Consider the following 72089-nt stretch of genomic DNA (forward strand, 5'->3'; position numbering starts at 1 on the left):
GCCGGGTACCTGTGGAGGGTAGCAATGCCGCCAGGTGTTGCGGTGGGCCCTCCTACGGTTGTGGAAACGTGGTGGCAGGCGCAGGCACGCGGCTCCGGGGTGTGCCCTCTCCCCCCTCATGGGCGTCGATGCCGCCATGCACCGGAGGGGGGAAACGGCCACGTCGGGCCGACGCAGAGGGAATCTTGGGGTGGGTTGTGCCAGGACTGTGTTGGGGGTGTAGCTATGGCTGGGCTATGACAACAAGGTGAAAAGGTCCACCGGTCAAACTACGTCCAGCGAAAGTCAAAGGGATAGACCCGGTGGTCGTCTGTGTCAGGGTTAGACGGGACGGGGTACCTGGGGGGTAGCAATACCGCCAGGTGTTGCGGTGGCCCTCCTACGGTTATATAAGCATGGTGGCAGGCGTAGGCACCCGGCACGCGGCTTGTATGAGGTCCCGGTGCGACGCTCCGGTGGCATTGCTACCCCCCTAGGGCCCCCGTCCCACCTAACCCTGTAGCATTTGACCACGGGATCTACCCCTTTGACTTTGCACGGGCGGGCTTTGAGCAGTAGACGTATCAACCCGGTTGTGTAAGGTCAGCCCATAGGCCCACGGCAACATCTGGCCCAGATGTTGCTCCAAAGTGTTCCTATGGGCTGACCTAACACAACCGGGTGGGGAGGTCCACTGGTCAAAGCCTGTCCATGCAAAGTCAAAGGGCTAGATCCCGTGGTCAAACGCTACAGGGTTAGGTGGGACGGGGGCACTGGGGGTAGCAATGCCACCGGAGCGTCGCACCGGGCCCTCATACATGCGGGGTGGTGTGGTGGCATGTCCGAAGACGCGGGACGCGTCTCCGGTGCGTGGCCCCCCCTCACGGACGGCGATGACACGGTAGTATACGTTCTGCGGTAACGATGCGGCGTCAATATTACTAAATACTCGGAGCGCGATAAAATCATGAGTTTTTTGCACGACGTGGGCACATGTGCTATAGGAACGATGGTATTTTTTCATAATTTTTGGTGATGGAGAAGTATCCGAAAAATTCCCTCTACGCGGATTGCCCTTCGCGCGTCTACGGCTGTGGCCGGCGGCCTCCGGGGGCTAGCATGCCGCCAAATCTTGCGTATGCGGCCTCTCACAAGTCTGGAAGTGTTGTGGCGGTTACAAACGCCCGGCCCGCGTGTCCGGGGTGTGGCCCCCCTCACGGACGGCGCCGCCGCCGGCACCTGGAGGGGGGAAACGGACACGTGGGGTCTACACGGAGGGGATCTTGCTGTGGGTCTAGCCCGGATGTTGCTCCAAAGTGTTCCTATGGGCTGACCTAACACAACCGGGTGGGGAAGTCCACTGGTCAAAGCCCGTCCGTGCAAAGTCAAAGGGCTAGATCCCGTGGTCAAACACTACAGGGTTAGGCGGGACGGGGCACTAGGGGGGGGGGGTAGCAATGCCACCGGAGCGTCGCACCGGGCCCTCATACATGCGGGGTGGTGTGGTGGCATGTCCGAAGAGGCGGGACGCGTCTCCGGTGCGTGCCCCCCCTCATGGACGGCGATGACACGGTAGTAGATGTTCTGCGGTAACGATGCGGCGTCAATATTACTAAATACTCGGAGCGCGATAAAATCATGAGTTTTTTTGCACGACGTGGGCACATGTGCTATAGGAAGGATGGTATTTTTTTCATAATTTTTGGTGATGGAGAAGTATTCAAAAAATTCTCTCTACGCGGATTGCCCTTCGCGCGTCTACGGCTGTGGCCGGCGGCCTCCGGTGGCTAGCATGCCGCCAAATCTTGCGTAGGCGGCCTCTCACAAGTCTGGAAGTGTTGTGGCGGTTGCAAACGCCCGTCACGCGTGTCGGGCGTGTGCCCCCCCTCACGGACGGCGCCGCCGCCGGCACCTGGAGGGGGAAACGGACGCGTGGGGTCTACACGGAGGGGATCTTGCTGTGGGTCTGGCCCGGATGTTGCTCCAAAGTGTTCCTATGGGCTGACCTAACACAACCGGGTGGGGAGGTCCACTGGTCAAAGCCCGTCCGTGCAAAGTCAAAGGGCTAGATCCCGTGGTCAAACGCTACAGGGTTAGGCGGGACGGGGGCACTAGGGGGGTAGCAATGCCACCGGAGCGTCGCACCGGGCCCTCGTACATGCGGGGTGGTGTGGTGGCATGTCCGAAGAGGCGGGACACGTCTCCGGTGCGTGGCCCCCCTCACGGACGGCGATGACATGGAAGTAGACGTTCTGCGGTAACGATGCGGCGTCAATATTACTAAATACTCGGAGCGCGATAAAATCACGAGTTTTTTTACACGACGTGGGCACATGTGCTATAGGAAGGATGGAATTTTTTCATAATTTTTGGTGATGGAGAAGTATCCAAAAATTCCCTCTATGCGGATTGCCCTTCGCGCGTCTACAGCTGTGGCCGGCGGCCTCCGGGGGCTAGCATGCCGCCAAATCTTGCGTAGGCGGCCTCTCACAAGTCTGGAAGTGTTGTGACGGTTGCAAACGCCCGGCACGCGTGTCCGGGGTGTGCCCCCCCTCACGGACGGCGCCGCCGCCGGCACCTGGAGGGGGGAAACGGACGCGTGGGGTCTACACGAAGGGGATCTTGCTGTGGGTCTGGCCCGGATGTTGCTCCAAAGTGTTCCTATGGGCTGACCTAACACAACCGGGTGGGGAGGTCCACTGGCCAAAGCCCGTCCGTGCAAAGTCAAAGGGCTAGATCCCGTGGTCAAACACTACAGGGTTAGGCAGGATGGGGGCACTGGGGGGTAGCAATGCCACCGGAGCATCGCACCAGGCCCTCATACATGCGGGGTGGTGTGGTGGCATGTCCGAAGAGGCGGGACGCGTCTCCGGTGCGTGGTCCCCCCTCACGGACGGCGATGACACGGTAGTAGACGTTCTGTGATAACGATGCGGCGTCAATATTACTAAATACTCGGAGCGCGATAAAATCATGAGTTTTTTTGCACCGACGTGGGCACATGTGCTATAGGAACGATGGTATTTTTTCATAATTTTTGGTGATGGAGAAGTATCCGAAAAATTCCCTCTACGCGGATTGCCCTTCGCGCGTCTACGGCTGTGGCCGGCGGCCTCCGGGGGCTAGCATGCCAAATCTTCCGTAGGCGGCCTCTCACAAGTCTGGAAGTGTTGTGGCGGTTGCAAACGCCCGGCACGCGTGTCCGGGGTGTGCCCCCCTCACGGACGGCGCCGCGCACTTGGAGGGGGGAAACGGACGGCGGTCTACACGGAGGGGATCTTGCTGTGGGTCTGGCCCGGATGTTGCTCCAAAGTGTTCCTATGGGCTGACCTAACACAACCGGGTGGGGAGGTCCACTGGTCAAAGCCCGTCCGTGCAAAGTCAAAGGGCTAGATCCCGTGGTCAAACGCTACAGGGTTAGGCGGGACGGGGGCACTGGGGGTAGCAATGCCACCGGAGCGTCGCACCGGGCCCTCATACATGCGGGGTGGTGTGGTGGCATGTCCGAAGAGGCGGGACGCATCTCCGGGGCGTGGCCCCCCCTCACGGACGGCGATGACACGGTAGTAGACGTTCTGCGGTAACGATGCGGCCAATATTACTAAATACTCGGAGCGCGATAAAATCATGAGTTTTTTTGCACGACGTGGGCACATGTGCTATAGGAACGATGGTATTTTTTCATAATTTTTGGTGATGGAGAAGTATCCGAAAAATTCCCTCTACGCGGATTGCCCTTCGCGCGTCTACGGCTATGGCCGGCGGCCTCCGGGGGCTAGCATGCCGCCAAATCTTGCGTAGGCGGCCTCTCACAAGTCTGGAAGTGTTGTGGCGGTTGCAAACGCCCGGCACGCGTGTCCGGGGTGTGCCCCCCTCACAGACGGCGCCGCCGCCGGCACCTGGAGGGGGGAAACGGACGCGTCGGGTCTACACGGAGGGGATCTTGCTGTGGGTCTGGCCCGGATTGTTGCTCCAAAGTGTTCCTATGGGCTGACCTAACACAACCGGGTGGGGAGGTCCGCTGGTCAAAGCCCGTCCGTGCAAAGTCAAAGGGCTAGATCCCATGGTCAAACGCTACAGGGTTAGGCGGGACGGGGGCCCTGGGGGGTAGCAATGCCACCGGAGCGTCGCACCGGGCCCTCATACATGCGGGTTGATAGCGGGGCCAAATCTTGCATAGGGCGGACTCTCAAGTCTGGAAGTGTAGTGGCGGATGTTGTTCCAAAGTGTTCCTATGGGCTGACCTTACACAACGGGTGCTTTACGTGTATGAGGGTCCGGGTGCGACCCGCATGTATTGAGGTCCCGGTGCGCGTCTCCGGGATGCCCCCCTAGACGCTCAGCACGACGCGGTGTTGTGCCCTCACGGGCGTCGCTGGCCATGTCTCGGAGGGGGGAAACGCCACCACAGCTTACACCCGGGCACCGGGCCGGTAACTGAACGTTTCACCGTAATTGTCCATTTTCTTAGCACAAGTCTAATGAATACCGGAGCTCACAAATATGCCGTAATAAAAAAATAAAAAATATGCCGTAATAAAAAAATATGCAAAGTACCTATGCCGACGGCTTAGCCGTCGGCATAGCTGACTTATCCACAGCCGCACCCACCCCCTCCACTCATTCTTCCTCCCCCGCACCGTCTCCCCCCGCCCGACCCCGATCCCCACCCGCGCCGCCGCCGCCCTATCCTGACCCTCGCCGCTGCCCCACCCTCGCTGCCGCCGCCGCCCTATCTCGACCCTCACCGCGCCGCCACCCCATCCCCTCCCCCAACTCCGGCGCTGCCCCGCCCCCGCCCCCACTCCCATCCCCCACCGCCGCCACGCCGCCCCCCACTGCCCGCGCCGCCCCCATCCCCCCCGCCCAACCACTCGCCGCCGCACCGCCAGCCCGTCTGCGCTCGGCTGGCCCGTCCCCGGCGGCCCATCCCCGGCGGCCGCCCCGTCCGACTGCGCCGGCGGCCGACGCCACTGCCCGCCCGTCGCCGCCCTTCTCCACCCCGACCTCGTCGCCGCCCCGCCTCTGCTTCGCCGGTGAGCCCCCTGCTGCTGCTTTGCTGCTACCGCTGCCGCTTGCTGCTTGCTGCCGCTGCTTGCTGCCGCTGGTTGCTGCTTCCGCTGCTGTGCTACTTGCTGCTGCTACGTTAGGTTAGTTAGTTCAGGGTTTAGATGGATAGATTAGTTAGATATATAAATAGTTAGATAGATGGATTTAAGATATAAAAATTTTGTTGATAGGTTAGTTGAGAAAAAAATTGTTGTTGATATATAGATGGATAGATGAGTGGATACTACATCATGATATATAGATGGAATGATGATGATGAATATGTCATGACGATGATGAATATATTGTTAACGTTGTTAGTTTTTTTTGCCTACATGATGCAAAAATAAATGAATGCATGTTTAAATGTTTTAAATATGCTCTATGAGTTGTGATGTTCTAATTTTTTGTTGCGATGGAATTTGCAGGCTTTGTGGTTTCGCATTTCATTGGAGTGACCGTTGTCCGACGTGTTGGTCCCCCTGAGCATCCCTCTGCTATTCGACTACTTCTTCTACAGCCGAGGGTGAGCTACAAGTCCATCTCCTCCAATTTTTCATATCACTAGATTTCATTCTCAAGTCAACTGACGTAACCTAGGCGTCTCCCGTCCGAAAGGGTTGCATCGATAAATATGCATTCAATTGCATATTTATCACCGCAGCTTTTTTGGATTGTCCAGCGTTTTCCATGGACAGCCCGAGGATGTGTAGATTGGGTATGTTCTCCATGTTCTACCCCGTTCCGAGACAGGATTTCGGCGGCGCCTCCCCATTGTTCTCCGGAGCACATTCTCTCGGCTATTTGCCGAGACGTGTATCTGGAGAACAGCGGGGAGGTGCTACCGAAATTTTGTCTCGGAACGGGGTAGAATGGAGAACGTACTCAATCTACACATCCTCGGGTGGGATTAGGACCCATCTTTACCTATTAGAGATGTAGGTGGATTAAACGCAGTAGAAACTGAAAATTTGATGTGATTAATTTAAGTGAATCCTTAATTATGTTGTGTGGGTTGCAAAAAAGCAGAGGATGGCAGATAATCAGTGGATGTACAGTGGTTTTATCCGTCGGAATCGAGTAACATCAGAGTGGATCGCGAAAACCGATGTGTATTTGAAGGAGATATTCCGTCATCCAATGAGAATTATCCCACCATGCCCCTGTGCGAGATGTGCCAGACGTCACCGTAGAAATCAGACGGACATGAGTGAGCACCTTCGCACGCACGGATATATGCCAAACTATGACATGCCGCCGATAAACATAGCCGAGCAGGACCGTGGTAGAGGGGAGGTGATGCGACAACGCATCGATGGATATGAGGACGACGGGGTTAGGGACATGCTAGATGATGTCATTTTTGCAGAAACGGCAAATGCGACACCTTCAGAGAATGAACCGGAGGAGCCGAGGCAACCGCAAAGGCCTTCTTGGAGGTCTTGGCCTCGTCGAAGAAACCTCTTTATGCGGGTGCGAAAATATCTCAGCTGGATGCCATCTCGCAACTGATTGCAGTCAAGGCTGAGTACGGATGTAGCCAGAAATGCTTCGAAGCATTCCTGGGAGTATGGGCTAATAGCCTCCCTGAGGGTCATGAACTGCCGAAAAGCATGTATGATACAAAGAAAATCATGAAGGAACTCTCTATGGATTATGAGAAAATAGATGTTTGCCCGAAGAATTGCCTTTTGTTTAGGGACGAGTATGCGGATGACAAGTACTGTAAGAAGTGCGATTCGTCTCGGTACATTGAGGTGGTCGGTGAGGATGGTGAGAAAAAGCAGCTAACCATCCCCGTTAAGGTTCTTCGGTATCTTGATTTTATAAAAAGACTGCAGCGCCTTTTCATCACGAAGGAGTCTGCCAAAATGATGAAGTGGCACAAGGAAGGTATAAGGTACAATCCAAAAAAAAATTGTACATCCATCGGGAGGGGAAGCATGGAAGTCATTCGATGAAGAATACCCCGAGGAAGCAGCCGAGGTTGGGAATGTCAGAATAGCCATATCAGGTGATGGGTTGAATCCATATGGTATGTCGTCCAAACCATACAGCTGCTGGCCTGTGTTTGTAATTCCGCTCAATCTTCCTCCCGGTGCCCTAATGCAACGGAAGACCATGTTCTTGTCGCTCATCATTCCGGGGCCTGACTACCCGGGGAAGCAATTGGGTGTGTTTATGCAGCCGCTTGTGGATGCTTTGCACCATTCTTGATACTTTCCGAGGTTGACATACGACCGGGATCTGCAGAGAAATTTCTTGATGAAAGTTTGGTTGCACTATTGCATGCATGACTTTCCCGGCTATGCTCTATTCTGCGGATGGTGTACAAGTGGTAAGATGCCATGCCCAGTGTGCATGCAAGCTCTGCGAATGATTTGGCTGAGTAAGGGTGGCAAGTATGTAGCCTTTGACCTGCATCGATAGTTCCTCCCTCCAGACCATCCAGACAGGGAAGACAAGAAGAACTTCACGAAAGGCCGGGTTGTTCATGAAGTAACCGAGATTCCAACATTTTCGGGGGCAGATGTTCTTGCTCAGCTAAAAGCTTTCAAGCCTAAAGTCAGAGGCAAAGGCAAAGCCAAAGCCAAAGGCTTCGAGGGATATGGTGAGACGCACAACCGGACGCACATTACCCCCTTCTCGCAGCTTCCCTATTTCAAGGACCTCAAACTTCCTTACAATATTGATGTGATGCACACCGAAAAGAATGTGGCAGAGTCCCTTTTCCACACGATCCTCAACATTCCTGATAAGACGAAGGATAACGTAAATGCTAGAGCCGATCAACAGAGAATTTGTGATAGACCACGCCTGAACATGAAGCCTCCCATAGGCGGTCGAAAAAACTGGTTCAAGCCAGATGCTGACTTTGTCCTTAAACCGCCAGAAAAAACAGAAGTACTTATGTGGCTGAAACAAATTTTGAAGTTCACCGATGGTTATGCATCGAATATAAGTAAGGGAGACAATCTTTCAATGGGCAAAGTGACCGGCCTGAAGAGTCATGACTACCATGTATGGATTGAGTGGATAATGCCGGTGATGGTTCAAGGCTATGTCCCTGAGCATGTCTGGCGAGTGCTTGCCGAGCTTAGCCATTTCTTTCGCACGCTCTGTGCTAAAGAAGTAAGTAAAGAGGTGATTGAAAAATTGCATAAGAAGGCACCGGAGTTGATAGTCAAGCTAGAGAAGATCTTTCCGCCAGGATTCTTTACTCCGATGACACATCTCATTATGCACCTCGCGAACGAGGTATTGTTGGGGGGCCCTGTGCAAAATCGCTGGCAGTACGGCCCTGAGAGGCAGAACAAGCATCTCCGACGGAAATGTGGAAACAAAGCTAAGATTGAAGCTTCCATAGCTGAGGCAGTTATCCTAGAGGAGGTGTCAGACCTCAGGACATCATACTATCCAGACCACGTTCCCCATCTGCATAACAAGGTGCCTCGATACAATATAGAAGAGCCCAAGTATCAACCCAGGCTCGATCTATTCAACGCGCAAGGTGGGAGGGCTGGGGCCTCGAAATCTTATAACATGCCACGGCAAGAGTGGGAGGACCTCATGTTCTATATCTTGCACAACATCAAGGAAGTTGAGGAAGTGTGGATGAGGTAATACCACTACACCATTCCTTTATGTCTTCCACATCATCATGTTTCATGTTCACTTAGTCCCGGTCTAACACCGCTTATCTTTTTTTAGTGATTTCATTCAAGAGGAATGGACGGGAGTGAATCCTCCTACTGAGGCGGAGGCACTTACTCTTCTCCGTCATGGAAACCCTGGACGTAAAAATTTTGTTGCTTGGTTCATGGAGAAAGTAATTTTCCACACTCCCCTATTAAATACCTACTTCAACATGTATTAGTTAACCGAACTAACGCACGCAACAATTTCCATTATACTTGTAGGGAAAAGATCCGAACATATCTATGGATGATGAATTGAGATGGGTTTCCATGGGTTTTGACCCTGCCGTCATGACATGTAAAAAGTATGATGTGAATGGGTATCGCTTCCATACAGAGGAGCACCAAAAAAGCCGCCCCGATCCCAAAAATATAAATACTGGAGTGTACACCCCCGGTCAAAATTCAGTAGAGTACTACGGAAGGGTACAAAATATATACGAGGTTAAATTCCGCCAGGGGCGTGAGACCCTAAGTCTGCCTGTGTTCAAATGCCGATGGTTCGATCCGCGGGAGGGGGTAAAACATACGCCTTCCATTGGTTTGGTCGAAGTTAAACCATCAACCGTCTATGCCGGAGCCGATCTCTTCATTGCGGCTACCCAAGCTACACAAGTATATTATCTGCCGTACCCATGCCAGAAAGTGTATCTAAAGGGTTGGGAAGTTGTGTTCAAGGTGTCGCCACATGGTAAGCTACCAGACCCGAATGAAGACGATTACTACAACATTAACCCCATGACATACGAGGGAGTGTTCTATCAAGAGCAACCTGATGATGATGATGATGATGATGATGTGGTTAGAAACAATGACGCTGGACCATTGGGTGATGATGATGTGGACCCAAACGTCGACGATGCACGGAATGATGGTGAGACCATTGTCAATGAAAATGACATACTTATGCTAGAAAAGTTAAACGAAGACGCTGACGACGAGGAAGAGCCTCCACCTCCGTCGGACAACGAAGATGATATGATTGATAGTGATGATGAGACGGACCGAGAAAGAGGTTAAAACAGTGATGATTCATATGGGTTCTAGCAGATGTACGTTTCAAGTATTTTTTTTCTATAGTTTAGGAATATGCCTTTTTATGCATTTTTATTAATGTGTTTATTATCATGCCTTTTCCTTCATTTCATTAATTTACTAATTGCTTTTTCTCTTTTCAATGCAGGTTCGTGGAACATGGGCAAGGGGAAGGCCGACGGCGTGGGTTTCCTACGCAAGGTCGTCGGCCTGCCTAGTCGGAGTGGTCGAGCACGTAATCCTCCCCCTCGGCTACTTGACGATGACTCCTCACAGGGAGGTCGAGGGAGAGGTGCCCCTAGAGGAGGAGGGGGCGGGGGGAGAGCCTCTAGAGGACGAGGTGCTGGGGGGAGAGCCACTACAGGGGGTCGCGTCCAGAAAGAGCGCACCCTCACCGACTTAGGGGTGTTGTCTTCGAGGCCCTCCTCTAGTGAGGTACCCTCCTCTAGTGAGGTACACTCTAGGGAGGAGGAGGAGGTGGTGGTGGTGGAGGAGGAGGAGGAGGTGGAGGAGGAGGCAGGCGAGGAGGAGGAGGAGGAGGAGGTTGGGGAGGGGGAGGCAGGCAAGGAGGAGGGTGGTGGCGGGGATGATGGTGGTGACGGGAAGGGGGTTGACAAGAAGGGGTGGCTGCGTGGCAACGCAAAGCTACCAAAGCAGGTTCCTGCTACTGAGGAGCAGAAGTGGCTCATTGAGCCCACGGGAAAAGAGTAAGTGGTTCATTATTTTGCTTGTCACATGCTTATTCCGGTTGTTATTTATTTTGCTTGTCACATGCTAATAGTTCATTCTTTTGCAGCAACTGGATATATTCTAAAGGGGTCCGTATTCCCAACGGCCTCATCACCGTCTTGATGAAGTTATATTAGCCGGGGTTGTACTGTCCTGATCCAGTCAGGCAGCCGGACCGTCGGGTTTTGGCCATGAGCTGGGACCACTGGGAAGCGGCCCGCCACGCGGACCATGAGACCCATGCCAAGGCCGTGATCACTACTTTCTGGGTGAGTTCTCTTCAGAAGCACAAGTCCATTCTAGTTTCATGAATGATTTAACTCATGGCTTCTTCCATTCTTGTTTCATGCATGATTGTAGAAATTCTATCGAGTTCTTTTGGAGCACAGGGCTAGAGTGGACCAGATCGTGCTGCGCCAATGCAAGAAGAAGGCCCGCCAGATGCAGTACGAGGTGCGCTATGTGGCCATCTCCACATACTACCACGACATTCTTGGTGTGAAGATGACCAAGGAAGAAGCGCGGAGGATGGGCATTACCTTGGAGAGGCCCGAGTTCTTGGCGGTAAGTATAAAAGATTTTTCATTATGCTTTCATTACCTTGTGGTACATTATGCTTTATGCTTTATGCTTCCATAACACCAATTTGGACACACCTACATGCCATTATGCTTTTATTATGTAGGTGTGTCCAAATTGGTGTTATGGAAAAGACGAGTCCTGGGCGGCATTGGTGGATCTTTGGTGTGATGAGGCTGGAGCCTGGGCGGCTATGAGAACCAAAAATAAGGCTAACTGAGGGACGGAGGGAGTACATGCTCAGGGAAACCGAAACCACTATCTACACAAGGCAGTTAATGTATGACTAACCCCCATTAAACATTCTTCTTCTTCTATTTACCATCACTTTCTTATGTATGACTAACCTCTGTTTGGTGGTGCAGGAGGAGAAACTGAAGCGGCCGCTCTCACACATGCAGGCGTGGGAGATCACCCATACGCGGAAGGACCCCAAGCCCGGCGAGCCCAAGTACTACGGCAAGAAGACCGCAGGGAGGAAGAAGGCCTACTCCGAAGCGTATCTGAAGTTACATCCTGACACACCTGACCCCATTGCGGCGCCTCTAGACGACATGGCGGTGGTGAGGATGGGGCCCAAGGAGCACGGTCGGGAGGCGGTTCTCGATGCTGTGATCACTCCTAGTATCTCCTACACACAGCTTCGTCGGATCGACCCGAGCCTGAGCCAGCGCACGAGCCAGCCAGTGACTAGTACACAGTCCCTCTTTCAGGAGCAACAATCTGTAAGTATTTTCCCTCTTATCTTCATTGCTCACTTCATTTTCTGCATTTAGTAGTTTTATGAGTTCCATCATGTCATACCGTAGGCCTACATGGAGTACACACGCCAGGAGACCATGGCGTGGCATCAGAGGCTTTATGAACACCAAGTGCAGAGGGATAGCCAGATGCAGCAGGCTTTTCAGGATATGGCGGCCGGCAGGTGTCCTCAGTTCCCTCCAGCACAATGCCCTCCAGCACAACCAGTGCTGATGAGCTTTGAGGAGTTTGTGGCACAGAACGCTGGCCCCTCGCCAGTTAGTTCATCCCCAATCTATTCACCCAAAGCATGTCATGCCTTTCAACACAGTCATATATCCCGTGCATATGTCTTTACAACATCCAGGGAACAGGTGGATCTACCGTTGGCGGTGGTCTTCGCAGCACTCCGGAGACACGGAGCCCGACCACTCTGATCCACGGAGGCGGAGGCGGAGGTGGAGGCGGAGGCGGTCTTGGCGGTAGCGCTGCCGCTAGCAGTGACGACCTGGGCTTTGGCCGTCTTGGCGGTGACGACCTCCGCGGTGCTCGATGATCCTTGTGTGGTGATGATGCTTGAGATGACTTGTGTGTGGTGATGATCATTTAGATGACTTGTGTGCTTCTCTATATGCTTATGTTTATGTTGGTTGTGATGATGTTCATTTAGAGACTTGTGTGTGATGATGCTTATGCATATATTGTTGTGATGGTGCCGGATGATATCCCGTTGTGTTTTATGTCTATCCCATCATATATATCTGCTGGTATGTGCTGCTATTTGAATTGAATTGATCTGAAAACAAACAGAAAAAAGAAAAAAAAAGCAAAAGCAAACTATGCCGACGGCCTAGGCCGTCGGCATAGGGCTAGCGTGAGCTCCCAGTAGCTGACACGTGGCACCTATGCCGACGGCCTAGCCGTCGGCTTAGTTTAAAAACTGTGCCGACGGCTAGGCCGTCGGCATAGGCGCCCATGTGTCAGCTACTGGGAGCTCTGTTTGAAGGACTATGCCGACGGCCTGGCCGTCGGCTTAGTTTCAAACTATGCCGACGGCCCAGCCGTCGGCATAGCCCTGGTCCACGAGCAGCGGCTGGTCGCCACGTGGCACACCTATGCCGATGGTCTAGCCGTCGGCATAGTGTTTAAACTAAGCCGACGGCTAGGCCGTCGGCATAGGGGTGCCACGTGGCGACCAGTCGTTGGGTAGACTTGACGGCGGCCGCCGTTAGGCGTGATCGTTGCCGACGGCCGAGGCCGTCGGCATAGATGTACGGCCCCCGACGGCTTTTCTATGCCGACGGCCTCCGTGGCTGTGACGACGCATATGTTGCCGACGGTCCTATGCCGACGGGGGCCGTCGGCATAGGTCTATCCCGACGGGACTCAGGCCTATGCCGACGGCCCTGGCTGTCGGCATAGGGGGCGATTCCGGTAGTCCCCCCCCCCCTCCGGCGATTTTCCGACCGCGCGCCCATCCGGTGGCCTTGGCGCTCTACGGTGTTGAACGATGAATAACTCCTTCTCTTTATTAAGGTATGGGTCCTTGTTTTCATTTTTTTTTACTTTATAGTGCTTAGAAGTTGAGATTTAAAAAAATCTAACCCAAAACAATAGTCATAAAAAGTCATGGCATTTTGAAATATTAGTCATAAAAAAATATGAAATATCATACACAGAAGGAGAGGGCCAAAGAAACACACAAAAACAAGAAACTAAGATGTGACACATTCTTTTCTGAGCCCCGATAAAAAGCTCTAGGAAATACTTAACCTTTTTCGAGAGGCCCGCTCGGTACAGGTCCTAACCCTAGATCTAGGCACTTCTCCGAAATTAGCCATGCTCGGTAATATGTGTTTCTATTTTTTTTTCATCTCCTTTGTTTTCTTACATGCTTGTCAAACCATCTTACTTTCTTTTCTCTTTTTCAGATGGCCAAGGAGGTTTTCCGACCGTTTACCCATCCGGCAGCCCAGGCGGTCTACGACGTTGATCGACACCAAGACAGGGTAGGCCACGATGAATACCTGCTTCTTCGTGTTACATAGGTGGTTGTGAGATGCCAGACTAAATTTGAGTCCATTCTCTCACAGGATCGCCCACTGTCGACTCGATCTCTGGGGACTAACACAACAAGTCCTGCACGTTCCTGTCTGTGTGTCCGGTTTGTAAGGCATCTCCCATGTGAAGAATATGCATTGGGTATTTAAACACCACACCATCCTTTCATACATATGTTTGGGCCACACGCATGTCGGGATGGTTGCCCCACTAGTAGAGACCTTTAGTACCAGTTCGTAAGAACCTTTAGTCCCAGTTCAACACGAACCGGGGCCAAAGGACCACCACGTGGCACGAGCTCGCACCGTCGTCTGTGGGACCTTTATTCTCGGTTGGTAACTAAAGGAATTTTTTATTTTTTGGAAACAAATTGAATTTTTTTCCAATTTTTAATTTTCTGAATTATTTAATGATTTAGTCTCTAATCACCCCTCATGACTGCTCAAGTGTACATCACTTATTCCAAATCATCTAACTTCCCGGCCAGTCACCCATCCTCTCACTACTCCAGCCTGACCACGCTTAACTTCCGAGTTCTATTCCCCTAGTTTCCAAGTCTGCACTTGTTGTTTTCCTAACAATAGTAAGCTGTCAATCATATTAACCTCAGGAGTTTAGCTTGAGCATTAAGTGACATGTTCCACTGTTTGAGTTTGAAACTATTGATTCTAAAGCATAATAATTATTTAGTAACACTAATATTTTTTGAATAAGTAGTTTGACCACAGTTTGACCAGATTTGACCAAAATTCAAAAAAAACTGAAATAATTATTTAGTAACACTAATATTCTTGAATAATTATTTAGTAACACTAATATTTCTTGAATAAGTAGTTTGACCACAGTTTGACCAGATTTAACCAAAATTCAAAAAAATGAAATTTGAGCACATCTTTTTTACAAAATTTGAGGATTCTAAAATTTTGCAAAACGGCCTACGGCAGTCAAAATCGGATGCGGATTTTTGTGCTGAACATTTTGATATATTATACATTTTTTTCGACATTGTATGCAAAAGATATAGTCGTTTTACTTTTTCATCAAACTTTTTTGCAAAACATGTCGAAACTTATGTTTTTAAATTTACCTAACTACTAGATGTAGTAACATAACTACATCTCGAATGATTTTAATTTTTGAAGTTTTTATCATTTTCTTTTGTTTTTTTAACTGAAAAGGCGATTAGGAGGGGGGGGGGTAGAGTTTGAAAATTTCCCTTTAGTCTCGGTTTGTGTCTCCAACCGGGACTAAAGGTTAGACCTGTTTAGTCCCAGTTTGTGACACAAACCGGGACTAAAGGGGCTCGTGGGGCACTGGCCTGACGCCAGCCTGCCACCACCCTTTTAGTATCGGTTCGTGGCACGAACCAGTACTAAAGGTTCAACACGAACCGGGACTAATGCATAGTTGTTCGAACCGGGACTAATGGTACCATTAGTATCGGGCCAAAATCGAATCAGGACTAATGTGTCTCACGTAAGGTCGTTTTTCTACTAGTGCCCCCCCCCCCCCCCCCCCCCCCCCCCCCCCCCCGCCCCCCCGGGCGGTTTTCCAACTGCGCGGTCATCTATGGCCCCGGCGATGTTCGGCGTTGGCCGACACCAAGAGGTGGTATGCCACGGTGAATACTTGTTTCTCCGTTTTACGGCGGGTCATTGTGAGATGCCAGACCAAGTTTGAGCCAATTATCTCACATGATCACCCACAGTCGGCTGGATCTGGGGGACGAACACAACCAGTCATGGACCATCCCGCCTGTCTGTCCAGTTTGTGAGGCATCTGCCATGATAAGGATGTGCATTGGATATTTAAACCCCACGATAAGGATTGTGTGAAATATTGATTTAATCCTTCTGTAGTTGTATTGGTGTAGTGTATCTCTGGATGGTCTCGCGTCACGTTGGCAGTGTGTTCTCTCTTTCTCTTAGACTCTTACATGTAGGGTCAGTTTAGAATTGCAGATGTCTAGTTGCCCAGAGAGAAACTGCATAAAAAGGGCTGCTCCCTCCCCTCAGATTTGCTTCTTTTTTTGTCATTTTTCCTTCTCCAAGTGCAAAGAGTTGATAAAACACGGCATTCATTTCTCCTTAAAAGCAGTGCTTCCCTGAGCGAAAGATAAATACCTTGCTAGACATTTTCGTTTTCTATCTCAAAATTATTCAACTACATTTCATACATCATTTGTTGTGTCTGGATGGATACTAGGGATTTGAATTTGATAAGCATAGGCATAGAAGACACCAGGACTAGCCATCGGATATTCGGAATCACAGCATACACTCCTCGACTTAAAGGCATCCATTTCTCTCTATATATTTATTGTTTGTCTCTACAACGAAGGAGCAGGTACGGTGCAGATGTTCGACTAATTAATGGAATGACCATCTGATGCCCACTCCTTGAAAGCGTCACGATACAACGCACCAAGGGCAACCAGGGGATCGACGAGCTGGTGAGCGTTTTGATGGCGAACAGGGACACCGTTACTGTGAGTATATGGAGAAGAGGGCCCTAGACCTAGAGGATAAGGCATCCGGCACTAAGGAGCCTGCGAAGAAGGCGAGACGCTGCTGAGCATCCTCCAGGAGATGTAAAAGTCCAGAGACTGCTTTTAAGGAGGATGGGCATGAACTGTGATGATTTTGACAGCGCTTCACTGAATTATTCTCATTCCTTTTGTTCTGGCGCCAAACTTGCTTTGTTCCGAGACTCCTTTGACAGACTGTCTATGTATATGCTCTACTGATTTAGAACTTCTGTAGTTGTGCTGGTGTAGCATATCTTTGGATTGTTCTACATCATGTGGACAGTGTGTTCTCTCTCTGTCTCTCATATGCAGGGTTAGTTTAGGGCCAACTAATCTGCGAAGAATGGTAATTAAACTTGATAATCCTGATCGACAGGTATAGAAGTACTGCTGTCATCTAGAATGCAGAATTTCAGATGTTGTGCAGTGTCGTATCGCAGAATTGCATATATCATGTTGCCCAGAAAGAAATTGAATTGAAAGGGCTCCTCCCTCCCCTCAGATATATGTTCACCTTGTAAGGTTTTCAGTATGATACTTTCGCGAAAACTGAAAACCTTGTTCATGCATTATATTTCGCGAAAGTATCGCCTGGTTGTGGAACCAAGTTCAGTCTTTGGCTCCTACCACCCCTGTCTATTTTTGCGTCATTGACTTCAATTATTTTCTTGCTTAATTTTATATTACTATATGTTTATTGTCTGTTTGTCTTCTCATCTATGTTTTCTGTCTCTGACACCCTGTCAAAATACATGCCAATTGTGCTACACGAGGATTGCCAAAATGGCATGAACACACCCGCACAGCCAACTAGCGCCACCATTGGTCCAATATCATGTGTTTTAGTTTTGGGGTAAGTCCAATATCATCCACCCACACAGCCAACTAGCGCCACCATTGGTCACCATTTATAGTTTTTTACTCTACAGATGATCCTTCAAAAGGAAGGTAAAAAGTGGACAGCCGAGGAATTAGAATATTAATAGAAACCACACAACATTGGGCTTTATTTTCCATGAACATCGTACTAATACATTAAATCTAAGATTTGGCTAGGTGCATTGTCTTGATGATACACAGGTCGGAAGACCAAGAATCTTCTGCCTTTTATAAAAGAAAAGTTTAAGTAATTACATCGCTTGTCCAAAGCTTACAGCCTCCTATATATCGAAGGACAAAACTCGTAATGAAGGAATCATGAACTATTGATCTATCAGGGGACCAGTGAATTGATACCATAGAATTCTCTTATAAGAAGGAAGGCTTGCTGGGCAAAAGATGAATAACCATTTTACTTATTTCTTAGAATTGTTCAATCCCACTTCATGCACTATTAGTTGTACTCTGGATATTAGCGTTTTGAAATTAATAGTTATAGGCATAGAAGACACCAGGAATTACCAATCGACGGCTGAAATTACAACATGTGCTCTCGGGCTAACGCGGCCATGTGCAACGTGCTGTAGTAGGAGCTGATAGCAGCGCAGTACGCGGTGAAGATGGCGCAACAGTTGATGATAATTCAGAAATTGCATCGTACAGAGATGATGCAGAATGTATGCTAGAAGGTGCAGCAGCCTTACCAAGGTCATTTGCTCCATGTGTCCCTGCGCGACGTAGCTCCTGCGCTGTTAAGTCCGTGCTGCAGAGCGAATGAGCGTGGTTGGTACAATCAATCCTCTCATCTCTAATAATCATTGATCTTTCAATCGGGCGAACCACCGATGGCCATGCTATTTTCCAGTTGGTTACCTAATGCAGAACAGAAAAATGATACCACCACACTGCTGACAATATAAGTCAGGCTCGGGTTCTTAGGTATTTGATTTGATTAGCGAAAAATGTGTTGTTGTTTTTTAAAAACAAAGATTCGTCGTGAATGGATTTTTAAAACATTTATTTTTTGTGGCATATTATATATTTTTTGCTAGTTAAATTGATGATCTAAGTTTCTGTGCCAGACTTATATTCTCATCTGGAGGGAGTACTAGCAATTGGAATTGTGATGATTATGATGATAGCAATAAGTTGCTCGAGCTGTTTGTTTTTGTTGCTAAACTAGCTAACGAATAAAGGTGGCACTACTTCACTATCATGACTATTATCCTCTATTATGTATTAACACCACTAATTAGGTTATGACGATGATAACATAGATAGCTTATTCTTTGGACTGACTGGATTATGTGTGGTTTTACAACTTACCTCTATAAGGACAATACTTATGCAAAACATAACTTACAAATGCTATTGTTTAAAAAATTCAGTTAATTGGATTACAAAAGTATTGCAAGAAATACTAGGGCATGTGTAGAGTTATTTAATGTCTTGCACTTGTACAATAAGCACTCGGCAAATTATCCTTGACCTTGGTAATTACATAAAAGGTATATACTCAGTGAAGTTGGCTTTACTTAGCTTGCTCCTCATGTTTTTTTATAAACCCCATACTAATAAATTAAAGATCAATAAGGATCTACCATTTCAAAAACGAAAAAATATATAAATGCATTGCTTGTTTCAAACTCTCACAATCTCCTATCTATACAAGGACAAGGCTCGTAACCAAGGATTCTAAGCTATTGATGCATTGTAGAACCAGTGAGTCGACACCCTGACCTGTCATCGAAGTTTCTTGTATGGATCAAAGCTTTCCTAAGAAAATGATGAATAGCTTAGTTCACATTTTATTTCTATCTCAACACCTTACCCCGACCCCATGTTGTGCATTATTTGTTGCGTCCCTTGATACTGGGGAATTGAATTTGATAGGTACAAGCATTCGGGGCACGAATTTCTCAATGGATAACCCGGATTACATTTGCACTCCTGGACTAACACGGTCATCTATGAGGTGGAGGAGTAGGTGGTGATGATTGAAAGGAAGCACATGATGATATGGTGGGTCTAGCGGAGGCAAATATTCTACAAGGTCACGAGCAGATTCAATAGGGTGCAGAGTGGGGAGGGTCACACGCTAAAAAATTATCCCAATGCCCTCAGAAGTAGAAAAAAGACCTTTGGGTCGCCACCCAGCCCAGTAATTGTCACATGGTTGCAGGCTTGCAATTATACGCCCAATCAATAGCTAATTCGCTGGCCTGACAGAATACCGGTCAATTGCGTTATGATGACCACCACTTGATACCAGGACTTGAGCGCATAAATACATCAACTGAGTTTCCTCTCCCGTGAAGAAACCCTAATGAAGTTTCTTATTGGGAGGTGATTCTCATAGCCCTGAACTACCAAAGGACGAAGCTCATAACCAAGGGACACTGAGCTATTGATGTATGGGAGGACCAGTGAGTTAATATCACTACCTACAATGGAAGTCTCTTACAATGAGCAAGGCTTCTTAAGCAAAGTTTGAATAGCTTACTCATCACTATATTTCTATCTCGGATTATCAATCGAAGTATCTTATAAGTAGCAAGGTTTGCCCAAGCAAAACATGACTATCGTGCTAGATATTTTATTTCTATCTCAGAATTATCCAATACAATTTCGTGCATTATTTCTATGATCTTGAATACCAAGCATTTGAATTTGATAGATATAGGCATAGAAGGCACAACGAGTCACCAAAGGATAGTCAGAATTTCAACTTGCACCCCTCGACTTACACGACAACCATGAATCTCACCCATACTCAGTTGTGTTTTTTACTTTGGTAGGGCAATGCAAGCTGCTTTGAGGGTCACACGAAAGTAAGGAATTTGCATTGGATCTGCTATGCCTGGGTCATCTGCTTGCTCAGGTCATGACTGGGTTCACCGTACTAATGGAAATGTGATGAAGAATATATTCGATTAGCTTATCATCATATTACTAATGTTCAAAAACTGGGTATACTTTCCAGTTAGTTAGGGATACAAAGAACACATGCACATGGTTTAGGGAGAACTATCTTTGTTCCAAGAAAAATATGAAAGGCTAAAAAGAGCCCAATAGAGAATATAGGGAAAATATTTAATGGCCCAACAGAGCCCGTTGGCATGTGTGGGAGCGGGAAGAGAAAGCGCGCCAAAGGGCCGCACATACATACTTGCCCACTCCACCCCCCCCCCCCCCCCCCCCCCCCCACCCCCCCCCCCCCCCCCCTCCCGAGTCGATACTCGCCATAGCCAACCTCTCTCCTCACCTCAACCCTAATACCCAAACGGAATCCACAACCGCCTTATTCTAATTTAGGTTATTGTTAACCCATGCTTGGGATAACTTACAAATGCTATTGTTCAACTCATTCAGGTTAATTGGGTTATAAGATTATTGCTAGAAATAGTTGGGCACGTATAGAGTTGTTTGTGTCTTGCACTTGTACAATAAGCACTCGGCAAATTACCCTTGACCCTTGAAAGTCCATAAAAAGTATATACTAGGTGACGTTGGCTTTACTTAGCTTGCTTTTCTTTTTTTCATGAACTTCGTACTAATAAATGAAAGATAAATCAAATTATACCTTTAAAAATGCATTGCTTGTTTCAAGCTCCCACAAATTGTTTTCTACCCAAGGACAAGGCTCATAACTAAGGGACTCTGAGCTATTGATGTATCGGAGGACCCGTGAGTCGATACCCTGGCCTATCACCAAAGTTTCTTATATAGATCAATGATTTCCTAACAAAATGTTGAATAGGTTACCTCACATTTTATTTTTGTCTCAACATTATCTGAGCCATTCTGTGCATTATTTGTACTAGGGATTTGAATTTACTAAGTATAGTCATTGGAGGCACAAAATTACCAACCAAAAATTGAAATTATAATTGCACTCTCGAACTAACACGGCCATTATGAGGTGGTGGATTAGGTCATGATGTAGGGTGGGGCGTGTCACACCCTAATAGATTGGTCAATTGCTAATTTGTTGGGCACATCAGAAAATCAGTCAATTGCATTGTCGCAACCACCACTCGGTGTCAGGACATGAGCACAAGAATACATCAATTGAGTTTCCTCCCTCGTGAAGAAACCCTAGCTTCCCAAAAAAATCAATCTCCTCTACGTCCACCTCAGTCCGTCGCTCGGCGCCGTGAGGCGAAGGGGAGGGGATTCTCTTGTCTCACCCTTTTGTGTATTTTGGTCACGGCGACACCGCTTTGACGACGATGGTGACAAATATTTATTGCACATGAACTTTGCAAAAATAAGTTAAATGCATGTGCTTGTTGGGTGCATCGTGTGGAAGATGCAGGGTTGAAAGATCAATAAAACTAGATAACGCCCCACGTGTTGCCACGTAAATTTTAGCAATGAAGTTATCAAAAATAGAATTGGTGGAGGGCTTTCATGTGCTTGATGATGTGAAGGGCTTGCATGTAGCGAAAAGTCAAGAGTTGGATGGTTGCACGACACTTAATGATGTGGAGGGTGTGCATATGGTGGAAAGTGAAATGTTGATTAGTCGCATGCACTTGATGATGTGGATGACTTGCATGTGTAGTTAAATGGAAGATGGCATGTATGGGGTATATGTAATGAGATAGATAGGCTGCATGCAAAGATAAATAAGATAATGGAGATAACCTTCTTAGGTATATACACGATTCCACCCTTTCTAATAGAAAAGATAAGTAAATGCATCGCTTGTTTAAAGTTCTCACAACCTCCGACCCACCTAAAACGACGAAACTCATAATCAACGGGTTTTGAGCTATTGATGTATCATAGGACTCATGAGTTGATACCACTACCTACAATGTAAGCCTCCTATAAGGAGCAATGCTTCCCTAAGTAAAAGTTGAATAGATTACTCGGCACTATATTTCTATCTCAGTATTATCCATCGAAGTCTCTTATAAGTAGCAAGGTTTGCCAAAGCAAGCATCAATATAGTGCTAGATATTTTATTTTTATCTCGGAATTATCCAATTCCTTTATGCGCGTTATTTGTTGTGATCCCGAATACTAGGCATTTGAATTTGATAGGTATAGGCTTTGGTAGGAATATCAACTTGCACTTCCCAACTCACATACTAGCCATGCATCTCACCCCTACTCAGTTTGTGTTGTATCCTTTGGTAGAAACAACGCACGCTGCTTTGAGAGTGACATTGGAGTGGCGAATATGCGATGGATCTGGTATACCAGAGTCATCTGGTTGCTCAGATCATGACTGGTGTGGACCGCATGATGGCAACATGATGAAGAATATATTCAATTAGCGCGTTATCATACTACTGATGTTCATAAACAAGGCATACTTGCCAGTTAGTTTTTCCTTTTTTATGGAACACTTGTCATTTAGTTATTTTAGGGATACAAAGAAGGCAATTCCTAACGGCTCCTTATGCGCCCGTTACATGTCTTTGGGCAATCAGGCGCACACCTCCCGGCCGGCCCATGTACCTTTTTTCTGTTTAAGCTCCCAAAAACATGCTTTTGAAGGCCACAACAGTAACCAACCACTAGACTAGCTTACCGCTTGTGTACACTTTTTCTTTTGGGTTTCCTTTTATTACTTTCTTCGGTTTTCCAAGTTCGCTGGTCACTATTCGGACATTTTTATTTTTTTATTTTTCCTTGTAGTTGTTTCTCTTTTCTTTTCTTTTCTTGTTCTTTTTGCTTTTTTAGTTTTCTTAAATGCGCAGATTTTTCAAAATCGATGAACTTTCTTCAAATTCACTATTTTTTTCAAAATCGATTAACTTTTCTCCAAAATCCACTAACTTTTTTCAAATTCAGGAACATTTAAAAAACAATGAATTTTTTTAAATGCATGAACTTAATCGAAGAACTTTTTGTCTAAGATCGATTAACTTTTTTAAAAAAATTGAGTGAAAGCCCAACAGAGCCCGCTGGCACGCACGTGAGCGGGGCGAGAAAGCACGCCAAATATTGTGCCCACATGCGCCAAAGGGCCACACATATAGACCCGCTCGCCCTCTCCACTCTCCCCCTTCCTTGAACAGCTGAACCGTGTCGCCAGTCGCGATAGCCAACCTCTCTCCTCCCCTGAACCCTAGAAGAAACTTGAACGGAATCCACAGCCGCCTTCTCCTCCTTGCCCTCTCCCCACAGCAGCATGTAAAGATCAATCTCCTGCACTTTGTTCTACACATAGCTCTCTCACGCATTCCTGTATTCTGCTATAGCCGCGAGGTCCAGCATTGGGCTTAATCAACCACTGACTAATCCATTCCACAAAGTCGTCATAATGCAGACTCATATATGTTTTCATCTATCTACTCAGCTACTCTAGCTTAGATCAAACAATTCAACAATTCAATGAATATTGTAACAAACCATTAATCCGAATACAAAAAACAATCTAAATTAATAAATTATCTGAATGCGACAATAATACAATGAAACAATTTGTTGAAGTAAAAATAAATAAGAATTAAAGAAATATAAACACACTATCTCACAACTAGATGTCAATGATGCTCAATGAGATCCGCACGCAGCTGATCATGGCAGGTTTGATCTTCAATCTTCTAGTACATCTCAAGAAATGCTTGGATGTGATTTGTGCCTGCGAGGCCTGACGGTTGTGGCAACAATTTCATAGTCCATGGGGCTTGGCATATCCCTCTCATCCTCGAAGATCATGTTGTGTAGGATCACACAACATTTCCAGTCTCTTTGAGAAGACATCCATGTTCTATAAACGAGCAGGACTAGACCCCAGACAATTGCAAACCGAGCTTGCAACTTCCAAATGCTCTATCAATGTCCTTCCTCACTAATTCTTGTGCCTATGCTAAATACTTAAGTTTCCTTGTCTCGGGATTAGAAATTGTCTTCACAATTCACTAGTGCAGAACCGGGCTATAGCGCCAGTTCGTAAGGGGCTTTAGTGCCGGTTCCACAACCGGCACTAAAGAGTGGGGACTAAAGGTCCCCCCTTTAGTACCGTTTCATCACGAACCGGCGCTAAAGTGCCACCACGTGGCACGAGCCAGGCCCGGGTGCGCGTAGGACATTAGTACCGGTTGGTAACACCAACCGGTACTAAATGTTTGGGGGTATTTTGGTTTTATTTTTTATTTCTACTTTAGTTTTGTGTTTTCAATTTTAATTAGTGATTGTTTTACATTATAATGATCTGTTAAATCATTAGGTGGAAGTACCGCAGATTAGTTTCGACTCGATGCATGGATCCTAGCTAAGTGATCAAGTATATGCCATATCCATATTATACTTGATCACCTAATTAAGTGATCGAGGTAACATGGATATGGCATATACTTGATCACTTAGCTAGGATACATCCAGTTGAAACTAATCTGCGGTTTCTTTGATAAATGATATAATAACTCATCATCATCATCATATTAATATAAAAACTCTTGCATCATATATATCATCACCAACAATAGTATATATACTAGCTAGCTAAAAATCATCATAGTCGTCTCATTACCACTATTTAATCATCATATAGTCATTACCGCTATCTAAAGAAGAACACGGACATGAGAGGACAAGTACTAAGAGCATGAACTAGCTAATCACTCCTGCTGATATCTTTCTCAGGTAAAATAGCATAGAACATGTATAGCTTTCCTGATTCATCATAATGGAGCATGCAGATGAACCTGTCTCCTAATCGTGGGTTGCGCTTCTGATTGCTGCCCCTAGTACTTCTCTGCGATCGTTCACAATTTTGCTCTAGTCTTTTACTATTAAGCATTCCTCGCTATTAGAAATCATGAATGCACTAAAGTGCATTGTAGGATATCTTGGCCGTAAGCTAACAATATTCATGGTACCTTTAGTCTCGATCCAATCAGGCACAACATTCATCAGGAGTCCCCGTTGAAAAACATCGTATGCAAAGTTAGCATACTTAGCAATGAAGTTTAGTTTAAAAAAATAATGTATGCAAAAGATGCACTGAGGAGAAATGGTAGAAATCTTACCATCTTTTCTAAATATATGTGACCGTAGTTCAGTACGAACACTATTGGTCGCACGTTTTGAGTACTAACTTTCTAAGTGCAGGAAAAAAATTTGTCTTGACAGCATCAAGATCCTCAAGCCATGAAACATAATGACTTGTCTCCTCGCAGTTTAGTTCAACCCCGGGACAGTGGACAGTCCTGTCTACCAAGCGCCGGACATGTTTGCTTGATTGGAAATAAGTTGTCAATAAAAATTACTTATCAACTATTTTTGAATAAACAATATCGAAGACATAAATATGGTTGAGAAACTCACATAATGGTAGAATTGGAGGCGTCTGCACATCGACCCATATGTCTCTATTACCTTCAATATCATCTTCTGGACGAATATCAAAGGTGATAACCATATCAGGCTCAAATTCATAAGCCTTACATAGTGCTTGCCAAGTTTTGCATTCAAAATAGGTGTATGTGTCTGCATTGTATAATTTGACGTTGAAGGTATAACCATGCTCGATTTTCAAGTAAACTTTTTTTTACCTCCATAGTTTTGTTAGGACTGAAACCTATCTTATCCAAGACAAAAATTCTTGCATGACAGGGGATACGCTAGTAGAATAGTGAAAAATTAAAATTAAAAGTTGAAGCAAATGAAGCATAAGTCATGTTTAATTACGAAAAAAGACTTGTCGTTGTGACTTACTGTATCCACTTCGAAGTTCTCATCCAGCTTGATGCTGAAGCGCCTATCATCAACTAGAAAAATTTCTGCCGCATAGGCCGCGCTGGTCTTCGCAGTATTCGCACATAATGAAATCGTGTTCGTCGTCAGACGGCATTCCTATGTTCATAGGCGAAACATTAAACACTTATTAGTTCTATTGATTCAACTATTTCAACTAAGCACTTACGAAAAATATACCTAAATAAAGTAGCTCAACTAATTCAACTAACTAGTTCAACTAATTAATTTAACTAATTCAACTAAACTAGTTCTATTAATTTTCTTACTAAAATATAGAGTATAAAGTAGATATATATAGTAATATTTTAATTAGACCATCAAATCTCATATACCTAAATTTTCTTACTAAAAATAAACTAGTTCTATTAATTGAACTAGTTCAACTAAGCATTTACTAAAAATAAACTAGTTATATTAATTCAACTAGTTCAAATAATCTCATATACCTAATTTTTCTTACTAAAAATAAACTAGTTCTATTAATTTTCTTACTAAAAATAAACTAGTTATATTAATTCAACTAGTTCTAATCTCATATATATACCTAATTAATTTTAGCTAATTCATCTAACAATTGACATTAATATTTAACAACTTTTCTATCTAATTCATCTAACATTAATTAACATTCTAACATTCTTATCTACGTAATTCATCTAACATTAATCTAAACAACAGAAAACATAAAATAAGTAAAAATATATATATGTGTGTGTGTGTGTTTGTGTGTGTGTGTACGAGCGTTGGGCGGCGGCCTACGGGCGGCGGTGTGAGACGGCGACGCGACTGGGACGGCGACGACAGGCGGCGGGGGCGACGGCGCGATTGAGACGGCGACGTAGTACGGGGCGGCGGCGAGGGCGACGGCCGGGGACGACGGCGCGCGGCGGGGACGATGGGGACGGCGACGACGGGCGGCGGGGGCGACGATGTAGTCGCTCGATGAAGTTGGATAGAAGACGGGCGGCGGATGAAAACTGAATTTTTCCTAAGTGCCATATATATAGGAGGGGCCTTTAGTACCGGTTGGAGCCACCAACCGGTACTAAAGGCCAATTTTGGCCAGGTCAAGCGGCGGTAAGCGGACCCCTTTAGTATCGGTTTGTGGCTTCAATCGGTACTAAAGGCCCCCCGTTAGTACCGGTTGGAGCCACGAACCGATACTAAAGGGGTTGCGCTGCCACCCGCGATGCACAATGTTTAGTCCCACCTCGCCGAGCGAAGGGCAGCCGCACTGGTTTATAAACCCCGCCACGGCTACTCCTTCAAACTCTTCTATATAGCAGGCTTCTGGGCCTAACTATGACGCGCTGCCCCGTGAGCCTGCCGGACCTTCTGAGCCTGAATTTGCACACCCTAGGTCTGGCAGGCCCACTGGGCAGCGTCCCAACAATTTTTTTTAGTTTTTTCTTTTCTGCATTATTTGTTTTCTTCTATTTATTTTTGACTAATTTTTTATATAGTTTTTTTCTGCATTATTTATTTTCTTCTATTTCTTTTTGAGTAATTTTTTATATAGTTTTTTTCTTTTCTGCTTTATTTATTTTCTTCTATTTATTTCTGAGTAGTTTTTCTGCATTATTTATTTTCTTCTATTTATTTTTGAGTAATTTTTTATATAGTTTTTTGTTTTCTGCTTTATTTATTTTCTTCTATTTATTTCTGAGTAGTTTTTTTCTGTATTTAGTTTCTTTGTGACCCTCTTTACTCTTTCGCACATGCTATGCGGGTAAAATGATGATACCATGCCAAGTTTCAATATTTTTAGAGTTCATTTTGTAATGATTTTCAATTTCACGGTCATTTAGCTCTCTAGACAAATCGGTAAATGACTGAAAAACAGCAAATGATGTCAGAACGTGTTGGAAATTGATGACGTCACTTTGAATGCTGCATACTGAACGCAAAAAAAGTCTGGAGTTACAAATAAGTTTAAAAAACATTGAAGTGCCCGTGTAACAGATGAGTTCTCGTCCGAAACCCCGATACTCCGAAAGAGATTGTTCAGTTTGTACACGAAGTGCGTCCAGTTTTTGCCGTGAGCCTCTCTACTCTTTCGCACATGCTATGTGGGTGAAATGATGATACCATGCCAAGTTTCAACATTTTTAGAGTTCATTTTGTAGTGATTTTCAATTTCACGGTCATTTAGCTCTCTAAACAAATCGGTAAATGATTAAAAAACTGCAAATGATGTCAGAACGTGTTGAAAATTGATGACGTCGCTTTGAAAGTTGCATACTGAACGCAAAAAAGTCTGGAGTTCAAATAAGTTTAAAAAAATTTGAAGTGCCAGTGTAACAGATGAGTTCTCGTTTGAAACCCTAATACTCCGAAAGAGATTGTCCAGTTTGTACGCGAAGTGCGTCCAGTTTTTGCCGTGACCCTCTCTACTCTTTCGCACATGCTATACGGGTGAAATGATAATACCATGTCAAGTTCAATATTTTCAGAGTTCATTTTATAGTGATTTTCAATTTCACGATCATTTAACTCTCTAAACAAATCGGTAAATGACTGAAAAACAGAAATGATTGCTGCATGATGAGCCCAGCCAGGCGTTGGGCAAGGTGGCATGATGGTTAGTGTTGTTTAGCTCGAAGTTGAGATCGCTAGTTCGATCCCCCGCCTGTGCGCTCCTTTTTCCTGTCTGGAATAGAAACAGGGTGAGATGGGCCGGCCCAGCTAGGTTGGCTGTAGGCGCCCATTTGCAAAATACACATAAACGGGCCCAACAGCGGGACGAGAAAGCGCGCGAAATGTTGTGCCAACGCGCGCCAAAAGGCCGCACATATACAGACCCGCTCGCCGTCTCCACTCTCCCCCTAAACCCTGAACCGTGTCTCCAATCGCCATAGCCAACCTCTCTCTCTCTATCCTCCCCCTCAACGAACCCTAAAAGAAACCTGAACGGAATCCAGGTGAGATGCACTTTCATATACGCCTAGCTGGGTGGAATCTCACACATTCTTCTACTATGGTCTGACACTTGTTTTCTGTTAAATCTACTACTGTACAAAGAATGGCAGATCTGTTTTTCTTTTATGAATAATGCCAGATCTGTTAGGTTCAGTAGATTTCTTCCACTCGTAGTAGATTTCTCCTTCTGTGAGTAGAATCTCATTCTCACGTACTTGGTTCTCGCTCATAAACTAGATTTCACTTCCCCACTTGTACTATGTGAATCTGCCTGCATGCTCTAGCTTCTTCAATCTTTTTTATTAGCCAATCACTAACCCATTCCAAGGCAAGATAAGTTGGTGGCTCCTCTGCTCTCGAATCCCTTCCAAATTATTAGATAATCCATCTTCTTATTGTAATATCACATAAGTTTACTGTAAGAAATGTTTAGGAATCCTGGATCTGTCTGTGTCTGGTTAATTGGCTGCCAGAAATCGCTTAATGCATTTGCACGTCAAAATTAGATCTATCGGCAGTCTGTTGCTAGGCTGTTTGATAATGGTGTCCTCTTGTACTTGTGCAAAGCAGTCAATTAGGTCGGTGGTCAATTACCAGGGGTGTGGTGGCCAAAAATTGCTCTGCTTCATGACCCACACAATTTGGGGACCCGTCGTTACAATTATGAAAAGAACTAATCACTTCTGTTGCCTAGCAAGCAGAAGGGAAGTTGAATCCTATATTTTCATTACTTCTTCTTTCAAGGAAGCAGGTCAATAAAACAAACGCATTCAGAGTGCTAGGGAGGCAGTAACTTTAATAACTAGCTAGTAGGCGCTTTCTGTAGGATATGATTTAGGTGTCCCATATCGTCAATTCAGTAGCGCAGGCAGATAATATCTAAATCTGTCTACTTTCATCGAGTTTCGCTGCCTATGGGCTTGCTTCTGGTTCAAGTAGTAAAGTCTGGCTGATAGGTGGTCATAGGAAGACTTAAGGCAAGGAAAATGCAATAAGCTTTTGAATATGCTTTGATTCCACTCACAAGCCCTGGATTTTCGTAAAAGCTCATAGGCACATGCATTCGCTCACCGGGCTTTGATAAGTTTGTTTGCACTGTCTGTGTTGTACCACTTTTTATCCATAGCCTTCTCTGTTTGCTTCTTTCAAAAATGTAACTCATGTGAACTGACCAAGCAAGCAAAACCTGCTTTATATTGATGATGCAACATGTTTAATCTTCATGTCATTGAGTCGCTGGGGCCTTAATCAACCATGGGCTAACCCATTCCAAAGACGAGTTGAAATCCCGGATCTGTTAGGTCGGTGTACAGCATTGTTACATCAAACAATAATTAGGTGTTGTTGTTGGAAATGTCTTTACATGGTTTGGAAAGAATCCTGGGTCTGTGTTGGTTAATTGGCTGCAAGAATTGCTTAATGCATTGCCCATCATGATTAGGTTTCACGGTAATCTGTTGTTAGGTTGTTTCATGATGGAGCACCCTTGTGTTGTGAAAAGGAGGTAGTTAGGTCGGTGCTTCATTGCCAGGAGTGCCCTTTTTTTTGCTCTGCTTCATGCATGACCCGCATAATTTTGAGGCCTTTACAATCAATTAGGAGAATAGCTAATCCTTTCCGTTGCCTCATATGTGAATGAACCAGCTGAACAAGTAATCCATCCATTCAGAAATATAAGATGTTTTGGATATTTCAATATGGACTACATACGGACTGAAATGAGTGAACAAACACACTGAAATGTGTCTACATACACCTGATTCACAAAAAAGTTAGAGAATCTTATATTTGTGAACAGAGGGGATACTATATTGATTGATGTGACACGGGTACTCTCGATATCATTGAGTTTGCCTGGGGCCTTAATTAGTAGTATGATGGACTGCTTCTGAAATTTTGTAGTATGATGGATTCTTGTTGCTACTACAATAGTTTCCAGATTTTGTCAACAGTCCTAAAGAGGATAATTTAAATTGGTGGCACCAGACATGTTGCCGGGGTGACTGAAAATTGCTTTGCTTCATGGCCCACACAAGTTAGAGGTCATTACAATAAATTATGGAAAGAACTAATCACTTCCGTCGTCTCATGTTAATGGACCAACTAAACCAGTAAAACTTTATTGATTGCTGCAACATGGGTACGTAGTCTTCATATAATCGAGTTTGCAGGGGCCTTAAGTAGTACTGAATGTACCTGTGTCTATGCATGACAGGTGCAGGTGGGGTTGCTATGGAGCCAGCTGAAAAGGATGCCATGGAGTCTATACGCCTGGACAGGCTTACTCTAGAGACTTTGATTGCTCAAAGCCCTCACCTAGAAGACATGCATTTGATAGATTCTCTGATGTATCTTAAGCTCATAGCCTCCAAGGTGTTAAAAAGGCTGACAATTGATGGCTACATAGATGTGCGCATGGGTTTTACAATTTCCGCCCCCCGTCTGATTAGCTTTGAGTGCAAGGGTAACGAACTGAAAGATATTTCTTGGAGAGACCAGCCAACTCTAGAGAGTGCTCACATAGATAGATACTTGTGGGAGTACGTTTGATGGCGAAACTAACCACACTAAAATTCTTGTGCATGCAAAGAAGCTTGCCTTATTTCGTTCTGACATAAAGGTATGCTTCTAGGGAAACAAGACCGTATGCATGTTCTATATGCTATTTTCTAGTATTGTTTCGGTAGAACGTCAACTCCGTTGATTCTTTACGAAAATTGGATGGATAAACTACCATACTTGTATGTGAAGCTGTGGTACATTTCTTGTAGTACTATTTAGTGGCTGCTAGCAGGTAGTCATTTATAACGTGCACATTATCATGTTTCCGGGAACAAACTGAAAGATAGGAGAGTAGTTCTGGTTAAAGTTAAAACACCTCTGCTGTAACAAAATGAGAAACGGAAACTAACTAATTATTTCTCTAAGCTGTGTTAGTGTTGGATAGCGATGAACAACTGTTGATTGTTCAGTTACATTTTCTCAGATGATGTTCGGAAAATAGTTCTGAATACAAGTATGATTTTAATTGGTACCAAGTGAACTCTAGCATCATGTGGATTTTTAGTTTCCTACCATGACACACCTTTTTTTTTAAGTACGGCAATGTATTTTACTCTGTTTTTTAGGTAATTTGAGACCAGTAGTAGCTGTGAGTTTTCCTTGTTAAATGATATTCATGTGTTATTGAATGTTTGTTCATGCTCCCTTACAATAGACCGGGTGTGAAGTGCCATTTTTATTTTTATTTTCCTTTTTCTGTTTTGCATGCTACAGCTAGTCATGCACTATTACCGTGCTTGCAAATGCCATGATATCTTTGTCCTATCTATCTCTACTCTTATAAAAAACAGAGTTGGTGATGATGGTGTGCCTGCCATCCTGCAATATAGGTCGTTCGATTTATATCTGACGGATAGGAAGGAAACTATGACAATTTTGCAAAAAGATACCCATATCCCTCTCCACATTTGCAAATAAGGCCTTCCTTCATTCATCATTTTCTCTCACAAGATAAACTACTCATATAAATGCATCTTGATGTTCCGTGCAACACATGGGCATCTTGCTAGTAAGATTATAACTCGCTAGCTCTCTCAATGCAAGGTTATGCTGGAAAAGGAGTTGCCAACATGTCCAGTGTTTGAGAGCCTCATAACTCTGGAAATCGGGAAATGGCATCTGACCAAGGACCTCTACGCTGTGCTCCACTTCCTCCAGCTTTCACCGAGGCTAGAAAAGCTCAAGCCGGTGCATAAATCTGTACGCCTTATTCTGCAGGTAGCTAGGATTATTGCACTAGTATAAGAATGTTCACTAAAGGGCACCCTTTATGTTCCTTGTTTGTGTCTTAGTATGGAGGAGGAGCCGCACACGGTCGTCAACCAACTGATGGAATGACCTTCCAGTGTCCACTCCTCGAGAGCGTCATCATACAGTGCTTTGAGGGGGATGAAGGGATCGACATGCTAGGGAATGTCATGGTATCTAACGGGGTCGGCCTGGGCAAGATAAATGTCATTGTTCTGGTGAAAAAGAAGTATGGCAGCCCAGAGGAGGTGAATGTTACTTTCTGTAAGTATATCAAGAAGAGGGCCCTGGAGGATAAGATGTGTGCCGGGAGCGAGGAACCGACGAAGAAGGCGAGACGCTGCTGAGAATCTGAAGATGGTGAACTCCAGAGACTGCCTTTGTGGAGGATGGGCATCCACAGATCACAAGCATGAACCGTGATGATTCTGGGAGCTGCTTACTCAGCCATCCTCTTTCCTTTTGTTGTGGCGTCGAACTTGCTTCGTCTCTGGTCTTTCCTTCTGTTCCGAGACTCGTGTCAGGTTGCTCTACTGATTTAGAACTCTTGTAGTTGTACGGGTGTACCCTATATTTGGACAGTGTGTTCTCTCTCTGTCTTATACGCAGGGTCAGTTTGGTGCCAACTAATCTGTGAAGAAGAGCAGCTAAACGGTTATAGGTGTGCTGCTATGGCTATGGTCTGGAATGCAGAATTGCAGATGTTGTGCAGCTCCTATTGCAGAATTGCATCTATCAAAGGCCTCTGTTCCTGCTGCTTTACTGTTTATCAACACACATTGTACTGTATGTTTGCATGCTGTGAATGCTGAGTGAGCTCTGTTTCATCTCTTAGCCAGTAGTGTCATGTTTCCGCATACTGTCTTTCGTTGTCAATGCATTGCACACTGAATTTTCTGAGGCTCAATTTGGTACCGGCTGAGACTGAATCGCTTCTTCCTTACTGTCTCTCTGGTGTCTCTGAATTGAAGCACAAGTCGCAATATTTAGTATAGCACATTTGACCGCCGATTATATCTAGGGCTTCTTTTCGAGCCTTAGAATAGATGCGGTCGAGGGAGAAAGGAAGGCGTGGCATTTCATCTCTGTATCGGAATTTATCCAGTCCCATTTTGTGGATTACCAATGGATAGCCAGAAGTACGGCAGGAACTTCGTGGCTAACACGGCCTCACCATGCACCTCACCCATACACAGTGTATATGGCGTGCCAAGGGAAACACATGAACTTAAGTCACTGATGAAACAAAGCTGAATTTAAGAGCTCTGCCTTCGCAGTGATTGTTCTGCAAGGTGCATTTGATTTGTTCCACTTTAAATTATTCATATTATTACGCCCTTTGCATGGATGAGAGTTGCAACGCGCATTCGTGTACGCCAGTTTAGTTTCTGATGCAAGTTTCTCTTTGCTCGCTGTTCCATGGGAACGCCGTGTTGAAGACAAACAGTTTCCTCGCTTAGCCAGTGGCAAAAGAACCCGGAATGGTTGTTTCTGTATACTGACAGTGGATGCAAGCTTCAAGTAGAATTAATCGCACACAGTATTTACTTGACCAAGGGCAACCTATCCATGAGACAGAGAAGATGCTAATACTAACCCATCGTCAGTTCCAAAAATTATTCAGCATGATAGAAAGACATGACCACAATGAACTTACACCTTGCACTATCAACCACACATAAACTAGCTGGGCAACAAATGGGATTTCAATTCATTCTAAGCAACAATTAAAAACAGAACAAGTCCAAATGCATAGGCTTTTTTTTTTCGAGAACACCTCGAGAGGGGCAGGGAGTACCTCCATTTCATTAAGAAGAGAGTTGGTTCAGTTTATAAGGAAAACCGGACCCGAAGACCTAACATTCTCGGCTAATCAGGAAAACCGAAAGAAAACCCAAAAAAGAAAGAAAAAAACGAGAAAAAAGAGGCACTAGAACTTGGGGAAAGGGACACGACAAAAAACAACATCAAGGGAAATCGTTGCAGCCAAACCGAATGCATGCAAAACCAGGTACACATAGAAACGTTAGTTTATAATATAGTGTCTTAATTAAAAATGGTAACAGATTGATAAATAATTGATATGGTCACAAAAAAATGTGACAACTTAAAAAAGAAGTTTTTTCAATGCATGAGCAGCATATATTATTGAATTACAGATTCTGAATAAAGATCATGGAACCCCCCTCCAAACACCACAAATTGAAGGAGAAAACATCCAGATAAACATCACTGGATTTACTTGAAATTGCAGGGCGGGGGCGCCTTGCCGGCACCGCCACCACCAGGATTATGCGGGAGCGCCTTGCCGGCGCCGCCGCCACCAGGATTGTGCGGGGGTGCCTTGCCGGCGCCGCCGCCACCAGAATTGTGCGGGGGCGCCTTGTGCGGGGGCGCCTTGTGCAGGGGCGACTTGCCGGCGTCGACGCCACCAGAATTGTGCGGGGGCGCCTTGCCGGCGCCGCCACCACCAGGATTGTGCGGGGGCGCCTTGTGCGAGGGCACCTTACCGGCGCCGACGCCACCAGGATTGTGCGGGGGCGCCTTGCCGGCGCCGCCGCCACCAGGATTGTGCGGGGGCGCCTTGCCGATGCCGATGCCGCCGCCACCAGGATTGTGCGGGGGCACCTTACCAGCGCTGACGCCACCAGGATTGTGCGGGGACGCCTTACCGGCGTCGGCGCCACCAGGATTGTGCGGGGGCGCCTTGCCGGCGCCGCCGCCGCCAGGATTGTGCGGGGGCGCCTTACCGATGCCGATGCCGCCGCCACCACCAGGATTGTGCGGGGGCGCCTTGCCGGCGCCGCCGCCACCAGGATTGTGCGGGGGCGCCTTGCCGGCGCCGCCGCCACCAGGATTGTGCGGGGGCGCCTTGCCGGCGCCGCCGCCACCAGGATTGTGCGGGGGCGCCTTGTGCGAGGGCACCTTACCGGCGCCGACGCCATCAGGATTGTGCGGGGGCGCCTTGCCGGCGCCGCCGCCACCAGGATTGTGCGGGGGCGCCTTGCCGGCGCCGCCGCCACCAGGATTGTGCGGGGGCGCCTTGCCGATGCCGATGCTGCCGCCACCAGGATTGTGCGGGGGCACCTTACCAGCGCTGACGCCACCAGGATTGTGCGGGGACACCTTACCGGCGCCGGCGCCACCAGGATTGTGCGGGGGCGCCTTGCCGATGCCGATGCCGCCGCCACCAGGATTGTGCGGGGGCGCCTTGCCGGCGCCGCCGCCATCAGGATTGTACGGGGGCGCAGACTGCATCAGGGGTGCCGTCTTGGTTGCTTCATGGTTGATGTACAACAGAAGTAGCTTGGGAATTTGAGCAGGAGGGTGGTTCAGGGTGTTAGGAACACCTAGGTACCGCAGATGTGTGAGCTCACCGACAATATCAGGCACCTGAGTTATGGCTGTATCCGTCAAATCCAGTACCTTGACGTGCTTGAACTTTCTGAGTGTGCTGTTTGCCTGACGAATGTCACTCCAAGGCAAGGAAGGAGCTCCCTTGTCCGTGAAGACAATCAGTGTTCGCACCGGTCTGAATTCGTCCTCAGGTTTCACATTGCTCTCCACCAATGGAGGCCCTGGTTTGAGCTTCGCTAGGCAGCCGGCAGTCACAGATAAGTGGCGAACTGTTGCAGGGACGATTATTTCCGATGATGAGCCGTTGCTAATGCTCCTACAGTCATCGCCAGACACCTGGCGTATCATGGAATGGATGTGCACATGGATCACATAGAGGCCATCCGTGTCAATCTTGAATAAGGACCGATCCACGAGATCCTTAAAATAGCCTTTCGCCACACTCTCCATGGCCAGCAGCTTCTGGTCAGCCAGCATGTGTTGTTTCACTTGCGTGTCGTCAATGAAACCGTGAGCTATCCACATCTTGGTTAACTTTTCAGGATGGAACTTCCAATTATATGGGAACACGCTGCAGAATGCCAGACAGCTCTGTAAGTGCAGTGGTAGGTTATGGTAGGTGAATAGATGTTCTTCATACAGGCCTTTGATGTGATTCTTGTCGTCGAGTTCACCTAGGATGATTTGCTCCTGAATTTTAATATTTGCTTCCTTGAGCTCGTGAACAAGACTGAGAGCTGCTCGTGGGGATCCCTTCAACTTGTCAATCCGTTGCACAAGCTCTTGGGGAGGTTGGTCAGATTTTGCAGTGTGTTTGAGCAGCTCTTTCATTGGGTCTTGGCTGATCCCATCCAGGACGATTGTTTCATCTGCCTTGAGTGTTGTGGAGCAAACCTTGTCTCGAGTGGTCATTACAACTTTGCAACTTTTAAGGCTCCTCAGCATGGCCAGCACACTGGCCCATGCCTCATTTCTCTGAGTCCGGCTGATCCGCTGCGTGTGGCAGCTGGTCGACCCAGCAAATCCGTCCTCGTGCTGCCATACATCATCAAGCACGACCAAACAAGGTTTTGGTAGTTTGATCAACCCTGAGGTTTGGGACAGACCTTTAACCACGGACTCTAGCGCAGCAACGGTGTCCATTATTGGAGCACGGATTGGGGCGCCAGACTTGTTGATGGGCGACTGGCATATCTCTGTCAGAAGCTCAATTTGATCCAATTTGTTGCAGACGTGCGCCCATATGCGCACCTCAAACCCAGGCTCATTAGCATCAAATACCTGGCGAGCAAGGTGAGTCTTCCCCATCCCTCCATGGCCTATGATGGCTATAACCTTATTCTGCTTGCCTTTCAGCAGATTCTGTAGCTGGTGACGCTCGTCGGCGTACCCGAAGAAACCATTCCCGGGATTTGCTTGTGACGGGCCTCTACGGAGGATGGGAGAACCATGAACAATGTTGGGATTGCTGTCTGAATTCTTTAGCAACTTCCGCGTCCTCACGCCAAGTCCGCCTAGCTTCTCCACCACTTCCTCCAGCCGACTAGGTGAGTCTTTGGTCCCAGTAAATTGCTGCACAAACTCACAAGAAAGACGATTGTTCTTTAGACTCTCGTACAGGTCCAGAATCTCCTCCGCTTCATAAATGGCACGCTTGAGCCGCCACAGATGATCCAAGGCCTCCTCTGTCCCCTTGATGAAACATAGCCCGACTTGGTCAACAATCACCCTGATGCCATCAAGATGGTCGGCCAGCTCCTTCAGCTTGGGAGTGACATTCTTGAGCGATTTGTTCTCCTCGTCTATGTATTTGCGTACCGCCTTGATGGACTTGCTGAGGAACGGCGTGACGAACCACCCTATCAACGAGACGCTAACAGCATTTGTGACCATGCTGCTACTGGTATGGTATGGTATGCTAAGAACAAAAAAAGGAGATACTATGTGAGATACTATGTAAGAACAAAAATACAGTACTACATATTTCCATCGAAAAAAAAGTACAGCACTACATATTAGCAGAGGATAAAGATTACAACAAGTGTCACCTGATAATTTTGTGCTGTGCTCGATAGATCGGCTGCAAATCGATCAAAAAAACACCAAGCCACCAACCAACCAAACTGCAACAGCTTCTGCTACCCGGGTCGCCCTGACAATTTCGCAAACATCGGTAAGAAAACGAGAGATCTACGTGGGAGCGGGACTCATGGATTAGCTACTCAATTACTAGCAGAGGTTGCTTAACTAATACTACGTACAAGAACCACCGGACGGACTCAAGAAAACTCACCTGCGAATTCGATTCAACGTAAGACGATGCCGCATATATACTAGTAGCTAGTATGGTTGCTTGATCCGGGCTCACACCATACAGATCTCTTCATCCTGTCATGCTACTGAGAGAGATCCAAACTGCTATGAAAGGACGTGGAAAGCGGGGGGTGGAAGCAAGATGTCCTCGATGAGCAGTAATAAGTCAACCAACGGAAGGCATCGGGGGCTACATCTACATCTACATCTACATCTGCATCTGCATCACGTGCTCTACTCTGCTCTGCTCTTTTTTATTATTAATATTATTTCATATGGATCATATTAGAGCATCTACGGCCGCATACACATGATCCAGCCCCTCAAACGTCTGCGGACAGTAATCGGTCATCGTCCATGGTCTTCGTGCGATGTCACCGGTCTACCTGTGGTCGGTCATCCTCGATATGGCCATCGACAAGTTTCGGAATTCTCCTTCAGAGGAAAACAAGGACTGACGCATATGGCGCTCCTTGGACACCTTGATTGGAGAGGGGCCGGTCATGTGTGCCCGGAACATCAGCCTAACCGACTTCTTTGGCTATATCACGAAGATCTGGGTTTTTCCCGTCAAGACTGGACACGAGTTCATGTAAGCCTGGTGGTATGTGACTTGCAGTAGCGGACTCCGTAAGTGGGGGCAGCAGCGCTGGTTGACTTCTTTGATGATGGTGCTCCTCGAATACCACGAATCATGATTTTCATGGTGAAAACCTAAGGTCTGGCCTTTATTGGTTGTATCTAGCAATGACCTTATTGAAGGCATTGTTTTGGGAACGTGGTCTTTCTTCACGGTGAAAATCTAAGATCTTCGATCGGGCAATGACAACGCGTGTGTATTGTTTCCTTCTTGAATCCGTTGCTTTTGGACAACCTCCTTTTTAGACTGAGCGTTGTCTTTGATGGTGGTTAGAGTGTTGTTGCTGCTGCGGTGATTAATCACCATGGCGGGGTCTTTTTTAATTTTTATTTTCTTTTCTGGATGTGTGCATCATGGATGTCTTTAGACATCTTGTCAGTGTAGAGGCTGGGTGTAATTGGTATCTGTGCGCTATTAATATATTCCCTTTATAAAAAAATCTTTGACATCATTTTCTTGTCGAGGCATCATCGTTGTTGTCTCGTCATAAAGATTTGGGTCCCCGAATAAGACGATGTCGATGTCTTCGATGTCGTTCTCCCTTCTAGGGGCATCGTTCTGGAGAAGGTGTTGGCTGGAGTGGCCCTGAGGTGGAACAGTGTTCCATCTACCAGAACAATGGTCTTGGCGTAGTGGGGCTCGCGGCGATGAACGCGGCTTCAGAGTGCGCGGGGGATGGTGTTGTTGTGTGGTGTCATGGTGGTGTCTGACTGCAGAAGGGCCTGGCAAGGTCAATGCATTGACAGCGGAAGGTGGTGGCCGTGGATTCTAGAGCATGCACATGTGGTGCACGATACAGGTTAGCTATATCGGTTGGTGCTATGGGCTTGTCGTTAGATAGCTTGATGAGTCCGCTGCATTAGATGGTGTGCGTTGGTGTGAGATCAGGACACATCATAAGCTTGTGGGTATTGCAATAGAGATCACCAGATAGGTAGATCTTGGTTGTCCGTATTTTTTTAGGGGACGAGGCAAGTCAAACGCTTCATTTGATATAGAAGAGGGGAGAGAGGCTCTCGCGTCGCCCCAAGTGGGCGACTCGGGGGCGACCAAACCCTAGCCTCCCGAGCCCTCTCTCTCCTTCGCCTCCCCTTCCCCGCTGCCACCTGAGGGCGCCGCCGGCCGCCGTGCGGCCCCCGTGAAGGTGGTGGCGAGGCCCTGCTGCCCTGCATCCGCGCAGGGAGCTCTGGTTGCCGGGGCGGCGGCCCTGGATCTGGTGGGCGGCGCCGCTCTCTCCGGTGGAGGGCGCTGCGGGTGCTGGCCGTCCCTCTGGCCGTGCGGGCGGCGGTTGGACGGCGGAGGTGCCTCGTTGTCGCGGGCTGCTCCGGTGGCTCCGCCAGATCGGATCTCTGGCCCCTTCGTCTGCTCTGCATCCCCTCACCGGTCTGGATTCATCGCGTCTGTGCTGCAAGATCTGGCACCTCAGGTGCGGTGGAGGAAGCTTGGAACGGGGGAATCCCCTGGTCGATTCCACATCGACCTCGATGACGGTGGTGCATCGGCTCCGAATCCCCTCCTGAGGGCGCGTTGAGTTTCCCTCCCTCCACCTCCCCCTCCCCTATTTCCCCCAGGTGAAAATCTAGGCTTTGGCCGGCCGTCGACAACGCTCCATCATCGTGGTCCTCCTTGGAGGCGTCGGCTAGGGGTAGGGGTAGGGGTTGGGTTGGGTGCCTGCAGTTCTTGGTTGGTGGCGGCTGCGGTGCAGTGCTTGCTCGGGTTTCCGGCGGTGGTGGAGATGAGGTGTTGTGCCCTGCTATCCTTCAGTGGTTGCTGCCCTGCAGTGCTCGTGCTCCGCTGGCCGGTTTACAGCATCCCCGTGTTGTGGCATGGCTTGGATGTAGAGGAGATTGGTTCTCCTCTCTAGCATTTGCACGCCCGGGTTGTGGCACATCCAATGTTTTCCTCCCTGCAGGCACGATCCTCCTCTACACTGCTTGCTCGGTGCCCCGTGGATGTCTCTGTACTCATTGTTCTGGTCTGCGATGTACCTCCGGCAGCTTGGTCTTGTTTGCTTTGTACTGGCAAGTTTGCACTTTGGTCTGTCGAAGTATGATCTCACTTGTAATCTTTCAGTTTTTCTCCAAGCTTTGCCTTGTAATAATCAGCACCATGTATCCTAGCCGGTTGATGGCTTCATTAATTTGAAATCGGGCTTTATGCCTTTCATCTAAAAAAAAGAAGAGGGGAGAGAATGAACGATTTAGTTTGCTATAAGATCTCACGGATCCCCCCCCCCCCCCCCCCCCCCCCCCCCCCCCCCCCCCCCCCCCCCCCGCCCCCCTGCCAACTCACCTCTAGCGGACCAGCCCAAAAACAGCATTGCCTTGAAGAATAAAAAAAAGACAATGTTGTAGGCCCTAAAACTACTCCTATCTCAAGGCCTAAAAATGCACTGGACCGAAAAAAACACTCCCTGAAAATAATATGGAAATCACAAAAAACACTACCTGGAAATAATCTAGGAAATTCATGCACTAATGAACTAAGCTACCTTATATTTATGAAAAATAAAATTTACATTACATAAAATTTCATGATTTGCCATGATGTTCAAACACACTTCATGATAATCGAGTGTGAAAAAATGCTATGATATTATGAAAAAATGGACATATAGGATAAAACAAAGATATTTCTAACAAATTTGCCATTGGACATGTATAAATAAACTATAAGCAATGTCATATCAATAGAACCAATTTTCTTAAGTTTGCCATCTTTCAATACACAAAATTACATGCTTTTACTTACACGCTGCCAACAAAAAGTAAAAAACATGGAAAAAATTGCCATGACACAATTAGAAATTTGCCATTGTATACTCGATGAAATTTTCATAGAATATGTAAAAAAATCCATGGTACAGAAACATATACACATGAAAAAAATGCCATGGACCATGGCAATATTTAATGGAAAAATATTATATATATCATGCAAAACTTAACTGAAAAACTTTTGCAGTTGCAATCTAGGTTTTGTTTGAGAAAAGGTTTTGTGTTTTATCATGGCAAAAATCAAGAGGTGTTGACAACATGATATATGGTGATATGGCAAATTTTGTAATGATTTTTCCCATGGCACAAAATTGTGTTAGTTACACAACAAAAGTTACAGGATTTTGCCATGGCAAAAATTATGTTGGTGAAATGGCAGAAATTGTAAGGTTTTTTCCATTGCAAAAAGATTGTTTGTGACATGGCAAAAGCTAAGGATTTTTCTCATGACAAAAAAAATTGTTGTGTAGGCTACATGGCAAAATAATCGATTTGATGCATTGCAAAGATTTTAAAGTTTTTTTCCATGGAAAAAATATTTAACAAATTATGAACTGTAAAATGATATTTGTCATGTGAAACATCTTAAAATTTTGCCATGGAAGTTGTAGAAAAAGAAAAATGTCAGACTTGCCATCTAAGTAGTCCACATGATGGAAATGTGGAATATCATTGCACATTCACATGACCTAAAAAGTTACAATATTTGTCATGTAAGTTTTTTTTGATAAAGGGAATATATTAATATCAAGCGGATATCAATTACACCTGGCCTCTGCAACAACATAATGTCAAGAGCTAGTTGAGACATCAAGGATGCACACAGCCAAAAGAAAAAAAAAAGCCAAACGGATCAGCGAAATAGGAGGAAGTACCACCACCAGAGGCCACACCCGGACTGCAAAAAAGGTTCTCCAAGAACGACGCCTCCTTCATCACTTGAAATCTCGCCTCCTTCATCACTTGAAATCTCGAAGTCAACATGAGCCATCAAGATCCACTCATGGTGCCGACATTCCAACAAATCGGAGTGTCATAGGTCTGCATGTAATGTCCCTCCTGAGCACGTTGTTGGGGACAATCACTCTTGGTGCCCGACGGCCCATGTGTTGCGGCAGCTGATTTCTGGCAACTCCATGGATTCCTTTGGCACCCACGAACTTACTCCGGTCGCAACTCTACGTCACGTGGACCAGACGCACGTCCGCGAGTGGCTATCACCCGGTGGTCCATGTGCTATGGCGGCAAATTACCGGGGACACCACGGACTCCACAGAACTCACGAACTCGATCCGGTCGCAACATGGCGTCGCGTGGACCATACCCGCGTCCATGAGCTGCTGCCGGTGCTCTGATGATCTGACCGCCACCATCTTGTGTCGTCGGCCTCATGAACCGGCCGCCGTCATCCTGTGTGGCTGCCCTCATGATCAGGCCGCCGCATTCATCCGTCGTGGCCTACCGATCTGGCAAGTCGGTTGCCTTCCGATCTGGACATGGGAGCTGGATGCACGTCTAGAACAGCAAGCCACCAAGGATTTGCATGCAGATCTGGATGCATCCTGCCCCATGTATATGCAGCGCCGGGCTATGATTGCGGCGCAGACTTGACCCGTAGACGGCTGCGGCCGGAGTGCAAGCCTAGATCAGATCGCAGACGATGGGATCGGTGAAGAGTGCGCAGGCAATAAAAAAGAAACAAGCAGGAGCGCCCCGCCGCCGCCGTCCGCCGTGGGACGACCTCCTCCGGCGGCGGCGGGGGGAGGAAGGTCAGCGAGGGGTGGCCGGTGGCTGGGGCGGTAGGGTTCCCGAGTCGCCCGGCGCGGACGACGCGAGGGACGATTTGTCATGTAAGTGAACTAAAAAATTCCATGTTGTAAGAATGTTTAACCTACAAACTGTCATGTCACTGCTAGAGAACATGTGCAAAAAGATGCCATATATTGTAGTTGCATGGCAAAAGTATAGAATTTTTAAAAAATCTCGCATCGCAAAAATATTATAACTTTGAAAAATTGCTAGGGAGAATTGTAGAGAGATAAGAATTCTAAGTAGTTATGAGAAAGCTACCATGGAAAATTGTAGAGAGAAAATAATTCTAAGTTGTTATCAGTAAGTTGCCATGGCAGCTTGTAGAGAGACAATAGCAATCATGTCAAAAACATCAAAGGGAGCGTATGAATATTCTCCATCAATATATAGAAATTCAAATTTAAATGCAATTGGTGTATGGAGAATTTAATTCAAATTAAGAGATAGGGGGCACATCAGTAGCCCTAATATGAATCTTCGCCATCAATAATCTAGAACCTTCAAATATGAACTAGTTGAGCCTTGTTGAGAAATCTAGAACTAGAAATACTCGCCCACGCTGGACGAAGATGACGGCGCAACCGGCCTTGATAAAATTACCTTCACGCACTACAAGGGCGTGTTTGGTTACATTTCCAATCGAGCCTGGCTCTAGTGAGCCGGTTTGAGGGGATGCAAGAAAAAAGACCCCCGATGTACATAGTTTGGTTGCCTGCATGTACCTAGTTACATGAGACAACCAATTTTGACCCAGCGTTTGGTTGCCCGCATTGCATTAGGCGCACATATGGCATGGTGTTTTATTGCAACCTGCATAAGGTGTTGTCACCACTTCTAACTAGTGGTGAGCTTACCACACACAATCTGAATATGTAGTGCCAGCTAGTTGAACAAATGACAGTTCATTCTAACTACTATCAAATGATAGTTCAAATTATTAAGAGCCGTTGGCTAAATAGGGGATAGTTCATCGGTGTTGCTGCTACCAGATCTTCCTCTTCCTCTTCCTCTGCTTCTGCTTCTGCTTCTGCTACTGCTTCTTCTTCTTTCTCCTCCTGCTCTTCTTCAAATCCTGCACTGACCTCTGTTAAGCCACATTGCCTCTTCCCACTCCAACCTTTTGTTCTTCCAAGTGTCATTATCAAATGCCTCCACACCATGGCCGGAGCTAACAACATCGTTAGGCTCGACCTCTTCCTCCTCAGGCACGTGTTCATCAAAGCCCCACTGGGGGATCCAGTTATGCAGAATGCAACAAGTAAGAACAAGCTTAACCTGAGTGGAGTATGGGTGGAATGGCTTCTGATCCAGGATCTTAAACATATTCTCCAGAGCTCCAAATGCCCTCTTAACAGTTACTCTAAGGCTGGAGTGTCTGAGATTAAACAGCTCATGTGCAGTCCTAGGATAGTTCCTACCAGAGAACTCGTTTAGATGGTACCTGGTTTTCCTGAAGAGTGGAAGAATACCCGGCCAACATGCATAGCTAGCATCTCCAAGGTAGAACTTGCCGTCGGGGATGTTGATCCCATCAGGTCGACTCATGCTGTCACTGAGAATGTTAGGATCATGCGCTGGCCCCTCCCAGCCAGCCAGCACATATGTGAACTTCAGATCAAAATCAACAGCAGCAAGCACATTCTGGCTTGTGTAGTGCTTCATCCCCCTATATGCTGCATAGTGTGACCTAGGAACTCTGGTGACATGAGTACCATCTATTGCCCCAATGCAATCCTGGAAATGGCATCACAAGCCCGTGTTAGTGCTCAACTTGAACAGTACAAGCATATCAAGCCATGAAAAGTGTATATTGTGAATGCTCACCTTGAAGTATGAATACCATCTTGGGCTTCTGCGAATCTTGGGTGGAGTCCAGCCAGATGGTCTCCTGATCATCTCTCCTCTAAGCTCCCCAAAAGCAAAAAGCACCTGCTTGAAGTACCTAGACACTAGTAGAAAAAAGGGCTTTCGTTCGGGCCAGATAAGCCCATTAGTCCCGGTTCAGTCACGAACCGGGACTAATGTGAGCATTGGTCCCAGTTCGTGCGGCTAAAGGCATTAGTCACGGTTCAAATGAGCCCTTTAGTCCCGATTTGAGACACGAACCGAGACTAAAGGGTGCGATGCCCTTTAGTCCCGGTTCGTATCTCAAACCGGAACTAAAGATTAGACCTTTAGTCCCGGTTTGTGACACGAACCGGGACTAAAGGGTGCAATGCCCTTTAGTCCCGGTTCGTGTCTCAAACCGGGACTAAAGGTCCCATTTTCAAACTCTACCCCCCCTGTGGATCGCCTTTCAGTTTTGTAAAAAGCAAAAGAAAATGATAAAAACTTCAAAAAATAAAATCCTTCGAGATGTAGTTATATTACTACATCTACTAGTTAGGAAAATTTAAAAACTTAAATTTGGACATCTTTTGCAAAAAGTGTAGGCAAAATGTAAAACGGCTATAACTTTTGCATACGATGTCGGAGAAAAACATATAATATATCAAAATGTTCGGCACGAAAATCCGCATTCAATTTTGATTGCCTACGGCCTATTTGCAAACTTTTAGAATCCTCAAATTCTAAAAGGAAAAAAATTATGCTCAAATTTCAGTTTTTTTTGAATTTTGGTTAAATCAGGTCATACTTTGGTCAAACTACTTATTCAAGAAGTATTAGTGTTACTAAATAATTATTCAAAAATATTAGTGTTACTAAATAATTATTACAGTTTTTTTGAATTTTGGTCAAATCTGGTCAAACTATGGTCAAACTACTTATTCAAGAAATATTAGTGCTACTACATAATTATTCAAGAATATTAGTGTGACTAAATAACTATTTCATTTTTTTGAATTTTGGTCAAATCTGGTCAAACTATGGTCAAACAATGGTCAAACTACTTATTTAAGAAATATTAGTGTTACTAAATAATTATTGTTTTTTAGAATAATAGTTTCAAACTCAAACAGTGAAACGTGTGACTTCATGCTCAAGCTAAACTCCTGAGGGTTAATAGGATTGACATCTTACTATTGTCAGGAAAACAACAAGTGCAGACTTGGAAACGAGGGGGGATAGAACTAGGAAGTTAAGCGTGCTCAGGCTGGAGTAGTGAGAGGATGGGTGACCGATCGGGAAGTTAGATGATTTGGAATGATGAGGGGTGATTAGAGATTAGAGGTTAAATGGAGCAGTGATGAGGGGTGATTAGAGATTAAATTGGAAAATAATTCAGAAATTTGAAAATCGAAATTTAAAAAAAAAACAATTTTTTTCCGTAAAAATACCTTTAGTCCCGGTTGGTGTTACCAACTAGGACTAAAGGTGTAGCTCCAGACAGCGGCCACGTGGACGACCTTTAGTCACGGTTCGTGTAAGAACTGAGACTAAAGGGGGAGGCTTTAGTAACGACCCTTTAGTCCCGGTTCCAGAACCGGGACTAAAGGCCCTCTAGAACCGAGACAAATGGCCCTTTTTCTACTAGTGGGAGATGGTCTCCATTGATCTCATGAACGTGTTGCGAATGACCCCGAACCTCTGGTTATGGCCAACAACGATACGTCCCCGTCGTATCTACTTTTCCAAACACTTTTTCCCTTCTTTTGGACTCTAACTTGCATGATTTGAATGGAACTAACCCGGACTGACGTTGTTTTCAGCGGAATTGCCATGGTGTTATTTTTGTGCAGAAATAAAAGTTCTCGGAATGACCTGAAAATCAACGGAGATTATTTTTGGAATATATAAAAAATACTGGAAGAAGAATCCACATCAGGGGGCCCACACCCTGTCCACGAGGGTGGGGGCGCGCCCCCTGCCTCGTGGGCTCCCTGACGCTCCACCGACCTCAACTCCAACTCCATATATTCGTGTTCGGGGAGAAAAAAAATCAGAGAGAAGGATTCATCGCGTTTTACGATACGGAGCCGCCGCCGAACCCTAAACTCTCTCGGGAGGGCTGATCTGGAGTCCGTTCGGGGCTCCGGAGAGGGGAATCCGTTGCCATCGTCATCATCAACCTTCCTCCATCACCAAGTTCATGATGATCACCGCGGTGCGTGAGTAATTCCATCGTAGTCTTGCTAGACAGTGATGGTTTGGATGAGATTTATCATGTAATCGAGTTAGTTTTGTTAGGGTTTGATCCCTAGTACCCACTATGTTCTGAGATTGATGTTGATATGACTTTGCTATGCTTAATGCTTGTCACTAGGGCCCGAGTGCCATGATTTCATATCTGAACCTATTATGTTTTCATGAATATATGTGAGTTCTTGATCCTATCTTGCAAGTCTATAGTCACCTATTATGTGTTATAATCTGTTAACCCCGAAGTGACAATAATCGGGACCATTACCAGTGATGACCGTAGTTTGAGGAGTTCATGTATTCACTATGTGTTAATGCTTTGGTCCGATACTCTATTAAAAGGAGGCCTTAATATCCCTTAGTTTCCAATTGGACCCCGCTGCCACGGGAGGGTAGGACAAAAGATGTCATGCAAGTTCTTTTCCATAAGCACGTATGACTATATTCGGAATACATGCCTACATTACATTGATGAACTGGAGCTGGTTCTGTGTCACCCTATGTTATAATTATTGCATGATCGATCGCATCCGACATAATTCTCCATCACCGATCCAATGCCTACGAGCTTTTCATATATTGTTCTTCGCTTATTTACTCTTCCGTTGCTACTGTTACAATCACTATAAAACCAAAAATATTACTTTTGCTACCGTTACCACTACTATCATATTACTTTGCTACTAAACACTTTGCTGCAGATATTAAGTTTCCAGGTGTGGTTGAATTGACAACTCAGCTGCTAATACTTGAGAATATTCTTTGGCTCCCCTTGTGTCGAATCAATAAAATTATGTTGAATACTCTACCCTCGAAAACTGTTGTGATCCCCTATACTTGTGGGTTATCAAACAACATGGAGGAACATGGCCACTTGCTCTTCCACACTGGTGTTGATTTTATCTTGTAGCAGCCCCCTGCTCCTGGAGGTCTCGACAAGCCTAGCAAATGGTTTTCTTTTCATTCGAAGCATCCACAGAGCCTCGACGTCATTGCAGTTGTAGATGTAGTTCAGATTTTGGATCCTCTCCTGTTCCCAGATAAATAATGGACCATAGCGGATCAAAGGTCTCCCAGCACGACGAACAGCTCTCTGCTGCATGAACATGACCCATGCCTGAATCACACTAATTAGTGTTGCTGCCTGAATTAATAGCCTCATCCATGCGTCCATAACCTAGTCAACATCGATGGTTTGTTTAGTGGGAAATTGATCCTACACCTAGCCTAACGACCTAACCACCGACCTAACAAAGGGGGAGGGGTGCTGCTTACCGGCACCGGAGACGAGGACAGCGTAGGGGGAGCCATGGCACAGACAAGGTCGACCAGACGGTGGCCAACAACAAGGGAAGCACCAGATCCGCCGCAAACGCCGCCACCGCCTCTAGCGTAGATTTGAAATCGCAGCCGCCGCCAGTGGTGAGGCAGTAGGGAAGAAAGGGGGGTAGTGGCTATGGGTGAGCGAGTGAAAGAAGGTGAGGCTAGATTTGGCGCCGGAACGGCGTGCCAGATTTCCATCTCCCGCCATCCCCCCTCGCCCTAGCGTCGCACCCGCCTATGCGACCTCGTGCCGCACTTAGCCTGGCTCGCGAGCCAGGATCTGGGCTGCTGTCGGTGTCAAAACCGGCGGATCTCGGGTAGGGGGTCCCGAACTGTGCGTCTAGGTCGGATGGTAACAGGAGGCAGGGGACACGATGTTTTACCCAGGTTCGGGCCCTCTTGATGGAGGTAAAACCCTACGTCTTGCTTGATTAATATTGACGATATGGGTAGTACAAGAGTAGATCTACCACGAGATCAAGGAGGCTAAACCCTAGAAGCTAGCCTATGGTATGATTGTCGTATATGGAGTTGATTTCCTACGGACTACAACCCTCCGGTTTATATAGACACCGGATAGGGTTAGGGTTACATAGAGTCGGTTACAATGGTAGGAGATCTTGAATATCCGCATCGCCAAGCTTGCCTTCCACGCCAAGGAAAGTCCCATCCGGACACGGGACGAAGTCTTCAATCTTGTATCTTCATAGTCCTGGAGTTCGGCTGAAGGTATAGTCCGGCTACCCGAACACCCCCTAATCCAGGACTCCCTCAGTAGCCCCTGTACCAGGCTTCAATGACGATGAGTCCGGCGCGCAAATCGTCTTCGACATTGCAAGGCGGGTTCCTCCTCCAAGTCCTTCACAGAAGATTGTAAACACCAAGAGTAGTGTCCGACTCTGCAAAATAAGCTTCCACATATTTCCATAGAGAGAATAATATTAACACAAATCAAATCTGCTGACGTATTCCGCAGTGCGTCATCACACTACGGCCAAGTCCTTTACTCGAATCGTTTTTACTTTTCCACCTCAGCGTGTTTTGCAAGGCGGTTTCCTTGGCACGTCTTGTCAAAGCAGAGATCGTGTACCCCCCTTTACGGGGTTCTCATCAATACGGACGTGGGTAACCCAACCACCCCACTTATCACGGCGCTTGGGAGGCAAGCGAGTTTTACTAGGCAGGTGGGGACGCACAACCGCATCCGCCCATATAAGGGGATAAGGATCCACCTTTTTACCTACGCCTTCTTCCTCCTTTGCCCGTCCATCTCCTGCGCACCCGAGCTCCAGCGCCCAAGCCCGCACTTCCCACCTCAACCTTCTCTAGCAATGTCCGGAGCGGGAGGCAAGTGGATGGTCTCCTCCACCACGGAGGGCCAAGTCAAGAAGCTAAGGAAGGCCAGATACCTGTCCATGGACATCGCGCATCGGCTTCCCGAAAAGGGGCAGCTTCTCCCCACCCCAAGGCCCCATGAGGGGGTAGTATTTCTCCCCCACTTCCTCCACGGACTGGGTTTTCCACTCCACCCATTTGTCCGGGGGCTCACGTTCTACTACGGCCTGGATTTCCATGATCTGGCCCCGAACTTCATCCTCAACATCTCAGCATTTATCGTCGTGTGTGAGGCTTTTCTCCGCGTCCGCCCTCATTTCGGCCTCTGGCTCAAGACCTTCAACGTCAAGCCCAAGGTGGTGCGCGGCAGCCAGGCGGAGTGCGGAGGCGCCATGGCGGGCAAGATGGCCAACGTCCTATGGTTCGAGGGCTCTTTTGTGGAGACCCTAAAGGGATGGCAATCCGGGTGGTTTTACATCACCGAGCCATGCGATCCGAAATGGACTGCAGCCCCCGAGTTTCGATCCGGACCCCCCACGCGGCTTGTGTCCTGGAAAGAGACGGGCCTGTCGTGGGGTGACGAAAAAGTGGTGACCGGATTGCAAACATGCATCCAGTCCCTGGTGAACAAGCCAGTCCGGCTTGTTAATGTAATCCAGGTTATGCTTGTCCACCGGATCCTCCCGTGCCAACAACGGGATTTTAATCTGTGGGAGTTCGACCCGGCGCAGCATCAAACCCTCAACAGGATCTTCGACACGACGTACGAAGACGCCTGGAAGATGCTATTCAAGGGCGCCGAGGCTCCCGCATCCGCTTCCGAGGACCGCGGATACAGCTCGCAGCGTCACGCTAGCGAGGTAAGCCATCTACACTTTTTACAGGATGTTAAGCTTTTTTCATAGTTTGACTCTATGCGGGATCTAAACTCCCTTACCTTTGACAGGCTTGGCGGGCGATATCCGGACCGATTAACTGTCCGGCTCCGCTGCCCGAAGACCCAGCTCCAGCTCTACTAGTGAAGCTGCTGGCTCCGGCGCCTTATGTGGTGCCGGAGAAGAAGGCCAAGAAGAAGAAGGCCACGGGGACTCGAAAGAGTTCCTGTAATATGGTGGTGTCGGACTCGTCATCCGACGAGTCCGAGACGCTCTCCTCCCGTGAAAACGAGGAGGAGGAAGAAGAAACCTCTCCCCCTCCAGCAGGGGAAGGAAAGAAAAGGAAGGCCGCCCCAACGGGGAAGGCCGAAGGGTCCAGGAAGAGGAAGACCCCTCCGCCGGACTACTCCCCCGACGCTGAAGAGGACGAAGAGGAGTGGCCAGACAGGGCCAAGCGTCCGGCGAAATTGTAAGTTCGGATATTAGAGTAACTCATGACGTTCCTTTGTTGCACAGCTTTCCCTAATGTCGAATATAATTATGCAGCCCGCCCCGGGCCAGACTCGACGAGTCGTCGAGCGGCTCCCTAAATTCATCGGACATGAACTCAGTTCCGCCCGCTGTCTCCCCCCGCACCGCGGACGACGCCGAAGGGGCGTCGCGACGAGCTCCGGGGCAGGAGGAGGTGGTCCTGGAGGAGCCACAAGGCAACCTCCCGGACCCCGGGAGTAAAGGGGACAAGACGCCCCAGGGCTCCAAGTCCGGCTTTGAGCCGGACACCGCACTGGAATCTAGAACAGTTCCGGACCGCGGTAGGCGAACTCCTTCCAAGAGGAGTAAGCCTTCTGAGCCGGCAGTCTCCGTCCAACCGGAGGTGCCGGACAATCTGCTGGAGGTGCTTGACGGCGCCTCCATCGACGAGGAGCACCGTACTATTATGAGTACGGTGATCCAGAAGGTTCAGTCCGCCAAGAGCGGACTGAGTGAAGCTTGCGCTAGCCTTCTAACAGGCTTTGAGGTAAGTACAAAATATGTAAAAATATAACCGCATAGACAGTAGCCCCTGATGCTCTGTTTGGCGTTCGGAAAGAAAAGCCGAATAGAGGATCTATTAAATTTCGCAGGAGTCTAACAACAAACAGTCAATATGCGTATGCAGGCTTCGCTGCTAGCCACCGGCGCACTGACTGCGGAGGTGGGTGCCCTGAAACAGGGCCTCGAGCGGACCGAGCAAGAGCTCAGCCTTGCCAAACGGCAGCTCGAGGAGAAAGAAGGTAAGAAATACCTTACAGAAAAAGTGCCTATAAAAAGACATGATTGCAAAAAATAACAGGATTGTACTACTTATTGTAGGGGCCACGACTGAGGTGGCGACCCTCAAGCAGGCGTTGTCCGAGGCCGAAAAGAAAACGGTCGCGGAGTGCACCGAGCGAGAGAAACTTGAGGCCCAGGTCGGCGAGGTGCAACAGGAGCTTCAGGCTCTCATGAAAAATCATGAGAGTTTGGAGCTTGAGTCCAAGACGCAAGCGTCCGAGCTCGCGGCGGCCCTTGAGACTGCCAAGTCTGCCAAGGCCGAAGCCCAAAAGGCCCTCCAAGAGTTGGAGGAGATGAAAAAGATAGCGGCGGCTAAGGCATTCTTTATGCAAAGCAGAAGTATAAAAGTAAAGTACTTGTTACTTACCCGAATCCGGAGCTCTCCAGGGGCATTCGCAGATCTTCCCCGCAGCGTATCCGATGCCGCCGCATTCTACCAAGCCGAAGAGGGCAGCTCGACGGAGAAGGTGTTCTGGTCTCAGTATGCTGAGGCCGGACACCCTGTGCCCTTGAGCGACCAGCTGAAACAGCTGGTCGAGCTCCACAAGGCGGCCGAACAGGCCATGAAGGGCTTCATAGTTCGGCTATGGCTCGGGGAGGCCCTGCCTGGGAGCTACTTCGGGCTGGTGCGGCGACTGGTGGAGGCCTGTCCAAGGCTCGAGGTCATCAAGCGCTCCGTCTGCATCGAAGGTGCCCGTAGGGCCCTTGCCCGTGCAAAGGTGCACTGGGGTAAGCTGGACGGTGAGAAGCTTGTGACGGACGGGCCGCCGCCGGGGAAGGAGCATCACAAGCTCGAGAACTACTATAAGGATGTTCTTGCGGGTGCCCGCCTTGTGGCGGATGAATGTACCAAGGATGTAATTTTTGAATGAACTCGCTCGTGTTTATCTTGTGCGCTGAAAACTTGTTCATATGCACCAAGCAATGCTTATTGAATTTAAAATATTACTTTCTGTGTGGCCGTTTATCAAAAATTGAGAGATGGCCAGTCGTCGGCTTCTGCCCCCATGCCACTAGTGCTGGGGTGTTTGGGATAAACCTGAGCGCTCTTTTTCCCATAGTTGGGTCCTTCGAGGGAGGCGCTCAGCACAACGAACCAGGCAATCGGACTATAATTCTTGAACACTCTCACTTAGCCATAGAACTCTATAATTTTAAATTTCGGTGAAGCCCCTAGTTCGGAAGACCGAGTTCGGGGCGCTATCCACGCCTTGGCCGGACAAAGCCAGCTCCTCGCTCGAAGCGGCATAAGCCTTTAGGGACCCGAAAAACCTCTCGAACAGCGACCGGTCTCTCGCCACATCATGACAGTCAGTTTTAGCTTTCTCCACTGAGGTGCTTAACCCAGCTGAACCGGGGCACAATCGAAGTGGTTCTCCTAGTGCTACCTTAGCCGATAGAGCGGAACGTAAGGCACCAAAACATAGGAGCCGGGCAAACCCAACTATTGACCCAAATCATGATTCGGAGCCAATGCATATAGTGCTATAAGTTCGGGGTGCCACACTTGTGAAAGTGTACGGACTTCTCACACCATTATGAGGGGTACTGAAGCCCCTGGCGTGTTTGCCGTACCATGGTGTACGGGTGCAATCATGTCATTTAGTAAACATATATGTGAAAAGAAGATAATGCAAAAAATAGACAGAAAGCTATGCATTGTTTATAGAGAGGCTATTTATCAAAGCCGAATGATACAAATAGTGCGGTAAGCAAAAGATATTGGACTATTTAGTATGTCCTGACCAGGGGCAGGCCGCGGAATTGTATTTAAAACAGGTGTACCGCTCGTAACAGAGACCACCTGGGAGTTCCATAATGCGGCATGGCTTGTCTGCCTCCCTGGAGCTTGCATCGTTTGTGCGGCAGTCGAATTGCCGAACAGGTCGTCCGAAGTATGGAGTCCTGAAAGTAAAAATTAAAAAATGAATCCGGCAGCCCCTAGTACGTTTTAAGCCGTATTTTGGGCATGCTATTATTGTGCCCCTTCCCCTATGCCCATGGTATTTCAAGGGCGTAGTTATGTACGCGAGGGCTGGGGTTGGGGCCGCATTGTTACACTTGTTCAGAGTGTGCCAGGCGGTCCTGCTGTGGGTTACTCCGGGCGCGCTTGGCAGTGTCTGGCTTTTTAACGGCCGGACTGGAGAATTGCCTAGGAAGGCTACTTTGTACTTCTGCTACGAGAGCCGCCGTGTGCTCCTCCGTACGGAGGGAGTGTTCGGTGTTTCCGTTGACCGTGATTACTCCTCGAGGGCCTGGCATCTTGAGCTTGAGATATGCGTAGTGCGGCACCGCATTGAACTTTGCGAATGCGGTTCGTCCGAGCAGGGCGTGATAGCCACTGCGAAACGGGACTATATCGAAGATTAACTCTTCGCTTCGGAAATTGTCCGGGGATCCAAAGACCACGTCAAGTGTTACTGAGCCTGTACAGTTGGATTCTACACCTGGTATAACGCCTTTAAAGGTCATTTTTGTGGGCTTAATTGTTGAGGGATCTATGCCCATTTTCCGCACTGTATCCTGATAAAGCAGGTTCAGACTACTGCCGCCGTCCATGAGGACTCTTGTGAGATGAAATCCGTCGATGATTGGGTCGAGAACCAATGCGGCAAAGCCACCATGATGGATGCTAGTGGGATGGTCCCTTCGATCAAAAGTGATCGGGCAGGAGGACCATGGGTTGATCTTTGGGGCGACTGGCTCCATCGCGTATATGTCCCGTAGCACACGCTTCCGCTCCCGCTTGGGAATGTGGGTTGCGTATATCATGTTCACCGTCCGCACTTGTGGGGGAAAGCCCTTCTGTCCATTGTTGTTCAGCGGCTTGGGCTCCTGCTCGTCGTCGCTGTGCAGCCCCTTGTCTCTGTTTTCGGCCCTTAACTTGCCTGCCTACTTGAACACCCAACAATCCCTGTTAGTGTGATTGGCTGGCCTTTCGGGGGTACCATGTATCTGGCACAAGCGATCGAGTATTCGGTCCAAACTGGACGGGCCCTGAGTATTCTTTTTGAATGGCTTTTTCCGCTGACCAGATTTATAGCCTTTGAATCCGGCATTGACTGCCGTGTCTTCATTGCTGTCGCTGCTAACGCGGCGTTTTTGCTTATTCCGACGTGTGCTGCCACTTTCATCCTTGGTATCCGAATTACCAGGGTTCTTTGATAAGTTGTTACTGCGAGCTAGCCAGCTGTCTTCTCCCGCGCAAAAGTGGGTCATGAGTGTCGTGAGGGCTGCCATAGATTTCGACTTTTCCTATCCCAAGTGCCGGGCGAGCCATTCGTCGCGGATGTTATGCTTGAAGGCTGCTAGGACCTCTGCGTCCGGACAGTCGACTATCTGGTTTTTCTTTGTTAGGAACCGTGTCCAGAATTGTCTGGCCGATTCCTCTGGCTGCTGAATTATGTGGCTTAAGTCGTCGGCATCCGGTGGTCGCACGTAAGTGCCCTGGAAGTTGTCGAGGAATGCGGCTTCCAGGTCCTCCCAAGAACCGATTGAGTCTGCCGGCAAGCTGTTAAGCCAATGCCGGGCCGGTCCTTTAAGTTTGAGCGGGAGGTATTTGATGGCGTGTAGATCATCGCCGCGTGCCATGTGGATGTGAAGGAGATAATCCTCGATCCATACCGCCGGATCTGTTGTGCCATCGTATGATTCGATGTTTACGGGTTTGAAACCCTCTGGGATTTTATGATCCATTACTTCATTCGTGAAGCATAGCGAGTGTGCGGCGCCTCTGTACTGGGCTATATCACGACGCAGCTCGGAAGAGCTATGTCTGTTGTGTTCGGCCTGGACGGATTTGTAGTATCCGGAGTGAAGATCATCGTCACGTGCCGTAGGGCGCCTGCGTGATCTATAGATCGATCTTGTTTGTCTTGCCTTATCCTCCAGTACGTCTCGCAGGTCTGGCGCATTTTCCCGTGCCTTAGTTGAGCGGCGTCGGGGCATGGCTTGGGTGGAGGGCCGAGAGGCCTCTCTGTCGCGGCCGCGAGGTGGCCGGTCTGCCATGTCCTGCGCTGGTGATGTAGGTGCTTCCTCCTCTGATCGGGGTAGCGGCCTGCGCTTTGGGTAACTCTTGGAGGGGCGTTCGAGTTCATACTCTTCGGCCGCAAGGACTTCAGTCCATCTGTCAGCTAGCAAATCTTGGGCAGCTCTAAGTTGTTGCTGCTTTTTCTTGAGGCTGCTTGCCGTGGCTAAAAGCCTGCGTTTGAAACGCTCTTGCTCGGCGGGGTCTGATGGTATGACGAATTCGTCGTCATCGAGGCTTGCCTCGTCTTCGGAGGGAGGCATATGGTTATCATCCTCGACCTCTCGGTCTGCCGCTCTCTCATGTGGGCTGGCTTCTCCATCTTCCTGTGCCGAATCTTGCTGAGGTGGGTGTTCTTCGGCGCTATCCGGGTAGTATTATCTCCCATTCCGGAATCACCATTTTTGCTTTGGCGGGATTTAGAGCGGCGCCGCTGTCGCAGCGCTTTGGCTGTTTCTTGGGGGTGTCATCCCCCACTGTTCCATCGCCATCTCCATCTTTTGGAGTATCCACCATATATATGTCATATGACGAGGTGGCCTTCCAGCGCCCTACAGGTGCTGGTTCCTGTTCGTCTCCTACATCGTCGTCCATACCGTCGATGTCTTCGGAGCCGAAGTCAAGCATGTCGGTTAAATCGTCGACAGTGGCTACAAAGTGGGTGGTGGGTGGGCTTTAATTTCTTCATCGTCCGTATCCCATCCTTGCTGACCGTAATCCGGCCAGGGCTCTCCTGATAAAGAGAGAGACTTAAGAGAATTTAGGATGACGCCAAAAGGCGAGTGCTGAAAGATGTCTGCGGTGGTGAACTCCATTATCGGCGCCCAATCGGATTCGATCGGCAGGGGCGCGGGGGGTTCAGAGTCCGGGGAGGAGTCCGGATCCTCGGAGTCACGGGTCATGCAGAGTGCGGGGCTAGCGTTCGGCTCGATCGTCTTTGAGATCGTAGCCCCCGAGGTGACGTCCAACCGCTCATCCTCGATTGGTGCAATAGGCTCCGATTTAGGGGTTGGAACCGATGCGTGTGCGGCCTCCAGGGCACTGTCCGGAGGCAGAGCTAGATCATGCCCCTCGAGATAGTGCGGCGTGCTTGGCCGTGGCTCGAAACCGTCGAAGATCAAGTCTCCGCGGATGTCAGCCGTGTAGTTTAATCTTCGAAAGCTGACTTGATGGCCAGGGGCGTAGCTTTCGATCTGCTCCAGGTGGCCAAGCGAATTGGCCCGCAGAGCGAAGCCGCCGAAGACGAAGATCTGTCCGGGGAGAAAAGTCTCACCCTGGACCGCATCGTTGCTGATGATCAAAGGAGCCATCGGGCCTAAAGGCGATGACACAGAGGAACTCTCAATGAAAGCACCAATGTCGGTGTCAAAACCGGCGGATCTCGGGTAGAGGGTCCCAAACTGTGCGTCTAGGTCGGATGGTAATAGGAGGCAGGGGACACGATGTTTTACCCAGGTTCGGGCCCTCTTGATGGAGGTAAAGCCCTACGTCCTGCTTGATTAATATTAATGATATGGGTAGTACAAGAGTAGATCTACCACGAGATCAAGGAGGCTAAACCCTAGAAGCTAGCCTATGGTATGATTGTCGTATATGGAGTTGATTTCCTACGGACTACATCCCTCCGGTTTATATAGACACCGGATAGGGTTAGGGTTACATAGAGTCGGTTACAATGGTAGGAGATCTTGAATATCCGCATCGCCAAGCTTGCCTTCCACGCCAAGGAAAGTCCCATCCGGACACGGGACGAAGTCTTCAATCTTGTATCTTCATAGTCCTGGAGTCCGGCTGAAGGTATTGTCCGGCTACCCAAACACCCCCTAATCCAGGACTCCCTTAGCTGCTTTGAGAAGCGTGCGATGCAGGCCAACAGTGAAACCAGGCAACCAAACAGGCATCTTCATTCCCGCGCGGGTCTGGTTGGGCTCGATGTGGGCAACCAAACACGCGCCAAGTGTTCAACCACGATGATGGTGTGAAAGTGCTAGTGATTGACTAGAGGGGGGTGAATAGGCGATTTTATGGAAGTCTTCAAAACATGGAAGTTTCGAAGACAAACGATAGAAATAAACCTATTACCATGCAGCGGAAGGTAGACTACACTAAGCAAGCCATAGTCAAATATTCAATGAAGTGAAAGCACAATGACTAATAGCAGCTAGGCAGTTTAGATCAGATAGGAAGATAGTGTGAAGCCAATCAAAACAAGCAGTCACTCAGTGAAGACAAAAGATAATGCAATCATACAATGACTTCACCAGGGCCAACCTTAAGTAAAGGAGAGGGAAGGATGAAACCAGTGACTCGTTGAAGACAATGATTTGTTGGACCAGTTCCAGTTATTGTGACAACTGTACGTCTGGTTAGGGAGGCTGAGATTCAACTCAGAAGACTGCGTCTTCACCTTATTCCCCTTGAGCTAAGGACACCTAGTCCTCGCCCAATCACTCTCGTAAGTCTTCAAGGTAGACTCCCAAACCTTCACAGACTTCGTTCACTGGCGATCCGCAATGACTCTTGGATGCTCAGAACGCGACGCCTAACTGGCTGGAGGATTCACAGTCCTCAAGTGTAATAAGTCTTCAGATCACACAGACAGGAAGACTTTAGTGATGCCTAACACTCTTTGGCTCTGGGTGGTTAGGGCTTTATCCTCGCAAGGAATTCTCTCTCAAAGGCTTCGAGGTGGGTTGCTCTCAGACGACAAAAGCCATACACTAACTCTGAGCAGCCAACCATTTATGGTTGTAGGGGGTGGGCTATTTATAGCCACTAGGCAACCTGACCTGATTTGTCTGAAATGACCCTTGGTCACTAAGGAACTGACACGTGTTCCAACGGTCAGATTTCAAACACACACGGAAACTTTACTTGGGCTACAAGCAAAGCTGACTTATCCAACTCTGGATAAGATTTGCTCTCTGTCGGTGTCAAAACCGGCGGATCTCGGGTAGGGGGTCCCAAACTGTGCGTCTAGGCCGGATGGTAACAGGAGGCAAGGGACATGAAGTTTTACCCAGGTTCGGGCCCTCTCGATGGAGGTAAAACCCTACGTCATGCTTGATTAATATTGATGATATGGGTAGTACAAGAGTAGATCTACCACGAGATCAGAGAGGCTAAACCCTAGAAGCTAGCCTATGGTATGATTGTTGATGTGTATGTTGTCCTACGGACTAAAACCCTCCGGTTTATATAGACACCGGAGAGGGTTAGGGTTACATAGAGTCGGTTACAATGGTAGGAGATCTGAACATCCGTATCGCCAAGCTTGCCTTCCACGCCAAGGAAAGTCCCTTCCGGACACGGGACGGAGTCTTCAATCTTGTATCTATAGTTCGGCTATCCGAACACCCCCTAATCCAGGACTCCCTTAGTAGCCCCTGAACCAGGCTTCAATGACGACGAGTCCGGCACGCATATTGTCTTCGGCATTGCAAGGCGGGTTCCTCCTCCAAGTACTTCATAGAAGATTTTGAACACAAAGGTAGTGTCCGGCTCTGCAAAATAAGTTTCCACATATTGCCATAGAGAGAATAATATTTACACAAATCTAATCTGCTGACGCACTCCATAGTGTGACATCACACCACGGCCAAGCTTTTATTCAAACCGTTTTACTGTCCCATCTCAGTGCGTTATGCGAGGCGGTTTCCTTGGCATGTCTTGTTAAAGCAGAGATCGTGTCCCCTTATTCCGGGATTCTCATCAATACAGGCATGGGTAACCCAACCGCGCCTTTGATTACGGCGCTTGGGAGATAAGCGAGTTTTACAGGCTGGTGGGGACATGTAGTTGCGTCCACCCATATAAGGGGATAAGGATCCACCTTTTCACCTACGCCTTCTTCCTCCTTCGCCTATCCATTCTTGCGCACTCGAGCTCCAGCGCCCAAGTCCGCACTCCTTACCTCAACCTTCTCCAGCCATGTCCGGAGCGGGAGGCAAGTGGATGGTCTCCTCCATCACGGAGGGACACATCAAAAAGCTGAGGAAGGCCGGATGTCTGGCTAGCGACATCGCGCACCGGCTCCCAAAACGGGGCAGCTCATCCCCACTCTAAGGACCCATGAGAGGGTGGTATTCCTCCCCCATTTCCTCCGCGGACTGGGCTTCCCTCTCCACCCATTTGTCCAGGGGCTCATGTTCTACTACGGCCTGGATTTCCATGATCTGGCCCCGAATTTTGTCCTCAACATCTCGGCATTTATTGTCGTGTGCGAGGCTTTCCTCCGCATCCGCCCCCATTTCGGCCTCTGGCTCAAGACTTTCAACGTCAAGCTGAAGGTGGTGCGAGGCAACCAGGCGGAGTGCGAAGGAGCCATGGTGGGTAAGATGGCCAACGTCCTATGCCTCGAGGGCTCCTTTGTGGAGACCCTGAAGGGGTGGCAATCGGGGTGGTTTTACATCACCGAGCCGTGCGACCCTAAGTGGGTCGCAGCCCCCGAGTTCCGGTCCGGACCCCCAACACGGCTCACGTCCTGGAAAGAGACGGGCCTGTCGTGGGGTAGCCAAAAGAAGGTGACCGGACTACAAACATGCATCCAATCCCTGGTGAACAAGCAGCTCAGGCTTGTCAACGTAGTCCAGGTTATGCTCATCCGCTTGATATCCTCCCGACAACGGGCTTTCAACCTTTGGGAGTTCGATCCGGCGCGGCACCAAACTCTGAGCAGGCTCTTCGACACGACGTACGAAGATGCCTGGAAGGTGCTTTTCAAAGGCGCCGAGGCTCCCGCATCCGCTACCGAGGATCGCGGATTCAGCGCGCAGCGTCACGCTAGCGCGGTGAGCTTTTTGCACTTTTGACAGGGCACTAGTTTTTCATAGTTTAACTCTGTGCGGGATCTAAGCTCCCTTACCTTTGACAGGATTGGCAGGCGAAGTCCGGATGGATCGACTGTCCGGCACCTTTGCCCGAAGACCCAGCCGATGCCCACTTGGCGAAGCTGCTGGTTCCGGCACCCTATGTGGTGCCGGAGAAGAAGGCCACGAAATAGGCCGCGGGGACTCGAAAGAGTGCCCGGCGCCAGGAGGCGTCGGATCCATCATCCGATGACTCCGAGGCGCATTCCTCCCGTGAAGATGAGGAGGAACAAGAAGAAACCCCTCCCCCTCCAGCGGGGGAAGGAAAGAAAAGGAAGGCCGCCCTGACTGGGGATGCCGAGGGGTCCAAGAGAGGGAGAACCCCTCCTCCGGACTACTCCACCAACGCCGACGACGGCGAAGAAGAGTGGCCGCCCAGGGCCTAGCCCCTGGCGAAATCGTAAGTATCCGGATACCGGAGTGATTCCATAGTATTCGTTTATTGTACAGCTTTCCCTTATGTCGAATGTGTTTATGCAGCCCCCCCAAAGACCGGCTCGACGCGTCATCGAGCGGCTCACTAGACTCGTTGGAGGTGAACTCGCTTCCGACGGCTTCCTCCCCCTGCCCTACGGACGACACCGAAGTGTTGTCCCAACAGGTTCCAATCCGGGAGGAGGTGGTCATGGAGGCTCCGCAAGGCGACCTCCCGGACTCCAGGAGTAAAGGGGACGAAACCCCCCAGGGCTCCAAGTCCGGCCCTAGGCCAGACACCGCTCCGAAACCTTCAAAGGTTCCAGAGTCCGGCGGGGGACCTCCTTCCAAGAGGAGCAAGCCCACCGCACCGGCGACCTCCGTCCAACCGGAGGCGCCGGGCAGTCTGTTGGAGGCGCTCCAAGGCGCCTCCATCGACGAGGGGCACCGCACCATTATGAGTGCAGTGGTCCAGAAGGTTCAGTCCGCCAAGTGCGGATTGACTGAAGCTTGTACAAGCCTTTTAACAGGCTTTGAGGTAAGTAAAGAATGTGTAAATAACATTACCGCATAGACAGTAGCCCTTGATGCTCTGTTTGGCGTTCGGAAAGAAAAGCCGAATAGAGGATCAAATAAAAATCACAGGAGTCTAAAAAGAGTCAATATGCGTGTGCAGGCTTCCCTGCTGGCGTCCGCCGCACTGACTGCGGAGGTGGACGTGCCAAAGCAGGACCTCGAGCGGTTCGAGCAAGAGCTCGGACGTGCCAAGAAGCAGCTCGAGGACAATGAAGGTAAGAAATACCTTGTTTAAATTAAATATATATATAAAGGTGCAATTGAAAAAATGACAGGATTATCATGGGTATTGTAGGGGCCACGTCTGAGGTGGCGACCCTGAAGCAAGCGCTGCTCGAGGTCGAGAAGAGATCGGCCGCGTAGCGCACTGAGCGAGAAAAGTATGAGGCCGAGGTTGGCAAGGTGCGGCAAGAGCTCCAGGCTCTCATGGAAAAACATGAGAGTTTGGAGCGTGACTCAAGGACGCGAGCGTCCGAGCTTACGGCGGCTAATGAAAGTGCCAAGTCTGCCCAGGCCGAATCCCAGAAGACCCTCCAGGAGTTGGATGAGGTGAAGAATATAGCGGCGGGTAAGGCATTCTTTATGCAAAGTAAACATATAAGCGTGAGTTACTTGTTACTTACCCGAATCCGGAGTTCTCCAGGCGCGTTCGCAGATCTTCCCCGGAGTATATCTGATGCCGCCGCATTCTATCCAGCCGAGGAGGGCAGCTCGACGGAGAAGGTGTTCTGGTCTCAGTGCGCTGAGGCCGGACACCCCGTGCCCCTGAGCGACCAGTTGAAGCAACTGGTCGAGCTCCACAGGGCGGCCGAACAGGCCATGAAGGGCCTCATAGTTCGGCTGTGGCCTGGAGAGGCTTAGCCTGGGAGCTATTTCGGGCTGGTGCGGCGGCTGGTGGAGGCCTGTCCAAGGCTCGAAGTCATCAAGCGCTTTGTCTGCATTGAAGGTGCCCGTAGGGCCCTTGCCCGTGCGAAGGTGCACTGGGGCAAGCTGGATGCTGAGAAGCTTGTGAAGGACGGGCCACCGCTGGGGAAAGAGCATCGCAAGCCCGAAAATTATTATAAGGATGTTCTGAAGGGTGCCCGCCTTGTGGCGGAGGAATGTTCTATGGATGTAATTTTTGAGTAAAACTCGCTCGTGTTATCCTGTGCGCTGAAAACTTGTTCATATGCGCTTAAGCAATGCTGTTTGAATTTAAAATATTACCTTCTGTGCGGCTGTTTATCAATTCTGAGAGATGGCGAGTCGTCGGCTTCTGCCCCCGTGCCGCTAGTGCTGGGGTGTTCGGGGATAAACCTGAGGGCTCTTTTTCCCATGTTTGGGTCCTTCGAGGGAGGCGCTCAGCCCAACGAACAAGGCAATCGGACTATAATGAGTGAACACTCTCACTTAGCCATAGAATTCTATAATTTTAAATTTCGGCGAAGCCCCTGGTATTCGGAAGACCGAGTTCGGGGCACTATCCACGCCTTGGCCGGACAGAGCCGGCTCCTCGCCCTAAGCGGCATAAGTCTTTAAGGACTCGAAAAGACCTCTCGAACAGCGACCAGCTCCCGCCTCATCATGACGGTCAGTTTTAGCTTTCTCCATTGAGGTGCTCGACCCAGCTCAACCGGGGCACAATCGCAGTGGTTCTCCTAGTGCTACCTTAGCCGATATAGCGGAACGTAAGGCACCAAAACATAGGAGCCAGGCAAACCCAACTATTGACCCAAGACATGATTCGGAGCCGATGCATATAATGCTATAAGTTCGGGGTGCCGCACTTGTGAAAGTGTTCGGACTTCACACACCATGTTGAGGGGTACTGAAGCCCCTGGCGTATTTTGGCCGTACCAAAGTGTATGGGTGCAACATGTCGGTAAGGAACATATATAAATATATAAAAAGAGTAATGCAAAAATAGACAAAAGCTATGCATTGTTTATTAAAAAGAGCTGCGATCAAAGCAGAATGATACAAATAATGCGATAAGCAAAAGGTTGGACTATGTAACATGTCCGCTCCAGGGGCAAGCTGCGGAATAATGTGCGAAACAGGTATACTGCTCGTGATAGAGACCACCTGGGAGTTCCGTAATGCGGTGTGGCTTGTCTGCTTCCCTGGTTCTTGCATCGTTTGTGCGGCAATTAAACTGCTGAACAGGCCTTCCGAAGAGTGGAGTCCTTAAAGTAAGAGAAAATTAAAAAATCGGCAGCACCTGGTACAGTTGAAGCCGTGTTTTTGGCTTGCCATGATGGTGCCCCTCCCCCTGTGCCCATGGTATCTCTAGAGCGTAGTTATGTACGCGAAGTACTGGCGTCGCCTTTGTGCGAGGTTTGGGGTTGGGGCCGCATTGCTACGCCTTCTCGGATCATGCCAGGCGGTCTTGTTGTAGGTTACTCCGGGCGCGCTTGACGGTGTCCGGTCGTTTAGTGGCCGGACTGGAGAACTACCTGGAGAGGCGGCTTTGAACTTCCGCCGCAACGGCCGCCGTTTGCTTCTCCGTTCGGAGGGAGCGTTCGGTGTTTCCATTGACCGTAATTACTCCTCGAGGGCCTGGCTTCTTGAGCTTAAGGTATGCGTAATGCGGTACCGTATTGAACTTAGCGAATGCGGTTCGCCCGAGCAGTGCGTGATAACCACTGCGAAACGGGACTATGTCGAAGATTAACTCCTCGCTTCGGAAATTATCCGGAGATCCGAAGACCACTTCAAGTGTGACTGAGCCTGTACAGTTGGCCTCTACACCGGGTATTACGCCTTTAAAGGTCATTTTGGTGGGCTTAATCCTCGAGGGATCTATGCCCATTTTCCGCACTGTATCCTGGTAAAGCAGGTTCAGGCTGCTGCCGCCGTCCATAAGGACTCTAGTGAGATGAAATCCATCAATAATTGGGTCTAGAACCAATGCGGCGAAGCTGCCGTGACGGGTGCTAGTGGGGTGGTCCCTTCGATCAAAGGTGATCGGGCAGGAGGACAATGGGTTAAACTTTGGGGCGACTGGCTCTATCGCGTATACGTCCCTTAACGCGCGCTTCCGCTCCCTCTTGGGGATGTGGGTTGCGTATATCATGTTCACCATCCGCACTTGTGGGGGAAAACCCTTCTGTCCCCTGTTGTTCGGCGGCCGGGGCTCCTTGTCTTCATTGCTATGCAGCCCATTGTCTTCGTTTTCGGCGTTTAACTTGCCTGCCTGCTTGAACACCCAACAATCCCTGTTGGAGTGATTGGCCGGCTTTTCGGGGGTGCCATTTATCTGGCATAAGCGTCCGAGTATTCGGTCCAAACTGGACGGGCCCCTAGGATTCCTTTTGAATGGCTTTTTCCGCTAACTAGATTTAGAGCCTCGGAATCTGGCATTAACTGTTGTATCCTCAGCATTGTCGCCGTTAATGCGGCGCTTCTACTTGGTTCCACGCGACCTGCCACTACTGTCCCTAGTGTCCGAATTACCAGGGTTCTTGGTTATATTGTTGCTACGAGCAAGCCGGCTGTCTTCTCCCACGCAAAAGCGGGTCATGAGTGTCGTGAGCGCTGACATAGATTTCGGCTTTTCCTGTCCAAGGTGCCGGGCCAGCCACTCGTCACGGATATTGTGCTTGAAGGCTGCTAGGGCCTCAGCGTCCGGACAGTCGACTATTTGATTTTTCTTTGTTAGGAACCGTGTCCAGAATTGCCTGGCCGATTCATCTGGCTGCTGAATTACGTGACTTAGGTCATCGGCGTCTTGGGGTCGCACATAAGTGCCCTGGAAATTGTCGAGGAATGCGGCTTCCAGGTCCTCCCAACAGCTGATTGATCCTGTTGGCAAGCTATTAAGCCAATGCCGAGCTGGTCCTTTAAGCTTGAGTGGGAGGTATTTGATGGCATGGAAATCATCGCCGCGGGCCATGTGGATATGAAGGAGATAATCCTCGATCCATACCACAGGATCTGTTGTGCCATCATATGATTCGATGTTTACGGGTTTGAAACCCTCGGGGATTTGATGATCCATTATTTCGTCTGTAAAGCAGAGTGGGTGTGCGGCGCCTCTTTACTGGGCTATGTCATGACGTAGCTCCAATGAGCTTTGTCTACTGTGTTCGGCCCTGCCGAATTTGTAGCCGGCGTGACGGATACCGTCTCGAGCCGTGGGGCGCCCACGCGATCCGTAGATCGTTCTTGTTTGTCTATCCTTGTCCTCCAACATATCTCGTAAGTCCGGCGCATATTCCCGTGCCTTGGTACGGGGTGCGGCTTGAGTGGAGGGCCGAGAGGCCTCTCTGTCGCGGCCATGAGGTGGCCGGTCGGCCGCATCAAGTGCTTCCTCCTCTAATTGGGGTAGCAACCTGCGCTTTGGGTAGCTCTTGGAGGGGCGTTCGAGTTTATGCTCTTCGTCCGCAAGGACTTCAGTCCATCTCTCGACTAGCAAATCTTGATCAGCTCTAAGCTGTTGCTGTTTTTTCTTGAGGCTTCTTGTCGTGGCCATAAGCCTGCGTTGAAAACGCTTTTGCTCGACGGGATCCTCTGGCACGACGAATTCGTCGTCGTCGAGGCTTGCCTCGTCTTCGGAGGGAGGCATATAATTATCGTCCTCGACCTCTCTGTCTGCCGCTCTCTCATGAGGGCTGGTTTCTCCATCCTCCTGTGCTAAATCTTGCTGGAGGGGGTTTTCTTCGGTGCTTTCCGGAGTATTATTATCTCCCATGCTGGAATCGCCGTGTTTATTTTGGCGGGATTTTGAGCGGCGCCGCTGACGTCGGCGCTTAGGCTGTTTCTTGGAGGGGTCATCCTCCGCTGTTCCATCGCCATATCCCTCTTTTGGGGTGTCCACTATGTATATGTCATACGACAAGGTGGCTTTCCAGGGCCTAGTAGGCGCTGGTTCTTCATCATCTCCTTTATCGGCGTCCATACCGTCGATGTCTTCGTAGTCGAAGTCGAGCATGTCGGTTAAGTCGTCGACAGTGGCTACAAAGTGGGTGGTGGGTGGGCTTTGAATTTCTTCATCGTCCGAATCCCAACCTTGCTGGCCGTAGTCCGGCCAGGGCTCTCCTAATAAAGAGAGAGACTTTAGTGATTTTATAATATCGCTAAAGGGCGAGTGCTGAAAGATGTCCGCGGCAGTAAACTCCAGGATCGGCGCCCAATCGGATTCGATTGGCAGCGGCGCGGAGTGTTCGGAATCCGGAGAGGAGTCCGGCTCCTTGGAGTCACGAGTCTTGCAGAGTACAGGGCTGGTGTTCAGCTCAATCGTCGTTGGGATCGCAGCCCCCGAGGCGGCGTTCAACCGCCCATCCTCGATCCGCGCAGTTTGCTCCGAATTAAGGGTCGAAGCTGATGCGGGTGCGGCCTCCAGGGCACTGTTCGGCGGCAGAGCTAGATCATGGTCGTCGTGACAGTGTGGCGCGCTCGGCAATGGCTCGAATCCGTTGAAGATCAAGTCCCCGCGGATGTCAGTCGTGTAACTTAACTTCCGAATCTGACCTGACGGCCAGGGGCGTAGCTTTCAATCTGCTCCAGATGGCCAAGTGAATTGGCCCGCAGTGCGAAGCCGCCGAAGACGAAGATCTGTCCGGGGAGGAAGGTCTCACCTTGGACTGCATCGCTGTTGAAGATCGTCGGAGCCATCGAGCCTGACGGCGACGACACAGAGGAACTCTCAATGAGAGCGCCAATGTCGGTGTCAAAACCGGCGGATCTCGGGTAGGGGGTCTCGAACTATGCGTCTAGGCCGGATGGTAACAGGAGGCAAGGGACATGAAGTTTTACCCAGGTTCGGGCCCTCTCGATGGAGGTAAAACCCTACATCCTGCTTGATTAATATTGATGATATGGGTAGTACAAGAGTAGATCTACCACGAGATCAGAGAGGCTAAACCCTAGAAGCCAGCCTATGGTATGATTGTTGATGTGTATGTTGTCCTACGGACTAAAACCCTCCGGTTTATATAGACACCGGAGAGGGTTAGGGTTACATAGAGTCGGTTACAATGGTAGGAGATCTGAACATCCGTATCGCCAAGCTTGCCTTCCACGCCAAGGAAAGTCCCTTCCAGACACGGGACGGAGTCTTCAATCTTGTATCTTCATAGTCCAGGAATCCGGCTGAAGGTATAGTTTGGCTATCCGAACACCCCCTAATCCAGGACTCCCTCACTCTCATTGTCTTGTCTTCACTCAAGAACATAGGATTTTGGTTAAGCATCACTTCAGTCATTCTGACTGGTTCTCTTGGACCCCACTTAACAGTACGGTGGTTCCTATGACTCAACAAAGAAAAACACAGAACGACGAAACTGCTAAGTCTTCGCACTCCATAGTCTTCACGCGATGTCTTCTCTTGTCATAGTCTTCAATGTGAATGTCTTCACATACCACCTTTGACTTCAATGTCTTCATACATTTTTAGGGGTCATCTCTGGTAGGAAAACCGAATCAATGAGGGACTTCTACCTGTGTTATCCTGCAATTCTCACAAACACATTAGTCCCTCAACTAGGTTTGTCGTCAATACTCCAAAACCAACTAGGGGTGGCACTAGATGCACTTACAATCTCCCCCTTTTGGTGATTGATGACAAACTGGTTGAAGTTTTCAATGGGGAATAAAATATGTGAAATTGTAAAGAAGTATTGTCTTCATAAGTTGCAAGGCTCCCCCTGAAGATGTGATGTGCATATAAGTAATTTGCTTTAGGAATGCAAATGCACAAGGCAGGTTGTACTTGTGGAGATCCTCTTCAACCTATGATGACAATTCATTATGCAAGATATGATGTAACGAAGATAATGACATGCATAATGAAAAATGGACGTCTGCAAAATGATCTAAGTGCAGAATTTATCATTGCACATGTGGAATTTATCATCGCATCATAGAAAAGCAAATAAGTAGCAGACGACCATCAAGTTTGAGTGTTACAACTCAAAGAACCAAATGTATCAAAACGCGAGAGTTGTAAACACTAGGCAAAATATAAAACTGAAGGAAATATGCCCTAGAGGCAATAATAAAGTTATTATTTATTTCCTTATATCATGATAAATGTTTATTATTCATGCTAGAATTGTATTAACCGGAAACATAATACATGTGTGAATACATAGACAAACAGAGTGTCACTAGTATGCCTCTACTTGACTAGCTCATTGATCAAAGATGGTTATGTTTCCTAACCATAGACATGAGTTGTCATTTGATTAACGGGATCACATCATTAGGAGAATGATGTGATTGACTTGACCCATTCTGTTAGCATAGCACTTGATCGTTTAGTTTGTTGCTATTGCTTTCTTCATGACTTATACATGTTCCTATGACTATGAGATTATGCAACTCCCGTTTACCAGAGGAACACTTTGTGTCCCACCAAACGTCACAACGTAACTGGGTGATTATAAAGGTGCTCTACAGGTGTCTCTGAAGGTACTTGTTGGGTTGGCGTATTTCGAGATTAGGATTTGTCACTCAGATTGTCGGAGAGATATCTCTGGGCCCTCTCGGTAACGCACATCACTTAAGCCTTGCAAGCATTGCAACTAATGAGTTAGTTGCAGGATGATGTATTACGGAACGAGTAAAGAGACTTGCCGGTAACGAGATTGAACTAGGTATTGAGATACCGATGATCGAATCTCGGGCAAGTAACATACCGATGACAAAGGGAACAACGTATGTTGTTATGCGGTCTGACCGATAAAGATCTTTGTAGAATATGTAGGAGCCAATATGGGCATCCAGGTCCCGCTATTGGTTATTGACCAGAGAGGTATCTCGGTCATGTCTACATAGTTCTCGAACCCGTAGGGTCCGCACGCTTAACGTTCGTTGACGATATAGTACTATATGAGTTGTGTATGTTGATGACCGAATGTTGTTCGGAGTCCGAGATGAGATCACAGACATGACGAGGAACTCCGGAATGGTCCAGAGATAAAGTTTGATATATGGGATAGTAGTGTTTGATCTCCGGAAGGGTTCCGGAATTCATCGGAAGGGATTCTGGATGTTTCCCCAAATGTTTGGGCACGAGAACACTTTATCTGGGCCAAAGGGGAAAGCCCACGAGGCTTGTGAAAGTGCAAAAGGAAGTTTTGCGGAGACCAGAGGCTAGACGCCAGGAACCCTGGCGTCTAGGGGGTAGACGCCGGGAACCCTGGCGTCTAGCCTTGGAGTCCGAGAAGGACTCTTGCCTTTCGGGTGAAACCGACTTTGAGGAGGCTTTTACTCCAAGTTTCGACCCCATGGCTCAACATATAAATAGAGAGGTAGGGCTAGCACCAAAGACACATCAAGAAACACCAAGCCGTATGCCGGCAACCCCGTCCCCTCTAGTTTATCCTCAGTCATAGTTTTCGTAGTGCTTAGGCGAAGCCCTACGGAGATTGTTCTTCACCAACACCGTCAGCACGCCGTCGTGCTACCGGAACTCATCTACTACTTCGCCCCTCTTGCTGGATCGAGAAGGCGAGGACGTCACCGAGCCGAACGTGTGCAGAACTCGGAGGTGCCGTACTTTCGGTACTTGGATCGGTCGGACGTGAAGACGTACGACTACATCAACCGCGTTGATATAACGCTTCCGCGAAGGGTCTACGAGGGTATGTAGACAACACTCTCCCCTCTCGTTGCTATGCATCACCATGATCTTGCATGTGCGTAGGAATTTTCTTGAAATTACTATGTTCCCCAACAGTGGCATCCGAGCCTAGGTTTTATGCGTTGATGTTGTGCACGAGTAGAACACAAGTGAGTTGTGGGCGATATAAGTCATATTGCTTACCAGCATGTCATACTTTGGTTTGGCGGTATTGTTGGATGAAGCGGGCCGGACCGACATTACGCGTACGCTTACGTGAGACTGGTTCTACCGACGTGCTTTGCACACAGGTGGCTGGCGGGTGTCAGTTTCTCCAACTTTAGTTGAACCAAGTGTGGCTACACCCGGTCCTTGCGAAGGTTAAAACAGCACCAACTTGACAAACTATCGTTGTGGTTTTGATGCGTAGGTAAGAACGGTTCTTGCTAAGCCCGTAGCAGCCACGTAAAACTTGCAACAACAAAGTAGAGGACGTCTAACTTGTTTTTGCAGGGCATGTTGTGATATGAGATGATCATGTTTTGTAACCGAGTTATCAGCAACTGGCAGGAGCCATATGGTTGTCGTTTTATTGTATGCAATGCAATCGCGATGTAATGCTTTACTTTATCACTAAGCGGTAGCGATAGTCGTGGAAGCATAAAATTGGCGAGACGACAACGATGCTACGATGGTGATCAAGGTGTCACGCCGGTGACGATGGTGATCATGAAGGTGCTTCGGAGATGAAGATCACAAGCACAAGATGATGATGGCCATATCATATCACTTATATTGATTGTATGTGATGTTTATCTTTTATGCATCTTATCTTGCTTTGATTGACGGTAGCATTATAAGATGATCCCTCACTAAATTATCAAAGTATAAGTGTTCTCCCTAAGTATGCACCGTTGCGTGAATCATATAGTAGATATGATCAACATATTGATGTTCACCATTGATACTACTCCATCTCATGTGATGATCGGACATGGTTTAGTTGATTTGGATCACGTGATCACTGAGGATTAGAGGGATATCTTTCTAAGTGGGAGTTCTTAAGTAATATGATTAATTGAACTTCAATTTATCATGAACTTAGT

The 72089-nt window shown here is 48.1% G+C and overlaps 1 protein-coding gene and 1 pseudogene across 1 annotated transcript; both read right to left on the reverse strand.

Annotated features, from left to right (window-relative positions):
* Positions 1-34777: 34777 nt before the first annotated feature.
* Positions 34778-38600, reverse strand: LOC125553237 (putative disease resistance RPP13-like protein 1). The gene is made up of 3 exons (XM_048717043.1): positions 38378-38600; positions 38133-38236; positions 34778-38002 (listed from the first exon to the last, which is right to left on the reverse strand). Exon 3 carries the CDS (start codon positions 37975-37977, stop codon positions 34966-34968), a length of 3012 nt encoding a protein of 1003 aa, XP_048573000.1. The 5' UTR covers positions 37978-38002; positions 38133-38236; positions 38378-38600; the 3' UTR covers positions 34778-34965.
* A 1493-nt stretch (positions 38601-40093) lies between these two features.
* LOC125555011 lies at positions 40094-49017 on the reverse strand (annotated as a pseudogene).
* Between the last annotated feature and the right edge of the window lie 23072 nt (positions 49018-72089).

Source organism: Triticum urartu, chromosome 4 (genome assembly GCF_003073215.2).
Source record: "Triticum urartu cultivar G1812 chromosome 4, Tu2.1, whole genome shotgun sequence".
Taxonomy (NCBI): Eukaryota; Viridiplantae; Streptophyta; class Magnoliopsida; order Poales; family Poaceae; genus Triticum; species Triticum urartu.

Bases quoted from the DNA above. Each gene is read 5' to 3' on its own strand.
- LOC125553237 (XM_048717043.1), bottom strand. From the start codon at position 37,977: ATGGTCACAAATGCTGTTAGCGTCTCGTTGATAGGGTGGTTCGTCACG.